Genomic DNA, 60,948 nt, shown 5'->3' with positions numbered 1-60,948 from the left:
GTTGACACCCATATCGATCTGCTGGATGCAGAATTTTACGAAAAAAAACTACATCTCTAATTTAAAACTGTCATATTTGTGTTTGCATAGCACAGACCGGGCTAATTATAACAAAATATCGTGGAAATGAACTTTAAAATAATTTGCAAATTCATAATTTTTATTTCCACCAATTGATCTTGTTTTCTAATAAAAACAGTTATGAGGACGTATCTATCCGTGTTTTTAAAAAAACCTCGCCAGATCGGCGGTTAACAAAGCTTCGTTAAAACAAAGACTTGTTATTCCATTTTCTTCTTTTTTGTTTGTTATAAATAAGAAAATAATAAATTATAGAATTTATTCTATTTGTAGCAATTGTACAAGTTCTTGGTACAGTTATTGCGTCACAGAATATATCGTACCTCGGAAATGGCGGCGTTGAATCAGGATTTGCTTGTTAGCAAAAGTAAAATTTTTGATGTGGCGACAGGCCTCGACCACGCTAAATATTATTGCAAACTGAGTCGAAGTGTCAAACAATCAAAATAAGAGTAAAATTACTTTGGTCGAGGCCTGTGGCCATTGCGAAATTTAACCAGGAAGTGTGAAATTCTTTAAGAATTTGGACACTTTGAGCGTTCCGGTTTGATTCCGGGTATTACGTCACATTAATGACGTCACAAAAATATGATTTTATACTATAATAACAAATAACGATATACGTAGATATGTTTTAGCTATAAAGGATCCACCTTATTTCTCTTTTATTTTTTGTCGCCTCACAGGGCCAATATCGGCACTTCGTGGCCATACTCCTTTGGCAAAGAAGTTTTAGAGGAGAAGATTTTTTGTAAAAGTTAACGGACGACGACGACATTCTGCACGTATTAGCTTTTTAAAGCACTTTTTTCTTCAGTGTTCTTTTCAAAAGTAAATTGTGCATGACATGTTCCCTAGGTGCCGCCTGGATTAAAATTACAATGTAAATTAACCCAACTTCATCGGGTACGAGGTGTTTGAATCAAATTATAAAAACTAGTATGTAAACAATGTGCGTCTAACTCCCATTTTGCCATGCACCACCGTCCCTTGGTGGTTTTGCAGTTAAATTACATATCCAAATGAATTGTAAATATAAATAAAATGCTCAGTGGGGGGCAGAATGATACGACCGCAGATGTCGAAGAGGGAATAGTTGAGACAAGTGTGGACACTTAATTCAGCTTGATACAGCTCTGAATTTGAATTTTGATTCAATATTTGACACAGAATACATGTGGTCAAAGACCTGAAATATTTGAAATTGGACTTTTATAAAAAAAATATATAAGGCAATGATGTATGATGGAAGTGAATTTTGGAGCTCATTTAATCCCTTTTTAGCAAAATTTAGATCTGGAAACCAGTTAACATTAGATAAAGTTTATTCGAATTTAACTTGTGAAATGCTACACATTAAATTTTGTAAATTTATTCTGGGTGTGCACAAAAATAAACACACACACACAAATTTTGCAGCCTTATCTGAACTTGGTCGTTTTTTAAGTTTTTGGATGCAAACCAGCATTCAGAAACTTTATTCTATCAGCATAAATCGTAATGGTATGGCTCTCTCCAACACATTTTAAAAACTCTTCCTGGGTTTGCAAACCTAAATGATGGGGAAAATATTTCAAAAAATACCATCAGGAAAATATTGAAAGAGACGTGTATAAAAATTTAGAAGGATCAACTGACCAAGAATTCAGCAGGGAAGCTCCCCACTTGTGTAAAACGTAAGAATAATCATGGTTTCGAAAAGTATCTAAATGTCATGAACAATTTTGAGCTTAGGAGATCATTAACAAAATTTAGGGTGTCATCTCACCATTTGCAGATTGAAATAGGACGATACCAGGGTACTCCTCCACACCTTAGACTATGTCAGCAGTGTTACTCTTTTAAAGTTGAAGATGAAGTTCATTTTCTCTTTTATTGCACAAAATATAACGAAGACAGACACCATTTATATCACATTATTTCTGAATCATGTCCCAATTTCATTAACTTGAATTCCAAAGAGAAATTGCCAAGGCTGCTGTATTGTGAAAACTCGACTGTATTAAAAGAGTTGTGTATTTTCCTGTTTAAACACTGCAAATATCAGATTTATATGACATGTTTTGAATAATAAGCAATTGTTGTTTTTAAAAAAATATTTGTTAATTGACTGGATTCAGTTTCTCTATTTATTTTGTTCAACTGCTTCTGACACGGGGAGGATTGATATTATTGCCTATCGCAATCAACAATATATCCTAGAGCACCGTCCCTTGGTGTCTCCTGCAGATGAACACATTTCCCATCTTTATAAATAAGAATTTAAGTATGTTCAAACTTTATAATTATTTTTTATATTTAATTTTTAATTTTTATTTTATTTATATTTTTTATTTGTAGACTGCTGAACACAAAAATAATAATAGTAATAAGGAAGGAAGGAATAAAAATACTCAAGAGTACTAGTAATGTATTTTTTGGGGATTATAAATGCTATTTTCAATTGTCTATTATAATATCTGTCACGTTATATACTGTGCAACGTCTCATGTTTGTTACTTATATTATCATGATATTGTAAATGCCCCCTGTGGGAACCTGATTGGAATAATAAAATATTTGATTTGATTTGATTTGATATAATTGCCAATGAGACAACTATCCACCAAGGTTCAATAAAAGTTGATATAAGCAATTAAATGTAACCGTAAGTCCTTCAACAGTAAGAAAAACCCATACCATATAGTAGGCTATAAAAAGCCCAAACCTGAAAAATGTGAAACAATTTGGATGAGAAAACTAACGGCCTAACTTTTAACAAAAAAATTAACGAAAAACAAACATGACAGACAAGAACCAACGACAACCACTGTACTACCCAGGCTCCTGACTTGAGACAGGCACATACAGAATGTGGTCCAATATCCAAAATCTAAATATTAGTACAAGGTTAGATTCAGGACCAAGAATTTAATCTACTAGTATTTATCAATGGACAATAACAGCTACGTTTGTCAAGGGGTTAGCTTCATAAAAAAATTATTATATATATATAGCATTCTGAAAATCAATTTATATAGAATAAAAACAAACCTACCACCAAGTTCTCAAAATTCTTTAGAAAGGAAATGAAAAAAAAGACAATTAACAAAATATCATTCATCATTATATTGAATACAATATCTAAAATTCAAAAAACTTAGTACCTTTAATTATTTTTTAAAAATATCTAATATTGAATAGAAAATATCAAACTATACTTATACATAATTTCTTATATATAATTAAAATTTAATGCGGAATCTATTTTTAACTGTGAATCTACTTAAACTTTCTATTAACTGTGTAATGCAACTCTGAATTTTGATTGTGATCAAATATTTGACATATCATAGGTTTCTGACACAGAATGAATGTGGTCTAAGAACTTAAAAAAATAAAATTGGATATTTGCCTATCATGATCCAAAACTTAACATACAAATACATGTGTAGATTAAGCGATTAAAAGACCCCTTGAATTCATTTTTTGTTAAAATCAAACTAAAATTGATTATGAACACGTTGGAACTGATGTGAACCAATTGAAAACCGGGCCGAAAATCCAATATCAAATTTCACGTTTATATTCACCATTGCAAAGAACATTAATAGTCTCTTTTTTTTGTTAAAATCAAGCAAAGTTTAAGTTTTGACCCTTTGGACATTCATGTGGACCAAATTGAAAACGGACCCCAAAAATAAGAATCTATAAATACACGGTTAGATTATGCATATAAAAAAACCTCAAGAATTTAAGACTTTGAATTAAACCCCTTTGAAATTGGTCAAGAAATGAGCAAGTATGCAAAGTATAATAAAAGTATTGTTTTGAGCCCTTTTCCTAAAACGATTCATTTTAGCCTTATACTTAAGTTATTGTCCGGAAACCAGAAAATCTTTTTTGTTGTCCGTAATTCTTGAAAGTTTTGGGTCATAACCCCTAAAATCAGTCACAACATTCCTCATGAAGTATGGAACCATGTGGTACAAATTCATAGAGATTCATACACTTAAAATTAAGTTATTGTCCCGAAACAAGAAAAACGCTTGTTATTTGTCCTTAATTCCTACAAAGATGGGACAATAACCCTCAAAATTAATTCCAGCCTTCCTTATGTGGTACAAAACCTTGTGGTACAATTTCATAAAGATCCATACACTTACATGTATACTCAAGTTATTATTTCCACTTGGAAACCAAATGAAGACGACAACAAACGTCATACCATTATACGACCGCATAATCACTCTTTTATGCAAGGCTGTGCCTGCGGTGGTAACAATGGATGGCTTTTTAATGTCCAGTGGCAAAATTAAATGCATATTCAGGACGATATCATGTTATTTATATATGAATTATTAATCTGCTTTGTATTAGACCGACACACTGAGCCTGACGTGCTAGTTCGCGATGCTATAGGTCACAAGAAGACATGTCATCCTACACGGATTCATTATTTTGACTGACTTCGAGGCAACCAGTCTCTGATTTTACTTATTAATGCCACGTGCTTAAAGAGAAGCAGCAAAACCCAATTTTAAAATCTTTGGTTTGACCAGACCTAAGTTCCAATACTGCAAATCTCCACATTACAGTTTGCAACACTATACAATGTCATTGGGTTCCAAAAAAAATGTTTAGAAAATTATGTCAATGTGTTTTCCCATAGGATTCCCATCTTAAAAGAGTTGATGCATTGAAGGCCAAATAAATTTGCATATATCACATTCTTGAAGTGAAATCAGACGGCCATTGTAAAGTTCCAAAAAGTTTATAAATTAATTTAATACAAAGGCAAACTCTAATAAAAAATTTCATTGGTGAAATTAAGGCTGCAATACAAATAATTATCATGATAACAACAACAGAGTTACAAACAAACAATTCTCAAATGGTCACGACTTTCGTTCGGAGTGAAATGAGCAAATCCCTTTTCAATCAATCAATCAATCAATCAATCAATCAATCAATCAATCAATCAATCAATCAATGACTGTATCCAATTTGTAGTTATTGCATGAATACTGTCTTAATTTTAATATTTGTTTTGTTTTTTACCTTCTTATTTTCTCGATCATTTATACCGAAGTAACTACATGTATTTACCATTGTTTTACGTGGTGAAAGACATTTGTGTTCTTATGAACTGATTTTTACACCACCTACCGAGTTTGGGAGTATAATGAATATATTGGCCTGTTTGAAGTGAGCTTTTATTCTCACGGCTGTCTATTGGTATATCGAGAGAAATGATCGTGAAAGAATACCTTACGGTGGTCAAGCATTGCGATCGGATCCTGAAAGATCTAGTATAGGATCGTGAATGTAATTACTTGAAATTCTAATTCAAAATCTGTGAAAAATCTGTTGTATTTTAAAAATGCGGAACAAGTCCTTAAAAAATAATGTATGTCAAAATGATTCAACTTTCTCAATAAAACTGTGCAATAAGATAAATAAAATATGCTGTACTTTATGTGAAAACACAAAAGGCGCTACACAAAATGAAGTCTATGGGATTTATTAAAAAAAGAACACGTGTTGTACATATAATGATTATATAATGATATATTTGAAACTTAATCTTTGGTGTGACTGATAATACAGTAAAATAAAAGTTTTTTTTCATTGAAACCGTTCCTAGCTTTAAGTTGGTCTTGAGCTTCTTAAAACACGCCGTAAAGTTCATAGACTTAGTACATATCTGTACAAAATAAAAAATCATCTTGTCCCAGATTATCTATGTAATTTTCATCCATTATTCAATCATAACATCGTCCTGAACATGCATGAAATATTTGCCACTGAACGTTAAGCAACCAACAATCAATCAAATGTAACACCGAAAACTATAACTTTAGACGACATGCCAACTTGATACTTATCAGGTCAAGAACAGTAGCATACTATAATTATTTTCTTCTAGCTACGATTAGAGACTGGAAGAGCTTGTCAACTGAACTAATTTCAGCAACATCTTTGGCGAGTTTCAAAAGGTTGTGTACGATGGAATTACTTTCCGTATAGACAGAAAACCTAAGTCAGGGGGTATTTCATAGAGATGCATCGTAAATAATTGCAAAGGTATTTCACCGGATCCCCATTTTCCTCTAAGTCTTTGGGCATGTAACACTTAATAAATGTAAGAACCATTTGAATCATTAAAATGAAATTACAATTTTCAAAGAAAAAGTTGTTTAGTCATTCGAATTATTAAAAAACATTTAGTTTGTTTACATATTTAGAGTGCATTTCCTTCTAACACAAACGATACAAACGGCTAAGCGCGCACATGTTTTGATCGTTTGTTTCTAACATACGTTTGCAAAGTTTACATAAACTTTGACAAACTATGCACTCGCTAAAAGTGCGTCTACAGTTTGTCGTTCATCGTTTGTTTGTACGAATGCTACATTTGTTTCTAACTACAACCTTGAATATAAGTAAAATTATAAGAAAACATTGGAACAATCTGCAAAAAGACAAACAATGCAGTGAAATCGTCGCCCTAGTGCCTATCATATCGTATAAATGTAACAAAAATATAAAAGAATAACTTTCTAAATCAAGGCAATAGTTGGGAGACTTTTGAAAAGGAACCAATGCTTTAACAGTCTAAGCAAAAAATCCCGAAACACTGTTAGTAATAATCTTAATTATAGGCAACAAACTTTCATACATATGAAATAGAAAAAACGATGTAGTCTTGAGATTTATTATTTTATTGGTTGAAGGAACCGCATTTAATTATAGCCGCGTAATAAGTCTTTTTACCAACAACATGTGCATGCATTATTGGAATTTCAAAACAGGGTCAGTAAACACTGATTTTATTTCGTTGTAACACTTCGGGACCAAATGAGATTGTGCTGCGCATGTGTGAACTTTCAGTGTGCTGATAGTTCTTGGGCAGTTCGGACGTGGTTTGAATTGTCCTAACTTCAATTTAAATTGAATCAACGAAGTTGATTTACATTTTATTATTAATAAAATTTGATATTTAAATAAATAAAAGTTAGTATTTACCGGACGTAATTCGGTAAAAATTTATGACTTTTACCTGTTTTCGGCATATTGCCGTAAACCGGTTATTCAAGAAAACATGGCAGAGAAAATGATTGAAAAGGGGTCCGCCGCAAGAAAAGAAAGTCTTCGCATGAAGACATAACTGATGAAGATGAACTTCTTCTTTCAGAACAGGTTCCTTCCGTTTCCAGCGCGGCTGGAAAAAGGAAATATGACTCTGAAAAGTCAAAGGCTACCGCGAGTGGCGGAGCCAACACTTCAAGTGTAAAAGGTAAAAAATCAGCGAAGCAGGTTATTGAAACTCAAACCCCTGGCCTCTCTACTTCTGGCTCAAATGAAGAAAATCACGATGCAATCATGACAATGTTGAAATCCATTCAAGATGGTCAGAAAAAACAGTCTGACGATATCAGGTCTTTAAAAGACCGTGTACAAGAGATTGAGGAATGTGATGAGGGGAATTATAATTATGATGATAATTATGATGAAGGTGAAGAAAATCCCCATGATGATGGGGAAAATGTAGAAATTGAAAGTGAAACACCTGCAAAGAAGCAGAAAAAAGATGATAGTAGGTTCTCTTCTATGTCTAAGAGATGAAGGGTTCAAGAATTTTGTGATGACAAAATCGATGAGGTCTTGGCAAATAACGTCAATGAGTTGTTCAGGAATGGTATGAATAAGGAGCAGTACTATGATTTAACAAAAGATGAGAACAATACCAGACCTGAAAATTGTGAAGGTTTGTCGGTTGTAAGAATGAACCAGTTCATATGGAATATAATTTCACCAGGAGCACAAACTGCCGAAAAAAATATTACAATTTCTTGAAAAAACTATTGTAAAAGCAGCAACAATTCTAACAAAAACTGTCAACAAAATGGCTCTTGATGAAAACAACAATGATAACTCCGGTGGCGGAGAATACCTTGACAAATGTAATGACGTATTGGCTTTGTTGGGCCATGCAAACCGTCAAGTAAACATGACAAGAAGGGATTTTTTAAAGCCCGAAATGATAGCAGAATATGTGCAACTGTGCTCTCACTCTGTTCCTTACACAAACAACTTTTTTGGAGACGACGTCTCCAATGTTTCTAAGGACATTGAAGATTGTTCCAAGGTGGGAAACAAGTTGAAGTTTGGAAATGGCAGAGGCGGAGGCTTCTACAGAGGTGGTAGAGGAGGCCATAGAGGAAGCAGAGGTGGCTACCGTGGAGGAAGAGGTGGCTTCCGAGGAGGAAGAGGTCGAGGTTCCGGCCCTGTTCCAAAAAACTCCCAGAGAGGAGGAAATCCACAAAAGTATTAGATACATCAAATGAAGTAAGTCATTGTTTTAAAGCTGCTGTATTGAAAAAGTTATCCAATGAATGGGAAAAAATTACCTCTGACAAATTTATTTTAGACATAGTAAGCCATTGTCATATAGAGTTCATAGATAACCTAAGCAAGACAATTTCAATGTAAAATCCGTCTTTAACTCAAAAGAAAGTGATAATGTTTCAAATGAAATTCAAAAGTTACTGGCAATTGATGTTATCAAAAAGTTCAGTCAATGAAAAACCAGTTTCTATCGCCTATATTTTTTAAGGCCAAAAAAGAATGAAGAATATAGAATGATTTCGAATCTTAAAAAGTTAAATGAATACATTGAGTATCATCATTTTAAAATGGACACTTTTGAAAGTGCCATTAAACTTGTAACTAACAAATCATATATGGCTTCTATTGATTTGAGACTATACTATAGTGTTTCAATTGCAGAGGAACATCAAAAGTTTTTACGGTTTTATTGGAACGGAAAACTTTTTCAATACACATGCTTACCAAATGGGATTTCCTGCTCACCTAGAATATTTACTAAATTATTAAAACCTGTATACTCTAGTCTACTGGCAATTGATGTTATCAAAAAGTTCAGTCAATGAAAAACCAGTTTCTATCGCCTATATTTTTTAAGGCCAAAAAAGAATGAAGAATATAGAATGATTTCGAATCTTAAAAAGTTAAATGAATACATTGAGTATCATCATTTTAAAATGGACACTTTTGAAAGTGCCATTAAACTTGTAACTAACAAATCATATATGGCTTCTATTGATTTGAGACTATACTATAGTGTTTCAATTGCAGAGGAACATCAAAAGTTTTTACGGTTTTATTGGAACGGAAAACTTTTTCAATACACATGCTTACCAAATGGGATTTCCTGCTCACCTAGAATATTTACTAAATTATTAAAACCTGTATACTCTAGTCTTAGAGTTTTAGGTCATGTGAATGTTGGTTACATAGACGATAGTCTTTTATTAGGAGAGACTGTAGAAGAATGCAATCAAAATGTAAATGACACAATTGAATTAATGTCAAAATTAGGATTTGTCATACATAAAGACAAATCTGTTTTTCAACCATCAAAACAAATTATATTCTTGGGTAACATTATTGATTCAGAAAATATGATTATAACTCTTACTGAAGACAAAAAACAAAACCTAGTAAAAGAATGTAAATGGTTACTGCAGAGAAACTTAGCTAAAATTAGAGATGCAGCAAAAGTTATTAGACTTATAGTACCCTCTTTGTCTGCAGTTGAATTCGGTAAATTGTTTTATCGTAATCTTGAAAGGGAAAAAATTATAGCATTAAAAAACTCAAAAGGAGATTTTGAACAAAGCATGCTTATTTCAAATCCGATGAAAGGAGATTTAGAATGGTGGGTTGCTAATGTGTCAACTGAAGTAAGACAAATAAGTCACAACAGTCCACAAATTGTGATTTAGACAGATGCCTCATTATTAGGATGGGGTGGCATATTAAGTGATAACGAAATTGGAGGTAGATGGACAGATGAAGAATCTAAAAATCATTATTATTTAGAAATATTAGCTATATATTTTACATTAAAATTCTTTCTCATCTGATCAGAAATAAGCATGTTAAGTTTCTTACAGACAATACTACGGCATTGGCCTACATATCAAATATAGGCGGCACAAAGTCCATAGATTGCAATACAATTTCAAAACAGATTTGGTTGTTTTGTAAAGATAATGATATCTGGTTGACATGCACTCATATAGCAGGCAAAGAAAATCTAGCGGACAAAAAATCTAGAGAATTTGATGACAAATTAGAATGGAAATTGGATAGGTCTGTTTTTGACCAATTATGTACTTTGTGGCAAAGGCAAGACATTGATTTGTTTGCATCTAGATTACATTTCCAATTAGGAAATTACTGTTCTTGATGACCAGATCCATTATCTGTATTCATTAATGCATTTAGTATAAATTGGTCCAATGTTCAGTTTGTCTATTTGTTTCCTCCTTTCAGTTTATTGAGCCGGTGCATTTTCAAAATCAGAGAAGACGGTGCAAGAGGAATAGTAATAGCTCAATGTTGGCAGACACAAACTTGGTTCCCGAGACTTATGCAGTTGTAAACAGACAATCCAATCGTTCTTTCAAAGAGCAAGAAAATTTTGAGTCTTCCTCACGATCCGCAGTCTGTTCATCCTTTACACAAGAAAATGAAACGAATTGCATGTCAAGTGTCAGGAGTAGCTTCAGAGAACGAGATTTTCTAATGAAACAACCCACATACTCATGTCGTCTTGGAAATCAAGTACAAAGAAACTGTAACAAAAAACAAATTAATTACTTTCGAATTTCTGTAGGAACAGTGCTTGAATTTTTGCTTTATTTAAGAAAGGTAATCTTGGTTATAGTAGTTTAAATCTGGCTCGAGGAGCACTTTCGTCTTTAGGACTTACTATTGACAGCATTCCAGTTGGACGTCATTCAATGGTGATACGATACATGAAAGGAATTTTTAATCTTCGTCCACCCAGACCTAGATATAAATCTACATGGGACGTTAGTGAAGTAGTTCAATTTTTGCGTAGCCTATCACCAGTGAAATTTTTAAAATTGAAAGATTTAACATTAAAATTTACTATGTTAATAGCTTTGACAAATGCAGCTCGAGCTCAATCAATTCATTTAATGAATATTAATCATGTACATAAAGTGAAGGGAGAATTTATTTTTGTTTTGAATGAATTTATTTAACAAAGCCGACCTGGTTATAAGGAGCCAACTGTAAATATAAAGGCTTACCCTCCAGATAGGAGACTTTGTGTATATACTGTGTATAAAGAATATGTATTTCGTACCAAATTGTTTAGAGGGAAACATTAACCGTTACTTTTAAGTTATGTGAAACCACATCAGCCTGTTTCAAGAGATACAATTTGTAGATGGATAAAAATAGTAATGGCAAAAGCTAATATTGACACAACAATTTTCAAAGCTCACAGTGTTAGATCAGCATCAGTTTCTAAAGCAAAGATGAATGCAGTACCTATTTCTCGTATTTTACAAAAAGCAGGATGGTCAGATGCAAAAACATTTGCGAAATTTTATAATAAAAAGATTGAAAAAGATGAAAATTCTTTCAGCTTTATTGTGTTGAAGAATTAATCAGAAGGTAAGACATTATATAATTCTTATCCTTAGTATTCAGTTTTATCATTATGGCTTTAAAGTCGCATTTGGTCCCGGAAGTGTTACAACGAAATAAAATATAACAATTGAACGAGTATTACCTTGGTAAAAGGCGAAGTTTAATTGTAATTCTATGAGTTGTGTAAACACTGAAGGGATTAAATGCCACACCCTCCCTCCCTAGTTAACGGAGACCATTATGTAGCTATTGTGGTTTACATATAAAATTGAGAATGGAAATGGGGAATGTGTCAAAGAGACAACAACCCGACCACAGAACAGACAACAGCAGAAGGCCACCAATAGGTCTTCAATGCAGCGAGAAATTCCCGCACCCGGAGGCGTCCTTCAGCTGGCCCCTAAACAAATATATATACTAGTTCAGTGATAATGAACGCCATACTAAACTCCAAATTGTACACAAGAAACTAAAATTAAAAATAATACAAGACTAACAAAGGCTAGAGGCTCCTGACCTGATATGTATATATTTCGTTGTATGTCATACTGATAAAACTTTACTTTGAAGACTGAAGTTCACACATGCGCAACACAATCTCATTTAATCCCTTCAGTGTTTACACAACTCATAAAATTACAATTAAATTTCGCCTTTAACCAAGGTAAGACTCGTTTAATTGTTAAATTAAACGATTTATTTGTTTCTACTTTTGTAGCGTTTAGCAAACGATAACAAACGCCACACAACGTTTACAAAACCAGGCACAAGAAAATGAAAGAAGAGTGACGCTACAGTACCAACAGGTGAAATGCACTGCTGTTTTCCCCCGCCTAACCCTCCTGATAAAGATAAAACCAGAAAAGTGCTTTAGACGCAATAAATTAATAAAACGTTTACATTTTGTCACCAGGAAGCAAAGAAGTTAAGTAATCATATGCTGACAAATTATTGAATTGAAGCTCACGTTTTATTTGATAGTCATTAAAGTAAAGAGAAAAAGTATGATTATTAAAAACAATCTATTGGAGACAAAAAACGTCGGTATATGCAACTAACTACTAGTATGGGGGTCTGGATTAGGGTCATTCATTTCTGTATTCTTTAAAGTTTTAGGCCATTTTTTTCTAATCATTATACTTTTTGCCAGTTATTCTCTATTCTTTATATTCTAACACTGCATTATTTTCTTTTCTTTATTTTTTGGCCCATTTTGCCTATTCTTTATATTTCCACCCATTATTCTCTATTCCGTAACCCCCCCCTTCCACACCCTCTAGTATATGTCACCATATAGCCTTCACAAATGAGTCAAAGTCATTACGAATAGGCCCCAAATGGCAAAATGATTTAATGCTAATCACCATTTTGAATTGTAAACTTTCGGAAATTTTTTTCAATCAAACGATCTTAATAATAAAAAATCAAAGTACTGAAGTACTGAACATCGGATGACCGCAAGTTCTTGTGGATGGTCAAAAGCACATGTCGCAGAAAAAGATCTCATCTCTATACCTGAAACTGAGGATAATGTACAGATATATTTTTTTTCTGAGACAAGTTCGTGCGTGGATGATGAATAACTGACAGGAAATTCAACCACACCGTAATAACTATTATATTGTAGTGATACAAATCAGTATACCTGGGACTATTATACTAATATAATAATAGTCCCAGAGTATGTATACACTGGTTTGTTGTTATATATTATATTAATATAACAGTTACATGTATATGTAATTTTCATCCATTTGTATATCATTCTATTGTACTATTCTAATAATAGTGCAGTGCAAGTGCATCGTGGACCCATGGTAAAAAATCCATTTTTCTAAAAGATTGGATATGAGAAGCCAATCATATTTTCCCGCAAAAACAATTACAGAGTTACCGGTCCTTGCCGCGAGTGTCACAAAACGTTCTTGAGATATTCTTCCACAAGCTTTAACACAATTTTTCGGTACGTGTGCATAGATATTATCAATTATTTTTTTACTTTTATATATATATATCTAACGACAAAACATTTTCATATTATTAATTTGTGTTTACAAAAAATATTTATAGGAACATCCATTGAAAAAAATGAATTTAAAACAACAGATAAGGAATGCTATTTTGCACTAGATAATGTCCGCGGATCTATATTTTTTTTAAAGATCTGTTGAAAACCTCACGGTCATCTCGATGTAAAAACAGATTATTGTCCTGAATGTTCGTGTAATAGTATTAATACTGACAGATGGACCTTGGTCATCAGTTCTAATCATCTTAGATTACTAACCTTTCAGAACTGAAAAAGTAAAGATCATGCATCCTTTTTGTTCAGATTGATAAAGTATTTTCCATTCGTCGGCATTATATCCGATTTAAATACTATTGATCTGATAACCGCTGTGTATACTTAACGACAGGGCTAGTTTTCTTATCAGATAAGTAGTAACCTCCCTTGTTAATGTTATGTTGTAATCAATCGTATTTTTACCATCTTTATATAATATTTCATTGTATCATTTAAGTTTGTGATTCATTTAATATTTAAATATAATAATTTTTATATTGTATTTTAGATAAATACTAGTACAAGGAAATTTTAAAGTCTTTGATTCATTAATTACCTTTGTTCAAATCATAAGACAGGCGGTCTATTCTGTCTACATTAAGTAGTATATACACCGGGGTTTTCAATGGCTATCAAAAAGGGTAGGAAAACATTGTATAACGTAAAATGAGAATCAAATAGAGCAAAACGCAGAAATTGAATGCAAATGTCGAGTCTTTTCTTGTTTAGAGAAATCAAAAACGAATAACAAAAACACTTTTGATATTCATTTTGGTTTTTGAAATATCAAAAATATATTAGTCTTTTTTATATAGTTTAGGCTAATCAAACTTAAACTGTTCTGTTCTGTTCTGTTGCTCATAAAATTCTAAAATGGCGTTGGTGAAGCTATTGTCTCAGCACAACTTATTGTATCCATTTTTGTAGTCATGTACATTTGTTATTAAAAAAGTAACATATAAAACATATCATATAACTCATGCCATCGGAAGTCTTCGACTAAAACATTAAAACCTGTATATTCCATGTCCGCTAGAACGAGGAAACGTTTAAATAGCATGACAGTTATTGGGTAGGCCCCTGAAAAAATACTGCATTGGATTAGTAACTTGCATGTTTGTTGATCCAGTAATTATCTGAAGTGACCATTTTTTTCTTATCATCGGATTGTTTGTCCGGTCACATAGTTTTTAAATTGATCATTATTTAAGGATGTTCGCTCCTCCTGGTTTGAATTTTTTGCCAGATATTCGGAAACCCTCTGTTTTTATCCATGTAGTGCCACTGAAAATTTTGCCTGCTAACCCCTACTTTTCCTTTCATAATTTTATTACATATAGTTTAAAAAGCCATATTTGAAAATCTTATAAAATCCTGTTATTTTTTCATTGTTTTTGAAAGAAAAAAAGGTACCAATGTTAAATGTATGAAAAATCTAGAGGGAATCATTTCCCGCCAAATTTTCAATGGCAATAGCTCGAAAACAAGCACACGGACCCTTAATTTTTTTCTGCTGTTTTAGTTTCTTCATTTATATTCTATCAATTTATAACAGCCTTTTAAAAAGCTTGTTATTTTGAAACAGAGAAGCGAACATCCTTACACTTAAACACCTGGGACGATAATATTTTCTTTCAACACTCCATTTGTTTTCAGAAATGAAATTTATTTTTTATTGTTCGTTTGCACTCAGCTTGACATGTTGTTACCCTTTAGATATATTCCATTGACGCTTTCATTCAAAGTGTTCGCTTAAAACTGGAAATATTTCTAAACGACCATAGCCGATAATGAATGAAGATGAAAAACTTACTACAATGGCTGATATAGGAGCTAAGTTGGGATAATCCGGGCGAGCTTATGTTTTCTGTGTATCAAGATTCGTTTATAAATAAAGCTTTTGACTTTTTAGAAAATAAAGTACCATATTCACCAATATTCAACATCATTGTGCAGAGTCAACGGTAGACAGTACCCCTAAGATTATTTGAATGATAATTAATGATAATTGTGATTGTGTTGAACGTATCTATCCTCTCGAACTTGAGGCTACAACATATACAGTTAAGTCTGCCTCATATCTTGACTTACATCTTAAAATTGACAGATATGGTCGATTGAAAACAAAACTTTACGACAGAAGAGATGATTTCAGATTCCCAATTGTGAACTTTCCATTTATATGTAGCAACATGCCAGCAGCGCCTTCATACGGAGTTCATATCTCCCAATTGATACGATATTCCAGGGCTTGTATATTGCTAACATGTTTTTTTCATAGAAGGTTGTTGCTCACAAGGAATCTATTGAACCAAGAGTTCCAAGCGGTGAAGTTGAAATCATCCCTTTATTAATTTTACGGACGCCATCACGAGTTTGTTGACCGTTATGGAATATCCGTTTCACAGATGATAGCGGATATGTTCTAATTGTCGTAACTACAATCCCGTCCCCCTTTCCCGAATGTGACCTACCGAATTAGACTTATAACCGGATTTTTACTAACATGAGCAACACGACGGGTGCCACGTGTGGAGCAGAATCTGCTTCCCTTCCGGAGCACCTGAGATCACCCCCAAGTTTGTGATGTGGTTCGTCCTTCTCAGTCTGTTGTTTTCTATGTAGTGTTTTGTGAACTGTTGTTTGTCTGTTTGTTTATTTCTAATCTAGCCATGGTATTGTCAGTTTATTTCGACTTATGAGTATGATAGTCCCTTTCGTATCTCTCGCCTCTCTTTTAAAACATTTCTATCATCAAAACTTTATTTTCCGAGTTAAATTTCTGACACAGATAGTATCCCAGCGGGTAAAACGGTTACTTTCCAATTCGTATTATTTCTCTTCTGTTCAACTAAAAAAAATGTACCTGTGTTAACCGAATTGAATAATATCAATAATAAAAATTAAAAAGAAAAAATATACACCTCTTTAAAGGTTTTTTTTTCTTCTTATTTTAACCATTTAAAATATCATCTCCTTGAAAAGCAAAACGTTGTATGTTGATTTTATTGAGGAGAAACGTTTGTTAAATTCAAATACTTTCAAAAGAGATACACTTTTGTAAAATGTTATGCTAGTTTCTTCAATAAAATTTTGTTTAGAATAAATGAATACTGGTCTTAAATAGAAGTTCGGATTATTATAATTTTGATATAGTACTATGGGATATACTTTCAGGGTGTGTATATAACATTAGCAGTCGGCTATTTTAAATATTGGACTTGTTTTATAAATTCAATTTTAGACAATCGAATACATTTACTATTTCTTCTATGTGCAAAGTGGCAAATTCAACGTCAATGTATATGACGAAGTTAATCTTGACACGTTTGAATCAATTTGTTTCAAACAAAAGGTCAATATTCTTTAATACTTTCATCTTAAGGTTCAACAATCCAGCTTTTTACAAATTTGGACATTTGTAACAGATTAACAATATAATGTGTGGGTATAGTTACAGTGGGAAGATGTCAAATTAGGGAATTGACCTTTAAAATAGCTATAAGATCCGAAGTAATTGAGAATACACCAGTAGAATATATTTCACATGTAAGGACACAAATTGAAAATTCAAAACTGGACATGGAGGAAATGCTCATTACAGCACTGTCAACAGGGAATCTAAAACTTGCTAAAATTTTAACAACAGGCGGGGTGAATTGTAACTGTACGAATTCAAATGGACTGACACCACTTATGATTGCTTGCCAGGTTAATGCTGACGAGAAAAGGAAATTGGACATAATAAGGTGTCTGTTTGACAATAATGTTGAAATAAATGCAACAGACTCTGCGGGAAGGACTGCACTTATGTATGCTATTCACTCAGGATCAACATTGATAGTTCAACTGCTTAAGCGAAATGGTCTAACAGAATCGGTTAAAAGAGGTAAAAAACTTAGTCGAACAACTGAAATGAGAATATGGGACAGTTTTGATAGTTAAATGATACATAAACACTACGGCAAACTACGCATGACCTTTTACGCAAATTACAAGATGTTTCTCTTTTAAGAGGGGATAGATGCTTGTTAATTTTTATTTTTATTTCCTTTGTTTTAGATGGAAACTATGGTGCAGTTATCAATGCATATTATCAGTGTAATTAAAAAATTAAGATACATGAATTGCTTTTTTTAGATCTTAGTATTTTTGTTATGAACGGCATTTTAGTTTTGCTCAAATAGAAATATTGATAAATAAAAGAACAACGACATTTTGTTATTGTCTTCACATGTGTTACATTATTGATAACACTTATTATAATGTGTTTCATTTTAAAATAACTGTTACTGTGAACTCATAGTAAAATTTAAAGGGCGTATAACTTAAATTAAAAGAACATACATAACAAGTAAAATAAACAAAAACTTATAATAAAGAGTATGGATTTATTTGATTGATTATGGTCTTTGAATTCGATAATTTTTTATTTAAATGCCAAAACATATTTCTTCAGAACACATTTTAATATAAACATAAACATAAGGAGATGTGATATAATTGACAATGAGACAAATATCCACCAAAGTTCAAATGAAATGGATGTAAGCCATTAAAGGCAACTGTACGTAGTCAACAATGAGAAAACCCATACCGTATAGTTGGCTATAAAAGGCCCCGACATGAAAAATATGAAACAATTCAATTGAGAAAACTAACGGACTGATTTATAATAAAACAATTTACGAAAAATGACAGACATGAACCAACGACAACCACTGGATTAGTCACCAAACTTTGAAATATTCAGTGGGAGGACATCTATATAATGGATCGCCGCGATATAGCCTTTCTGTGCTAATGCGGCGTAAAGCAAACAACAATCAATCAATCTATATAATGGAACGTGAAGTTTAAGGATGATGCTAGTGTTTTCATTCTTCCGTAGGCACTCCTGTATGAAGTCTCTTTCATATGAATAAAGACACAAGTCGACAAGAAGAAGAGCTAATTTGGTTTCCATGGGAATGTTATTTATTTGTGAAAAATACGTCCTCCAAACATTACAAATCGTGTATTGATTATGAAATCAAGCATCTTGATAATTTCGTTTTTTGAGAGTTTGTCATTAAATTCCCTTTTTTTTACAAAGTATGATTTATCCCTCCCTAAAACAAGACATTGGTATATACGTTTGTCATTCTTTTTTAGGAAACAAAGCAGGACCAAATTTTCAATTTGTCGTTTAGTTAAGATTTTGGAATACTTGTATAGAGGGTAGACAAGTCAAGTGTTTGAAGTTTAAATGTTGCAAGAGGAAAACGATGAAGTTCTGAAATCCAGTCTCTGAAGATAGTGATAAAGTATTTGAAATTTAATAATACGACTTCGTTATTTATAAAATCCAGGTTGACTATTACCCAAAGAATAAACATCTAAGCATATTTGCATGCAATATTTCCCCAAACCTACTTCACACGTTCGTTCGACGTCTTTATTTCTAATCTACAACAAAACCCTTAACTTAAAGAGAAGGAGATGTGATATGATTGCCAAGAAGACAACTATCCATTCAGGTTCAAATAAAGTGGATTTAATTTATGATAAAACAATTTACGAAACTCCAATTTGACAGACCTGAGCTCCTGACTTGTGACAGGCACATATAGAACTAGTTTGCTGTCGGAAACCCCCTCCCCCCCCCCCACCCCCCCCCCCCCCCTAACCTGGGACAGTAGTCATAAAGTACAACACCAGAACAAAAATTAACAATCAGTTAAGACGGTCTTAACTACTCCGATCGATACACAGCAGAAAATATCTGACGAAAACACAGACCGGACGTGGCAGGGTCAATAGTATTTTAACGCAATTAAGATGTTCAGCTTCATTCCTTTATTTTGGTCTCTTTAAAATAAACATTGTATCAGATCAATCTGGTTGCTGTGGATATCCGTGGAGATACTAATCATTTCTTCTTTAAATGTCCTTTATATACAAATTCATGTCACATTCTTAAGAATAGTCTTAGTTGGTTACCAGACGACATTGTGTTGGATCTAGAGATTATAACATCTGGTAGTATAAATCTGACAAATGAGCAAAATGAAGAAATTTTTAGAAATGTTTTTGAATATATTAAAATTACCAAAATGTTCTTTGTTTAATCATGTGTATAATATGAATGTATTGATCCACACACACACATGCATGTTTTTTCTTCCTTTTTTCCTATCTTTCCTTTTTCTATATTGTCTGTTAATATGTTGTCAAATGTTAAATTATATATTGTGCAACGATACATTTGATATTTGCATGCTACATGTATGAAATTATATTGACTTATATTGTATCTTAGGAGAAGACGATCTAAGTTGGACTTACGTGTGTCTAATCCTTTTTGCAAACAAATATGCTAAAACTAAACAAAGTAATTTGTATAAGCCTGGTATATTTGATGAGTTTGTTTATCTGATTTATTTAATCCGTTATAGGCAGATATCAAAATGTCAAAATGAATTCTCGTAGAAATCTTGTCCTAAGTTGTCGTACGTTTCAAATGGTACATTACTTTCCCTTTTAGCGCTGTTGGTTTCATTGTTCTGATTGGTATAAACAGAATAATCTGAAGTTGATTGATTTATCCTTAAGTCATCGTAGGATTCCTCCCTGAAAAAAAATGAAATGAAAACTTTTAAGAATACCTGACCAACTAAATTGCATCTGATGGTATCACCTTGAACCGTTGTATCGATTAAATCCGCTTTTGTCAAATGATATATTTGTATGTTGACTTTCTACTGTGGAACCTCTTGTAGAAAGTGTTTTTATAGTTCATTGAATAGCCCTGAATTTGACTGTTTGTATTTCCAAAGTTTAATTGTCTATGTATATTTGTATATGTCTATATGTAACTGCTTAATAGTTGTATCGTGCCTTATTTGAGTGTAGATGGTTGTCGGTTCTCGTCATTTCCAGTTCAAACCACAAACGTGAAAATTGCTATGTACAGCTTCTCAGCTAAGCATACTGTATGGTGTTAGGAATGATGCATACTTTTTTAGTGACGGGTATTTAAGCCTATCCTTATAACCCTGCGAACCACCAAGTTAACAATTTAAATCAAAGTGCTAGGTTTCCCTTCATGTCCAAATATATGTTCGCCACCAAATATCGGTGCTTTATTTGCTAATCATCATCTTCAGCCTTAATTGTTTATGTTTAAAGCAGTTATATACTATCTACCATCCAATAGAACATATAAAAATAAGGAGAAGTGTATTTACTGTCAAGTAAACAATTATCCATCAAAGACCAAATAACGTAGATGTAAGCAATTATATGTTACTGTACAGCCTTCCAAAATGATCAAAATCTATGCCGTACAGGTTGATAAAGAAGACCTTGACATGACAACAACTCAAACCGAACGAAAAAAATAAGCGACCTCATTTATGCCTAACCAATCAACGAAAAACAGATATGACAGATGGTAACAAAACGTTAACCGTTACAGTGAATACACATGTCATTGATAACATGTGTGTGCATGTTTGTTTGGTGGTGTACAACGCCACTTTCAAATATCTTGATTGTATAATGTCTGCCAGTTTGTATTGCAGGAGTCCCCGAGACAATTACCGACCTTCAAAATGGACACTGGCAATATTTGCCTATTCAGATCTTTTTGGAATAAATCTCGTCACTAAATGGGTTATAAATGACAACCTCAGTTTTGACATATATGTGATGATTGTAATTAACCTTTTCGGCCACGGCACACCGGCGCCAATTGATAAAATACGTTACAGCGTGTCATTATAGTAATTTTCGAAACAGAGTTATGTTACTTACTAGTATTCAAAAAAAGTTTTGCGTTTTCAATTATGTGTTGTTTGATCTCTACACTGTATTAGTTCTCTATGTGTGAAGTTAATACTATTCCTTCTGATTTGTTTTTTTTTTATGGTGTGTTTATAAAAATGTATGTACGTATGTTTGATATCGGTTATCTAATCTTATTTCTTAACTAACCTAAATCATTTATACTCATTTCTAACTCCCAAATGCCCGTCTATGTAAATTTTAACATTCCTTGTTTTAACTCTTATCACTGGAATTGACATTTAAATTGTATGAAAGTGATGAATACAATAGTATTAACGAGACAAATTTTACTGCATTATGTCTCTTCAGTAATGCTCGTTATGCTAAATAAAGGCAACAGTATTTTACCGCTGTTCAATAGCCATACATCGATTAAGCGAAAACAAATCCGGGTTACAAACTAAAACCGAGGGAAACACATCAACTATAAAAAGAAAACAACGGAACAACAACACTGAACTGCAACAAAACCAAACGCCAACATACATCATGTACATAGAAACAAACTATTTGATAACAACTGCCATAATCCTGACTTGGCATAGGACATTTTACGAAAAAATGGTGCGTTGAACCTGCTAACACTGTCGAAGCTCAATCTACTTCGACTTCATGCAATTACGATTGTTTTATTACGATTCTGAAAATTTTTAAACGATCACAATATCTTAACTTCGGTGTTTAATCTTTCAATATAAAGTCTTTTTTATATATATTTATTTCAAAATGTAGGTGAAAACATACTTTTAAATAATTTGAAAAGCATATTATAATAAGACTTATATACCAGTGAAGAATTGTTGCCAATCTGTTACTATAGTTTATTTGAATAATCATAGGGCAGTAGCTATTATAATGTAACGTTTCATGAAAAAAAAAAACTGAACATGGACAGTAACAAATATACTAAAATAATTCAACTTATATAAAAAGACAAGACAGAATTATTTCCCTTGGCATACACGAATTCTTTTTTTTTTTTTCTAGGTTCTTTGCGCTAAAAATTCCAAATAAATTTACGGATCATTTAAAACACGAAAAAAGATAGATGACAAAATAGTTATACTATAAAATAAATACAGTCAAGTAAATAAAAAAAAAAATAAGTAAAGGTGGTTGGGGCTGGTCTAGTATGTTTTAAATGCCATTTAAATAATCCATTGTAGATTTAAAAAATGTTATATAGTTTATTCACAAAAGTGTACGTTGCATGCTCACTGTAATTACGTTATTGGTCACTTTTACTATCTGGGATTTAGACAAATGAACTCCCATCCAAGATACTACCAGGCACACTAGACACGCGTTTCATCTGAATACAATTCATCAGTTGCGATCAAATTAAAACAGTTAAGGATATATGATCTGTTTGCAAATTTCACACAACTCCACACCAAAAGTCAAAAGGTTTAAACAACTACAGGTCACTGTACATTATTAAACAATGAACAAAACTTATACCGTATAATATACTATATTCATTAAAGGCTCCTAGAAATATATCAAAGGAGAAAATTAATATGAACACTTACATATTATTGTTGTGGGTGTCACCTGCAAACATATAATATTAATTCAATATTGTGCATCATAGTCAAACCTTAACAAACATTTTTCAATTCCTGACGACCCAACTCTACAGCTTAAATAGCCTTGATAATAGGTTTCATTACAAGTAATAATTGGATATCGACTTGATATCAACTGCAGGATTTCAATATAATAACAAACGATCGTTTGTTGATACTAAGTAACAAGGGTTGATACCAATCAACATCAAATTCTAACTATTGAGATATTTCAGACTCAAAATGTCCATATACAGTACTCTATTCTGTCAAACCAGAATAACATGTAAAAATACTCACAGTAAGAAGAATAGTTAAAAATTCAAATATAAGTTATTATGCTCCCTGCGACAAACTTGTAGTAAAGCTTATTATTTGCTTCAGAATGGATTCAAATTTGTCAAAACGAAGATTTTCAAATGAAAAATGTGAGTGTTTTAAATTATTGAAAAAAATCATATATCTGCGCTAGTGTAGAAGTAGTACGTTGTGACCTCTGAAAATCATATTTGACCTTATTGAGAGCCAATACAAATGTCGTAATTTGTCATCACAATGCAGGTTATGTAAACCATAATTAACGCGTTTTTGTTTTAATCACTTATTGATATCGTACTTCGTTCAGTGTGATACGAGAACTATTTTTTCAATCGGGACATAAATAACAGGTCTTCACCATTAAACAAACATACATAAGCATGTTAAAATGCTATATGTATCATATTATTAGCTTGTTCAGATGAACGATTAATATATAACAAATTTTGAGAGGAACAAATAAACTGGCTCATTCTGAATTAAATTTAAGTTGGCAGTTGGACAAATATGAATTAGTTCACATTTAATCTGACATGCAAATGGAGAAAAAAATTGTGTATACCATATCTAAAATTATAGATAAGGCAGACGCAATTACTTCTTATAAAAGTAGGATCAAGAATAATTTCATAATTTGTCAGTCCGCCTGTCTGATTAATATATTTGTAAGGTTGTCTGAGTTCGGCTGAACTATTCTCTTCTTAATTTGGAATACAAAGACACTTTTAAAATTCTCCATTTTTAACATGTCAAAAAGGAGAGCTAAATGTTCAGATATATATAAATCTTATGTGTTGTATTACAGTTCTGTTCTGTTTTCCTTCCACCAAATACATTCAGAGATGCAATCTATAAACAGATATATGTATCCAAGGAAAACTCAAAAGAACAAAAGGAAAATATACCAAAAGGGTAACCAAAATAAAAAGTCATATAATGTCAATCAAAAAATGACACCACGCCCAAAAACACAACAAAATACAAACAAGAACCCACAAAACAGCACGGCTACAACTTGGGATTCACTAACAAGAACCCTTCAAACATTATCTGAATTCATCGGAAAGGTAAGCAGTTGGTAAACCATTACGACAGAAACGTCTTAACTAATCTATACCTAATGGATATATGAAGATTACGATACTAGTATTTACCAATAGAGATCGATTCACCATGTATTTGAAAAAAATGTATACTGAAAATACGTTCTCGCTGCATTGAAGACCTGTTGGTGGCCTTCTGCTGTTGTCTGTTCTGTGGTCGGGTTGTTGTCTCTTTGACACATTCCCCATTTCCATTCTCAATTTTATGTAATATATTGTTTTAATTATTTTGTCAGATGTTTGATCAAGTGAACTGAAAACATATTGATGAAAAATAACAACTGTCAACTATAAAGTGTATTCTATAGAGGGACCTGACATGTTTAGGACGTTGAGCACAGTTTTATTTTTGTTTTTCATGAAAGTCTTAAATTTATACGTTTGAAGTAAATACTTACCCCTTTTATATGTTCTCCAACGTGAAAAAGCGGACTGACTCAGTAAAACCAAAACAATTGTAATAATGATGCAGCTTACACCTACTCCGCCAACTACTCCAAGTGAATAATTACCTGGATCAGAATTTGTTATTGAACTTGAACCTGTAAAATGTGTATTCAATAGCTGTTTTACCTCAGGAAAAGATTACCTTAGCTGTATTTTGGAAAACTTTTAGGAAATTTTGGTCCTCAATGCTCTTCAACTTCGTACTTTCTTTTGCCCTTTTAATTTTTTTTTTATTCGAGCGTTACTGATGAGTCTTTTGTACACGAAACGCGCGTCTGGCGCAAATACAAAATTTGAATCCTGGTATCTATGATGAGTTTATTTACATTGAACAGATTTCATTATAACAATTTATTTTCTCCTTTTATTCTATAACAAATGTGTTTACTTTTAAGTCATCCAAACGAAACAATAACGAAATGTGTTTTAACGAATGGGGCAATTCAAGGCTAATATGCGCATGTTTGTAAATTTCAAGCTCATCAAATTATATAATTTTGTTCAATGTAAGTTTTAAACTACCTAACATAAAGTTGACACAAATGAAGTCCTCCTAATTTGAACTCTGGTGGATAATTTTCTCATTGGCAATCATACATCTCCTAATTTGTATAAAAATATATTTTGTGTTGTTCTACATGTATATGCTTTAAGTAGGCCATTTATTGTTTATGCTCTTAGACTAACAAATTAATTCATTTCAATTATTTCAGCAATATGTCTTCATGAATTAGCGGTAGCAGAATAGTAAAACTGTTCTTCAGGTAATACAAATTAAGAAAAGTATTAAAATCAACCTAATTATCTGATATAGTGCTCTATGCAAGGTAATAATAATGTAAGTAGTAAGTATGTTTTTATTATTCATTTTTTTGTTTTGAAGAAAATCATATATAAATTTTGCACAATCATAGGCCTGTTGAAGGTTGCTGAAATGACTTGTTTCATCTTGAATTTTGGCATCATGCCACATTTACACAGTCCAGATTAAGGTTTCACAAATGGTTTAAATGTTGTACACTGAAATCTTCATTTTAATTTCAAAAGTATTGACACTAAAATGAAGCATGATGAAAGCATAAGGCTTTGCTGTCCTTGTATAGATAATCAATGTAGACACTAATTTAACTGGAGTTTTTGAAAATAAAACCTTAAGCGGTGCTTTGAGTTCATATCTTGTTTACATGTGATTCATTTATATACTTATACATGCCATGCTATCTTATTCTTGATAAAACCACTCATTTTGACCTTTAAATGTCATGTTTGCTTTGCTATAACTATCTCAGTGAACCTTGTATTATTGATTTCATTACCATAGTTAGTAAATGTATGCAAAAATGTACTTAAAAATCAGAGTTCAGAAACATAAATCAAAGATTTAACATATCTTGGACGTCTTTATAAAATTATATTGTATGTGTTAGCCTCCGAATGTACAGCAGATAATATTCCGAGTAAAATTAAACTTGTGATTATAATGCATTACTACCAATTCAGGGTGTATGATGTTTGCTTTTGTAAGATTAGGCAATAACATTTGCATGATGTCATTTTGACATTGAACTGTGTATAAAATATAATATTCAGAGGTAACTATATAATGTCTCTAAGTATTTACCTGGACATAAGGTTGTATTACAAGGTTTTATTTCCATTGATGTTCCCTTACAATATAAGCTACTGTCAGATGGAAGAGGCCCATCGCATTTACGTGATCTACTCTGAAGTCCACCATTGCATCTATAATCACTACAAACCGACCATGTTGTCCAGGGAGACCATTCACCCTGTACTGATAGGAAAACAAAGTACGACGTTTATCAAAAAGTTAAAAGCCCGGATGCATTACTATCATCTACTAAAAGTAACCAATATTGTAAGCCATGAGTCATTCAACGAATGTCATTTGGAATCGCATACTGTTACAGGAGATCAGGCTTACGTCCTATTTTTAATATTGTTATGTGTTCCGTGTATCATGTTAATATATAAACTAAATTCTTCTCATTATGATGTTTGGCAATTACTATCATTTTTCCTGGTAACCAGTTTCCATAAAGAAGTTAGAAAATGGGAAAAAATTGTAATTTAATGACATCAAAGGAGTTGAGTTACAATTTTGACCATGTACACTTACTTATATATTTTGATATGTTGACCAATTATCAGTTCGACAATTATTCTTTATGTTTTATAGTTATCAAGATTTTAACCCGAAACGCTCAAAATGTGTAAGCATCGTCATTCAAGAACGACAATTCATTTGAAGAGTTCAAGAACGGTTTAACAAATGTTGATATCTTTTATAGAGTTTTGCTGCATACAGGGGATCTTTTAAACCAAGTTATAAACTATAATCCGTCATCTTTTCGTCAAATGCGACAAACCGATTTAGTACTATTATCGTGTGTGTACTAACATGTACACGATCAATACTACGACGGGTTTTAATCATTTTTTCATTTTTGTCACCTCATTGTCAGTTCGTTTTCGACAAATGAGTGTCTCATTTGTTTACTCACTTATAGATATATTAGTTGCTGTTCATGATTGTTTCATAAGTTGTTATTGGCTTTCAAATAGCTTTCAGTAACTTGCTGATTTCTCAGAAATCTACTCTATGTCTTAAATCTTTTTGTAAGTTGATTTTATGTGCTTTGTATCGGTCTGATTGGTCAATCTGTTTTCATATGATTTTCCTTGTTTTACTTTACGTTGTGCATTAACACCATTGTCTTAGGTAAGGGGGTGGTTGGTCGCCCACTAACAGATCTATGTGGTTATCGTTTGTTGATTTTTATCATATTAATTTGTTTTTCGTTGATAGCTTTGTAAATACATCAGGGCAATAGTTTTCTCGTTTGAATTATTTTACATTTGTCATGTCGGGGCTGTATGTAGCTAAGTGTGCAATATGAGTTTTGTTCATGGTTGGAGGTCATACGGTGACTTATAGCTGCATGCTTACTTTCAAAGCATTTTGATACATGTAGGTGTTTTATTGGCCATATCTGTCTCGAGTTTATATTCTTGACATTTTTCCCCAGTCAAGTCTTCTTTATATGTAACGATTATAGATAATGCTTGTTATAATCCGCTGTGTTCTATTTTTAGCAAGTTAGTAAACCAGCTTGTTCATAAAACACAATTTTTAAAGTATGATTGTCAACAGTTTGAATGATATTGGAAAAAAGTAGAATAACAAAAATACCGAACGCCAAGGCAAATTCAAATCGGAAAGTCCCTTATCAAATGGCAAAATCAAAAGCTCAAACACATCAAACGAATGGAAATCAACTGTCATATTCCCGACTTGGTATAGGCATTTCCATATGTAGAAAATGTGGATTAAGCCTGGTTTTATAATTAGCTAATCCTCTCACTTGTATGACAGTCGCATAAAATTCCATTATATTGACAACAATGTGTGAACAAAACAAACAGACATAATAGGTAAAAATGTCAAAAAAGGGGTACACTAATCAACATTGTGTTATAATCTTAACATATGCATGAGTACATATGCAAAAAAGTGAAAGACAAAGAGTACCAACAATACATTAGTGGGATGCATAAGTACCGAGCCACGCCAAAAGGATATCACCAAAAATGGACTAAACAGTTAAGGTTAATAATTTACAAAGAGAAATAAAAAAAAAAACACTATAACACGTAATAAAGATGATAAAAAACGTCAGTACCTAGAATCTATACTTCAAGACCAGCGTGTATCATTTGTGAAGTTTATACGGAATATTTATCAACAAGGTCTTGGTATCTTCCGATGATTTTTTTAAAAAAAAGGACGAGACGTTCTTTGACATAACCCTGATTCCTCAACTTTCTGCTCTGATACTGATGACGTTTTATAAAGTCTGGGTAGCAGCTGAAAGCTCTTGGATACTGATTGAGTTGGGAAATGTATATCCCATATGCAAGTGAAGTTGGTGTCGTGCTACTAAGATGGGGGAAATTTCAAAATTAAAATCGTCTCTCTTGTTATAGATTCTGGTACTGAGATGACCGCTTGTGTCAAATTCAAGGTATAAGTCTAAAAATGACGCGGAGGAAGCCGTGTTTATTGTTTCTTTAATTTCTAGTTCTGCAGGATATATCAGAAAAGAAGATTTTGAAAATATATTTAACGGTGAACGTACATGTATCACTAATGCTGGGAGATTGTATTTGCTAAAACTGGCCGTTTTGACCATGTGAGCTTCAAATTAAATTATAAATTCACATTAATATGAAAGTGTCAAACTTTCACTAACAATAAACAGAAAATTGCAACATCAGATGTGAAATCAGCGTTTCAAATTGGTTTGCATGATATCCGTTTTGTGTACCATGACATATGAAAAATCTTTAAAAATTAGGTAATGACATATTCAATTGAAGAAGTAGACTCAACTATATATTGTATAGTTTTCACGGCATGAAATAAGGAGGATATTATGTTCATTGTTTTTGAGATGATCCAATATAAATCCAGTCTTATTCGAATACAGAATAAGATCGTCGGAGAGAAAAACACGACTGTTTGCCATAAGATGATGCTTGTATTTTGTAAGTCATATTCGTGTAGCCAAGCAAACATGTTTTCAATATAAGTTCAAATATATTGACTTAATATCAGTATCATATAACTTTTGTTTGATTGTTTAAAAGTCAGATTTGTAGTTTTCTAATTCAATTGATATCAAATGTCGCCATTCTAAGTGTCACAATCTAAATTCACACGCGTTAAGTTATAATTTGGCAAATTATAAAAAACAAGAATGTGTCCATAGTACACGAATGCCCCACTCGCACTTTCATTTTCTATGTTCAGTGAACCTTGCAATTGGGGTCAAAACTCTAATTTGGCATTAAAATTAGAAAGATCATATCATAGGGAACATGTGTACTAAGTTTCAAATTGATCGGACTTCAACTTCATCAAAAACTACCTTGACCAAAAACTTTCACCTGAAGCGGGACAGACGGACGGACGAACGGACCGGAAAACATAAAGCCCCTCTACTATCATAAAAACAGTCAATTTAATTGCATACCTTCAGTCATATTAAAACAATAAAGTCCTACATCTTCATTATGGTTACAGTTTCCGACTCCAAAACCTGGGTGTGCACAATAAATCAATTTGCGTTCATTTCCGAAACAGTTAACATCGTCGAGCCAAATTCTTCCAGAACCATCATCGACATCACTACCTAATGAAATTCCAGTACTATAAATAAAGAAAGTTGTATTCCTTATTTCTATTATATATTGATGCATTTTGTCAACTATCAGCAAGATATAACAGGTTTATTCGCTTATGTTTAGCACAACATGATACTATTCCTTCAACATTATGCATCAAGGAAGCGGTTTAATTAAGGTTGCGCATCTGACATTGAGAAGTAAACCAGACAAAAAAAAGCTAATACAAATTTAGATTAAATCAAGCAATTTGGAAAACTTTTACAAGAGGTCATCCTTCTTACACACATTGGTCTTTTTTCCGTGAAACTCTCCTTCATATCATCAACAGATATTCATATTCAGTGAGAATGTTCGCTGAAATAAGTATTCGAAGAACAGGGATCTAAGACTAGAAACTTGAAAAACATTGTGTTTGTCGGAACCAGTTTCTCTTTAATTGATGTATTTTGCTATAAAGCATTTTGTCTTGATAAATCTTGTACAAGTAAGTGATCGAAAAGTCGTTTATATGTGTTTATTATATGACACAAATATAAATAAGAAGATGTGGTATGAGTAAGACAGTCCAGAAATGATGCAATGCAAGTTCATTTAAATAAAAGAGGGCTGAAATAACATTCAAGAAAGAAGTACATATGTTAAATTTGTCAAAAAGTACAATATCCTTTATTTTGTACATAAAATGAAAGCTTAAGGACTTTGAAACACTATCGAACTCTTGTTGAAAGTTTCTTATGAGTAATAGCATAATATATTAAATTAAAATAGGAGGGCATATTTTTCCCGTTGTTCAGAGCAGAAGTACCTGCTTTTGTACTTCCAGACTTCCAGTAACCAGAACGCTCTAATATGCAATTTAAGGTACGTTGAGTATTTCAGCAAAAGTCAGGATAAGATGTAGTTTTGACAGGAAATGACTGTAACTTTATTTGAACTTAAGACAAAATAGTTATGAATGCTTGTAATTGCAAACTGTAACATAAAAAGCATTTCGGCTATACATCAATAGTTTAATTCTTTAAAAAGAGCAGAAAGACGTCCTCTGTCTATACAGAAAATTTGTGTATCTACTAAGTGTTAATCAAACTGTATTCAGTTCTAGAATTATATATAATGAAATTAATTCGATGAACAAAAAAGAAAAGCATATTTCAAATGTATTCTATTTTCCATCTAGATACTCTGTCTTCATGCGTCAAACTTTTAAGGTGTCTTAAAGATATATCTTTTTTTTTTTACTTCAAAGATGTTTAAGACATCCTACCAAAACAACCCAAATGAATACCATTTATCAAATCAGAAACCTCTAACCTAAGTTAGTCGTGTGTGTTTTTTTTTTTTTTTTTATAATTTTGGTTCCTATGTATGTTTCGGAGATCAGTGTGGCGTCCATTTAGCTCAACTAGTATACATTATTTTTCAAGAGCCAGCTGTAGCTCAACTCTGGTTGCGGGATTTTTTTGCTGAAGACCCATTGGTGGTTTTGAAATCTTATCTGCTCTTATGTCTGGTTGTTGACTTTTTAACGCATTCCATGTTTCCAATTTCTATTTCGACCATTGTTTAGTCATTTCAAAATGAAAATAGCATGCACACACCTGTAACTGAGTTGTTTACATGCAACTACAGCGTCAATGTCACCAAAGCTATCATCACATACTGTTCCCCATTCAAAATTGTAGAAAATCTCAAGCCTTCTTTTCACAAGACGAATGTCACCTTCAAAAACAATGCTTTACATACTTACACATATTATGTTATTAAATATTAACCGGTTTAGGACTGATCAAAATCTATCTGTTTTATTTGTGTTGCTTATACAATACTTCATAATCTTTCTAAAGGATAATGACTAGAGTAATGTCTTTTCAATTAGGCTTTTCTTTCAAATTTGATGATTATGCAAGTAATGTTTTTAATGTGAGAGTTTAGGAACAATCAATTTTTATCCTTGCTAATGGTGGAAAATAAAACAGGTGGTGTTGAACACAGCAAATTCGATTTGATTAAGTTTGATATGCTTGTCTTGAGGATGATAAAAAAAATATAACAATGTCTACTGTCATAGTCACATGTTTTCCTTATTTTATATTTAAAACATACCAGAAGATTGTCCATGGATTGAGTATTGGAATAGTAAAACAGTTGTGACAGCGAGATGTAACATGGGTCTGACTGAAAGAACAATTTATCATGCACAATATATATATCAATGTTGTTCTAAAAAGTTGCACTATTGATTTTTGATTAATAATACTATATGTTCATCCTGCATGATTCTATTTATAAATATTGGAAAAAATCTTACTTCATAATATATGCTTTGAATTTATAGGACGGATCCACGAGTATTTACGTGCGACATGTTGTTGCGATATTAGATTATAAGACATCGCTATAATCCTCTTGCCATATTTTCCGAGTGTTTAATTTTTCCATGTTATTACATTTGACGGAATCTGAATTGGGCTGGCGGATAATGCATATTAACCATAACACATTTACCATCCTGTGGACCCTATATTTTGTCCGTTTGTTTTCCATTGCATTCTCTTATCGTCAATCTACTGTTACCTCTTATTTATTGACACTTACCTATAGCCATGGCGTTGTCAGTTTATTTTCGACTTACGAGTTTAAATGTTCCTTTGGCAGTTTGGTATCTGTCGCTTCTCTTTTATCCAATATTTCATTTTGTTTTTGTTTTACAAAAATAAGACGCACAAGATGAAGTTTTAACAAGCATAACTCATATATTTTATTACTATTTTTGTTTTTATTCATATATCACAATTAATTGAAATTAACCATTTCATTCACAATTTAGTATATTTTTTTAAAAATACATACGTTTTGAATATAATCAATAGCACCAGCTGTCTTTTCTTCTTTTTCACTGAGGATGTTCGTGTTATACCCTTTTAAACGAATAATTATCCTATATTGATTGATACATGTCATTTATCATAATACTATATGCACTGATTACGCAACAGTTACATTATATTGGATTTATTATATTCACAATGTTTGGTGTTTCATGCATTTGTAAAAAGATGGGACTGAGGGTTCATTAAATGCACATAATTGTATTTTGTTTATTCAATTATAGAATAGTGTGTCTATGATAACATGCATTCTAGTTTACAAAATAGTATTATAATATTCTGTCAATTCAATTATAATCGGACTTCATGTAGAGTATTTAAATGACATTTCTTTTGTTCTAGCGAAACACATGACGATTTATAAACAACAATGTATTAATACATATATGATCTTTTTCATTATACATAGAATGCATATACGAATCAGTCAATGATTTATACAAATAGTAATACTAGATCATTTTTAAGTAGACGATACTTAAACACTACACTAATTAACACCAATGAAAGGTTGAGTTGGATAATTAAGCAGACAATATTTCAATTTGAATATTAGGTCGTAAAAAATTCTTTTGACAATGAACTCTGCAATGAGGAGAAAAAAGGCGACATGAAGCCGGATATCAGCCTGATATTCTTGTTCTTATTCGCTGAAGATAAATACTTGACACAGAAAGCATGAACAAAACAGCAAATGTCACTTTTAAGATAGTTTTGTATCTGTTATGGCTCAGACATAAGTGTAGTCGGACAAGTAGTTAACATGTTCGTTTTCCGTCCTTTTGGCATAATATGAATTCAAAGTTGTCCTGACCTTTTTTTTTATATTAATCTGATTTAACACTAGTTTGTAATGATAACTTACAGATCAAATTTGTTTTGTGGCGGCATGGCAGATTTTTTTATAGAATTAAAAAAAAAATATGAAAATTTCATTCTTCAGAAATGTGATTATAGCTACAACTCTTGAACTAGTTTTTATACATAAATGCATATTAATGATTTAAAGATAAGTGCCGGTTGATAGACGTTTCGTAGTAAAGCTGCAGACAAGGGCCGTTGTGTCGTACCGACAGATCCTTCTTTTCAATTTGGTTTCAAAAAATAATAACTTAATTTAAACTTAACTTTTGTGTTACTGTTTTCAAGATATTCCTTATTGAGTATACGACTAAAAGTATGTCAAAGACGACAAAAAAACAGAAATGTGCTTAAAGAACCGTAATATATCATATAGCTTACTTTACTCGTTGTTAAATGCCATACAGTTACTTGTAGTCTCATACCCTTTGATTCTAAGACTGGTTAGTCAAGTTTTAATTTTTAATTTTATTTAATATCCAACACATTCATTCTCCTTTTAAAAGCAGTTCAAACACCTTAATAGCGGATACGTGATGACTAGATCTAGTGTGTCTTTGGTTTAATTTTGCACTATTAACTGATGCCCTAAGATATTGCTGATGTTGAAAGCATCGAATGAGTGTTTGTGTGTCCTGTTATGTACTTCTTATATGTAACTTATAGATTCCGATCTTCATTTTTCTTTGTAAATTACCCGACAAGCTTGAGACTTAGCCAATCAGTTTTAAAACATTCTATCCTATTATTGTTTGACGATTAACCACAAGTATTTTCATATGTTTAAGTGTAAGTTCTATAAAATACTAATGCCTCGTTTTGCTTTTGTCTACTGCATTCCTGTTTCAGTTTATGGTATTTTTTTCGTCGTCGTTGGATCTAGTTAAAGCATGTGTACAATTTGAATTCATTAGAGCTTGAGCTAAACAAATTGTTTCGACTCTTATAACATGTATAAATCGTCAATGGACAAAAAAAAATTACTCTGGTCAACACATTATGACGGGTCTCTAATCGTTGTGTATTTAATTTGATCGCTACGTCCACGCAAAGAAATACTACTTATATTCATTTGATTAATCATAATCAACACATTATTTCAATGTAATAATGTAAACATTCATTAATTTTGTATGAGGGCTAATGCTTATTGTAAAAAAAAAAAAAAACAACAGATTTGGTCGTTATTATAAATAACTTGTTTACAACAAACTTTTTTTCGAAATACTAGGGATTTTTCTACCCAGGAATACATAACCTAAGCAGTATTTGGCAAAACCTTTCGGAATTCTGGGTCCTCAAAAGCTTTGCAACTTCGTACTTTTTTTGACATTTTAACTTTTTTTATTCGAGCGTCACTGATGAGTCTTTTGTAGACGAAACGCACGTCTGGTGTACAACATTTTCATACTGGTATCTATAATGATAAAAATAAGAAAATGTGGTATAATTACCAATGAAACAACTCTCCACAAAAGACCAAATGACATAGAAGTTAACAACTATAGGTCTCCGTACGGCCTTCAACAATGAGAAAACCCATACCAAATAGTCAGCTATAAAACCCCCGAAATGACAAATGTAAAACAATTCAAACGTGAAAACTAACGGCCTGATTTATGTAAAAAAAAAACAATGAACGAAACACAGATATTATATACAGCAACAAACGACAACCACTGAATTGCAGACTCCTGACTTGGAACAGGTATATACAGAATGTTGTGGGGTTAAACATGATAGCGGGCGCCTAACCCTCCCTCTAACCTGGGATAGCGGTGTAACAGTACAACATATAAACAAACTATCAAAATCAGTTGATAAGAGCTTATAACGAGTTAATTTAAAACACAAATTTAGGAACGTTTAAAATATGTATTTATTCATTGAACTTATCATGCTTATGAAAGTAAAGCTAAATTCACATTACTCTCTATTTTGCTTTCAGCTTCAATAAAATATTTAGAACTGTTCACAATAAAGAAGGTACAAAAAATATATATACAAATAGAGTTTTCTTGTAAGTTAGAAATGGTCGTTGATTATTAATGCACGCTACAGTGACACAGGCATATTTAATTTTGAAAAAATAATCGAAAAATGTTCTTTAAGATGAACTTGGTTGTATTTTTTAGTCATATTATTGTGAAGAGATGATTATGATGATAAAACAAATTGTCTTATATTCTAATATTTCAAATCTGTTATTGTACGAGTAGAACATTTAAATGGTATTTCTTTTGTTGTCAAGATCAAAACATCCCTCTATATGACTTTTAAATACATATATCACACAATAAGAATTGATGATCAAATCCATGTATTACACACAAAAGACATGACAAATGGCGATAACATGGCAGATTGATTAAAGACAAAAACAAAAGACGCATTGAGGACAACACATGGTCTTCAACAATAGTCGAGGGTTAATACTATACATAGATCACTTCATCATAACGGTTTTTACGAGTCTGAATACTCAAACAGAAGGATTAGAAAAAGCTGTATAAAGGAAGACAATATAGGTTAGTTAAAAAACACTTTATAGTACGAATATCAAGTACGACAAAAACAGAAAAAGTACTTTATTAGCCATATCAAATGTTTGTTATCAAAAACAAGTTAAATGTAGTAAACAAAACCTTAGAGTTTTGGATAGCTTACAATACAGTATTAGTTTTGATCTTGATCTGAACAATACTGAATGTATAGCAATCGATCAGTCTGTAAATTGGCTGATTCACTAGTATTTGTCAGTCTTTTGAGAGTTGTTCATTTCGAAATGACACTTTCAGTTCGAAATTGGCTCAATAGTACGTCATGCGGTTTCTGGTGGAAGGTTGTCTTATTGGCAATCTATGTAATAGATCAAAAACGATAAATCGTTCTTGTGTCTATGCTGCGACACCGAAATAATTTAAAAGTTGCTTTTGTAAGGAAATTTGAACTATATCAATACATTGTTAAATATGAATTAAATGCTACCAAACGTTTACGTGCAATTGAGAAAACTGTATTTATAGGTCAGTATAAAGATGATATCAGTACATATTGGAAAAAAAAATGTCACTTTTATAATTGATTGCAATGAGTCAGTGTTAACATGAAAAACGATTGAGGAGCAAGGTTCTGACAGACTTTGAGGTTTAGTTTAAGCTTAAATAAATATATATGGAAACAAATCCTCATCAGGACTTATGTATTCATTCTGATTCAAAACTGTATATTACAAACCTGTTCGTTTACTTTTTGTAACTCGAACTTATTAACCCGGTGTAGGTCTTTAAGTTGAGGTTCAATTTACTAAAAGTTAATCGGGCATGACTAATTAGACACGCCCTCTTAGAATCAGGGGGTCCAAAATAGGATCGGGAAAAAACAGCCAGCAAAATATTAAAATTGACAATTTCAGAGAATCAAAGTGCTTTTGGCTGATTTAATATCTCCGGTCAATAACCAGTCATTTGAGTGGAAATACACACCTGTACGAAATCTGGAAATGTTTGCAGCAATAGGAATTTATTTACAAAAAAAGTCCATATCTCATTTACTTATAGTGGGCGTAATTGATGTTAATTCATGTCGTTTTGTTTTTGGCATTCGTCTACCGTGGAGAAAAAGAGGGGGTAATGATAATGGCCTAACTTACGATTTTGATGATGGTTCAACTTCAGTCTAGTACGTCAAACGTTTTACGCTGTTTTATTAAAGTGTCACTCTAAAACTGTTATCATTTGCTTCAGGTCGATCCATTTTGCATCTTGTCGTGAATATGCATGATATATTTGCCACTGGAGATTACAGGAGCAACCAATTAATCAGATAGTGATGTATAATCATTAATTTTCAGTTGATAATTGTCTCAATCAGTCAGTTTCCCATGTTTATATATTTGAATTTTATTTTTTATATTTTATTTTTAAGATTAGATTTTAGCATTTCTTTCCTCATCTTTCTCTGTGCATTTTTTTTTTTGTTTAACATTAAATAACGTAGTCCACATCAGGGGTTACATTGTGTTCTATCCAGCCAAACTAGGAGGGGAGTAGAACAGAAAATAAATTTTCATTGAGTGGCAATTACTCATATATAGAAGTGTACAACGACTGCAGTCTTTGTCTAGGTGACAACATTTGCTGTGTCAAGTTTTGTTTTATATCTGGAATAGTTGTCATAAAAGCAAAAATGGATAAAAAAATGATGGCAACAATTTATATAAGAATTCAACTTAGTTTGGCCGTTTCATTTATTTTTTTAGATATTGTCTTAGTGATCGTTTTTGTTATTTAATTTTTTTTCATCTACAATTGTCCTTGCAAAAGGCGCAAAAAGAATGAGTTAAACTCAGCCATGCGACTTATTTGAAGATTAAGCTGACCTTTGTTTTTGTTTACAGATTTTAATCATTTAACTTGTGCGTAGATCGTATTTTCCCTTCAAAGAGTTATTCAAATAATTCTTTAAAGTAAAGTTAGCGTGAAACTCTCATTACACCTCATTACACCAGGCATCGGATATAAGACATTTCTATTTCGACCGGATGAAGATGCGTATTTATACATCCGAACAGTCAAACGGACGCACCCCTTTAGCAAGGGTATACTGTTAAAGGAAGAAGTCCAGAGACGTCAATATTGCTATACTCAAGTCAATCCTTTGGTTTTGAATAAAAGGATATAAAGGTATACATTAATGCGACAGCAACCCAACGACACAGACAAATCAAAACATTAAGAGTCAACATACAGTCTTTTGTAATAGAAAGATGCCTATATACGGAACAATAAACTCAAAACCGCCCCATGACTTAAAAATACGGAGTTAATTAAATAATATCTACCGTCAAAGATATCCCAATAGGCACATTTGATTTTATATTATTTACCGTCATAGATATCCCAAAAGGCGCAAACAAATGAGTTAAATTCAGCCATGCGACTTATTTGAAGATTTTTACAGATTTCAATCATTGAACTTGTGCGCAGATCGTTTTTCCTCCCTCAAAGAGTTATTCAAATGGTTCTTTAAAGTAAAGATAGCGTGAAACTCTCACTACACCAGGCATCGGATATAAGACATTTCTATTTCGACCGGATGAAGCTGCGTATTTATACATCCGAACAGCCAAACGGACGCACAACTTTAGCAAGGGTATACTGTCGGACGGTAGAAGTCCAGAGACGTCAATATTTCTATACCCAAGTCAATCCTTTGGTTTTGAATAAAAGGAGATAAAAGTATACATTAATGCGACAGCAACCCAACGACACAGACAAATCAAAACATTAAGATTCAACATACAGTCTTTTGTCATGGAAAGATGCCTATATACAGAACAATCAACTCAAAACCGCCCCATGACTAAAAAATACGGAGTTAATTTAATAATATTTACCGTCAAAGATATCCCAACAAGCACATTTGATTTTATATCATTTACCGGCAAATTAAATGAATATTCAGAACAAAAACATGTAAGTATGATATGAACATTAACCCTGTTTTGTACTAGACCGACAGGCTGAGTCGGATTTTTAACGTGTAACTTCACAGGCTAACAGTTCGCAGGAAGAAAAGACACCAAACCCGGACACATTTCTGACTACGAGCTTACCAGTCTGTGCTCTTACTCTTAAATGACGCGCGTTTGGCGTTGAAACAGCAAATACCAATTTTAACTTCATTGTTTGACCCGGTCGGGATTCCAACCAACAACCTCCCGCTCTCGAGGCAAACACACTCCCACGAGACCAACCAGGAGACCAAAATCTCAAGTACAATAAACCAAATGAATACAGTTTCACAGAATTCTTACAGTTACTAAAGCGAGCTAAAAGTATCTAACCTAAATTAGATGAGTTAAATGATATTGGAAACTACACGTAAATATCGATGGCCCACTTCAGAGTAGATTTCATGGACCAACGCTCTCAGCAAATTAAAAACTCTCACACAATTTTGAGGGGTCTGGATGTAGTCAGCTGTTGCAAGGCTAAATTTCTGTCCTTATTCAATATACCCTCACTTACCAATGGTATTCCAAGTTTCATTCACGTCCAACCTCACTGTCCACCTCCAATTGCAAGACCAACCTAATGTATTTAAAATGTATGTGTTCTCGTCGTGAACATGCATTGGATATTTGCCACTGGACGTAAATCAAACAACAATCAATCAACTTCATAAATTATTCCATGTTCATAGTACACGAAGACAAGATCTTGTTAAATGCTATAATGTTAAATTTCCATTTAAACCACTCAATACTAATGCAAATTGTTTAAAGTTTCTTATTATTTTGTTATGTTTGTTTTGCAATTTACTACATAACTGAACGCTTTTAATTTTATTTTCCTAAATATTTCTTTACTATCATGGTTCTTATCTCTTTTTTTTTTATTACAATTTATAATATATGATTATGTCAGGCGATTATAAAACTAAGAAAGGTAAACGATTTTTTTCAAGGTGTTTATGCTTCATTTAGACGTGAAAAAGGAATGACGAATGTCTAAAATAAAAGTATTTGTTTTCATAAAATACATTGTTTTTTTAATTTAAGAATGATGATCAACCTTGCGAAAATATCTCATCTATACACGTTTTGATATATATATATAGAGCCACTCAAACCTACATAACTTGATGCTAAAGATGTTACATTTAGGCTATTTAATACGATTTTATTCATTAAAGTTTACAGGCATAGTTTATTTATTTAAAAAAAAAACCAAACAAAACAAAATTCATTAATTAATTGGACTGAACAGACAACACTAATTATGTTGCATTTGCATGTAACGTAATGTAGGAAAATTACAGAATCAAAACCAAAATGAACATTTACCTGAATATTGTGAAGGACCTTTTGCATCTAGGTCTGTTCGATTAGAAGTTGTGAAACAAGCTGTTTAAATAACTAATTGTTGGAAGAGTCTACTTACTGTGTTCATATGGTTTGGTCTTTACTAATCTATTTGATGATTACTGACAGATAAAAAACCTTAAATATATATAACAAGAAGTTTTTGTGCAGAACATTCATTAGTCAGTTGTAAATGAGGTCTGTATAGGGTTTTGATTTACTCATTTATACAATAAAAAATCGTTATTTTGAAAAGTTGAAATTCAAAAATATAAATTTACCCCTTAATTTTATAAAAGTATTCTATGGTGTTATTTTAATGGTAAAACAAATTAAAATAAATAAATGATAAAATGCCATTTAATCGGTTCGTTTCCAATGCAATTAGGTAACTGTTATTTGTATATATCAGTCTGAGCACTGTTTAACTATCATTTAAGTTGAATATATTTAGACTCGTCCAATTCAGGGAGAATTAGGCTTCTGCAAGTGGTTTTTGTGTGTTTTTCTTATGTTTTTGGCGGTTTGTAAGTCAGTAAAAGTTCAATAATTGAGTTAATATTAACATTAAAACGCCTCCTCACAAAAAGGGCTGTTCAAATCCCCTAGCCCTTCGGGCTCGGGGATCTCAACATCCTTTTTTGTTCGAAGGTCTTTCAATATCAATATTAACTATCATTGAACTTTTACTATCACTTATTTATCGGATAGTGGTGATTTAAATTTTGATTTTACGTTATTTATATAGTCTAATCGACCAAGTAACTTTTACAATGAAGGAAACGACTAACGAATGATGTTTTCCAGACGGCTGTTTGTATGATATCTGAATGAATAAGTGTTATTTTGTTACGATACAAGGACAACTATAACATCAACATTACATGTATTATGTTTTTTATTTTTTTATTTTTACAGCAAACATTATCATTATTATTATAAAAACAGATTTATTCAGGTAATACGAACAGTTGGTTTTTGTTTATGTTTGCATTTTACGCGTGTTATGCATGTTATTAAAAAAGGCAAATGCTTAGGACTAAATTACACTAGAATGATTCCGCTATATATATAACTGAGAATCACTAGATGGAACATTGCTTTTTAATTTCTCTTTTCTATTTGGGCAGTTGAAATTGGAAAATGTCAGGTTGGAGCTGACAAATGTCAAGATAAAACTGAAAAATGTCAAGTTGGAACTGTAAAATATCAAGTTTGAATTGAATTTTTAAACAACAATACAATGTCGCTACCAGTCTTTCGTAGTCAGTAGTTCTACCCCAGTTCCGTCATAGTTCGTTTGATATGTTTACAGATGTTAGTTTGGTTTTGTCAGTATTATTAACATTTTTTTGAAAGAGGGGAGGGGAAGGATTTAAAATTTTATAAGTATATACCATGTATACCGCATGTAGTTTTGATAAGTAATATTTTAAACGTATCTCTAATTCATTATTTTCCATTACGATTATTGAGAAATACATTCTTACATAAATACGAAGTTGTAATTGAAGCAATCGGAAATTCAGGAGTAAAGCAGTTAAAAAAAAAATTTTAAAAAATGGAAGAATGTACAATTATAAATGACGCATACTTGTGATAACACAAGTTCATTCTTTACATTTCATGTTAAGTAGTCCATAGTAATTTGTTGATTGACCATAGTTTAATCAGTTTAAAATATATATTAGAGGTACAATATACATGTTTGGCATATACACTTGATCATTTAATTAAATCGCTAGATATAAATAAAATCAGCGGGAGACAAAACAACGTAACAACATTGTTTACCTTTGGATTATCATTTACTGTTAACAGTCTGGATCGAAGGTTAAGTGGTAAGGTTTTGTTTCTTAATCAATTCTGAAACTAATAACTACTTACAAGTTTTGTAAATTATTAGAGTCAATTCTTATCTTACATACAAACAAGTGATGCTATTATAGTAATGCAGAACAGCTGTAAATTTTGTTGGTGCGATTATGGTGAAATGATAGAGTATGATTATGGTAAAACTATTTATTCGACGTAATTCTGAAACCTTTCATTCAAATTGTTTTGTTAGCATTACAATACAACATTTTGACGAGTTAAACAATTTTTTGGAGAGTAAGAATACACGTACTTCATATATGTTCAATAAAACTGCATAATTAACGACAGATTACTAGGGTCTGAGCACTTGGTATCGTGATGATATCATCTATGAAAACAAAAAGTAAACTGTTAGCGGAACCTACATGGTAATACATTTAGTTATATAACGATTAACATGTTTGCGCTTATGTAACCTGAAAGTATTATTGACAGTGTAAAGCATATCAGATTATTAGGTTTATAATCAGGAAAAATAAAGAAAAAAACATTTTGCCAAATTTATATTAATTTTTCTAATCTTTCCTGATCAAGAAAACCAGAGACTCTTAAATGGATTTCCTTTTCGGCATCGATGTGCAAGATACGAAATATACAAGTATAGATATGAAGACGTTGTAGCGTCGTTGATGACGTATTTTATGCTGTGATCTATAATTTCAAAATATGACTTATCTTATCGATTTTGTCCAAATTAGGGAAATGCCTGACTCATTTTCGATCATATCTTCCTCATTTGCATGTTGTATTTATTGCTTGGCATAAAACGACCGTTACTCGATCAAATATGCAACCAGCTAAGAAACAGGATTCGATTTGTTAAACTAGATTTCGGAATTATCACCATGAATGTACAACAGTTGATATATTAACCTATTATGCTCATATATTAAATAAAAACCACTTTCAAATTTAATTGAGAACGAGTTGAAAATACCCACACTATTTCATGTATTTGTACATTTCATTTATTGATCATCATACATGTTTAATATAAAACCCTTAATAATTCTTGTCCTTAAGAGGTATTCACACACTAGCAGTTATTCCTTAGAAATATAAACTAGCATGCGAGACATCATAAATATCATTCCGATTTAAAACTTCACAAATATTATTTTATACAAACGTCTCTGCGTTTTACAGCCTTTTCTATATAATAAGTTTACATTTGTTTATTCATATAGACCCCATTTTATGTTTGCTTTTTTCATATATAAATGTTTGAACAAACGTATTTACAACAACATGTGTTTTCGTTAATATATGTATTAACCCAATTTGACTGATAGCCGTAATTACATGTATTTAAAAAGCGTGTACCTGTATACATATATTCCATAATTTGTCTCTTGTATTGGAGGATCTTTAAATTGTATAAATTATTAAGGATTTTTAATCATGACAGATCAGATCGATAGGGGTTTTTTGTTATTGTGTTGTGAATAAAACAGTCACAAATATTCAGATTTTATATCCCAGCTTTACTACAGTAACTTTGATTAGTTGGCTAGTTCTTATTTGTGAAAAACCCGAATTGTATCGGTTTATCGATAGTATAAATTACCTGATTGACATTTGAAATGAAGTCATACTCAGTATTAGAAAAGGCGTTTAAAATATCAACTGTGACTTCATACATCAGTAATTGATTGTAATTTTCAGCCGGTATTATGATTTACTCGGTTTTTAAGTATCACACTGTATTATTTTCCAATTTCATAATTTTAAGGTTTGTTGCTGACCTTTCAATCGGAACAAGTTAGAAAAAAGGCGATAATGTTGTATCGTTTGCAGATAAATATATCTGTTTGCAGTCATCATAGTCGAAATATGATATGTGTTTGGCAGACAAAATTATTTTGTTAACTTGTGTGTTATTTTTTCCGGTATAAGGGTAAACCAAGTTATATGAGCGTCTGCGGGTTTGTGTTATGCAATTGATATTAAGTTTATAAATATGAAACAAAAAATAGCTGTAGATAAAAAACATTATTTTAAGGAAAGCGTGATGAGGACTGTAGTAGTCTGAAAAAGCCATAAATAGCAAACATTTCTGATAAACGTTACGTTATTACTCTAAATTTGATATAAATATAATTTGATATTGTTGAATATTCGGGAAAGCTCTGTGACGAATTATATTACTTTTTAAAATGCTTTACTCGCCATTCTTGATGATTTGGGGCATTTTTGTAGAAAATCCTTTACATATTGTGCATTTGAATGATTATTATATTCAACGCTGATTTCGGGAATCTTATTTATTAAATATAGTTTCTATTGATTTTTAATTCTTTATGAACTGACTTGGTTCTTAAGCTATCTGTCATGGGTATAAACAAAAGTTTGTTATAAAAAAGATGAAAATTTACTGCAGGATCAATCGATGGAACTCATATCTCTTGTGAAAAGTAAGAAAGAATCAAATGCCATCAATCTCATAGAAAATGGAATAGACACATCTTGTGTTGATGAGGTAATATTTATCAATAGGTCGTAACAGTTCTAAAAATGTGTAAGCAACTCTCAAATTATATCACGAAAAACGCTTATGTAGTTCATAAAAGACCTTTGAATAGCAAGGGTAGCAGTAAGTATTAAATATTGCCGATCAAAATTTGTAATTATATGAGTATCTTATACTCTATTTTACGGCTACATCATATGTTTTCAAACATAAACTCGACAAACAGGCCATGTTCGTTACATATATCGTATGTTCTAAATGGACGAATTGTTAACTCAGAAGAGTCAAACTATTAATACTTTGATAGGATAATAGAATAATAGAATGGAATTAACTAAACATTCGTAATCTAAAATTAACGTTTTGTTTGAAAAAGAACAATCGTCGAAACGACTATGAATATTTGGGAACGTTTATAAAATTTTATGAGTTTGATTCCTCTTAACCTCATTTTTTTAATTAACACTCATCAATATGATGGAACATTAGTTTCTGCATAATTACTAAATTTCCTCGACGGAAAATTCGAGACAGGTACGTTATAAATAACATTATTAGCCTAACGCTTAAATGAATGTTTCCTTCATCCTACACTTTTATACCAAAATAAGTTAAAAATAATGATGAAAAAGCTGTATATATTTGAATGCTGGAGGAGAAGAATGAAAAAAGGATCCGTTAGAAAAAATCCATATCAACTTTAGGTTAACAGCCTCATGGAGTTCCAACCTTACTTTTTCAATTGCCCTACACGCATCTATATATATAGCTTAAGATAGGTATGTTGCACATCCATAAAGTGTCTTAAAAATAATCGCCATTTTAGCATGTGATGTTATAACTTTAGTTCAATAGAAAATATTTCAAACTGTTTAAAACATTGTTTTTTTTTAAGGAAAGTCTCGAGAAAATTCCTAGACAGAAATAATAATAAAAAAAAAACATGACTCAGTTTTACAAAACGATATTGTTTTAAGTTTATGAGATAATTATTATTAAACTTTTCTTTTCTTTCTACAGCATAATAATACCGCTCTCCATTATGCCAGTGCAGCGGGACTTGTGAATGTAATAGTTAGCATACTTGAAGAAAGTGTGATAACTTTAGACAATGGTGGAAAGGTTGGTACCATAACAACATATATTAGTAGATACAGGAAGAAGTTTTGGTGTTTTGGTCCTTTAAAAATGTAAAAACAAAACAGGATGAAACAAACATGATTTTTATACCTCACGTGTAATAAGCAATTATCGAATAACATGATGTAATAAAGTTAATCTTCAATTAAATGCAAGGAATGGCGATCAAATCTAAAATTTACAATTTGATATGAATTATCCTTTCATTCATCAGCATGATCAGGTGAATAACCATTAGCCTTTCGGTTTATACTCAAGTTATCTTCTGACAAAATGTCGTCGTATGCACACAAAATGTCATCAACTTCCATAGAAGTCATTCGAGTGACGAGAAAACAGGGTTTTGAAATTGTTTCAGTGCCACGAATAGCCTTAATAAATATTTAAGATGCACATTAACTTGTCATCGGAATGAAAATTTGTTCTCAATTCAAAAATATGTGTTTATCAACGTTGAGAATTGAGAAATCAATAAATAGTACTAATACATTATATGTATGTGATATAGGTTAGATATTTATGTAAAGTTTAAGTTATGTTGTAAATCCTGATGTCTTTTACACATTCATTCTTTATGTTCAACTTTATGCTTATTTGCTTTTATTACGTTGTGTTAATGTCTATATATTCCTCAAATCCATTAATTCATATCATTTAAGGATGTTCGCTACTCTTTTTCAAAATGACAAGCTTTTTAAAACACTGTTATAAATTGATAGTATATAAATATTGAAACTAAAAAAGCAGAAAAAATTAAGGGTCCGTGTGCATGTTTACGAGATATAAGTCATTGAAAATTTGGCGGGAAATACTTCTCTCTAGATTTTTCATACATTTAACATTGGCACCTTTTTTCTTTCAAAAACCATGAAAAAATAACAAGGACTTTATAAGATTTTCACAGATAACATTTTAAACTAAATGCAATCAAATTAGTGAAAGAAAAGTAGGAGTTAGTGGGCAACCTTTTTTAATGACACTACATGAATACAACCAGAGGATTCTGAATATCTGGCAAAAAATGAAAAACAAGAGAAGCAAACATCCTTAACTTTACTATAGTAACCACTTATGACATTATAAAGATATAACTGTACGTTTTTTTTTATTCCGTCAAGGTTAATAACCCATTTTGTCCTTGGCAGGTTACGCGTAGTCTAAATAACTGTTTGGGAATATGCGTGTAGGCAAATAAATTATTCTGGACTCCATGTATCCGTGTAGTAAAACTAACTTGTTTAAATAGGCGCATATTTCCAAGTCAAAATAATAAATAGCTAGTTATGTCATATCGTTTGTTGACGTCTGGAAAATATGGCGGCCACCTCAACATTTAGCAGATTTTGCGACAAAAAGACTCACAAATCACTAAGCAGTCTAAAAAAGTTGCGTTACTGTGCTTCAATGCGTTTGCTATAAGTACAGATGGAGATATTGATTCTTCTAGTTACAGTCGAGAGGAATTTTCCAAAATTATGTCGATTCAAGGTAGAAGGATAGTAATAAATATAAACTAAGCAGTTTGAAGGCAATACGTTTTGCTCTGACATTTTACACAAGAATTTGAAATTGAATTTATTCAATATTAAGGATCGAGCATTTAAAAAGGCAAACGATAAGTTTGCGCAATGACAGTTCATATTAAATTTGAGAGTGTTGGAAATAATAAACACTCACCAGCATTTGAAGGAGACGACCTTAAACGAATTGTAACAGTTCTTTGTAAAATGTAAATCCTCCAGTTGAACTACCTAACACAATTTGGTATGATGTGACACATACCATTTTAATATAAAATATCTTTTTAACACTTTGTCTTTTTCTAAAGCATATGCCCATCATCTCCTTTTACATGTTTTATTGATCAATCTATGTATACCTCTTAAATGATGTATAGACGTTATTTTCAACAGGATGGAAAAACAGCAGTTCATTTTGCAGTTATTAATAAAAATATAGAAGCTTTGGTTGCACTAGTAACATATGGTGCCAATATCAATATTATTGATAAGGTGGGTTATTATTTTTATTAATAATTCTGAGCATTGCCACATTTGTGGTATGAAATGATTCCGTTAATTATTAGCTATGTAGGCTAACTTGAATTTTATACAATGCAAAATGCTAAAAAAGCAAACTATTTATGTATGATTAAGTTAACATTAATTTATAAATATTCATTAAAATGTTTAGTACATTTTTTTGGTTTTCGATATTCATTTGTGAGTTTGTCTTCGACTATTGTGCCATTTTAGGAGTATTTTTGTGTAAGCCTAGACTTTTACTAAAATCATGGTTCTAAATAAATGTCTTTGGTGTTAAAAATGCATTTATTTCTAGTAATTTTGAAGTACACAATTGGTATGGTATTTTACTATTGTGCTTTTGAAAACATACATTTTAAATTTCCAAATAAGTATCATCGTTTACAAAACACCAACTACAATGCGATTCAAATCTGCAAATCAAAAAATCGGAAGGCTCCTCTTTCTACAAACCTGTGATAATAATTATTATCTTGATGATACTTCGGACAACAAAACGGATATTTCTTCCGTTTTTTCTCCATATATTATTTCGGAGGAAATATATGAATGACCTTGAATGCATACTAATACTGCGGATATGAAAATGTGAATGATTTTAGCAACGTTAGCCCACAAAATTATCTATAGCACATCCGCAAGGTTTTCACAGTTCAACGGTATGTGTTTATCAAAAACTTGAAATAGGACAAAATCATTTGTATTATCGAGACAATCGACTGATGATATTTGTTTTCCTGACATCTAAAGATATCAAAAGGTAGACATTAATTTTCCTAAATGCGTTAAAAAAACATATATTTTCAGTTATCGTAAGACCAATTAAGTGTTCGTATTCATAAATATAATTTATGACAGAATATTTTTGTATTGTATATCTATTGTGTGCGAAAACGTAGATAATTTTTACCAACAAATGTGTTAGTATAACAAAAAAGTTTATGCTAGTGTTATTCATTTTTCTACATTGCTTTTTAACGAACTATGCAGAAGTTTTAGCACACGTGATTTTGTAATTTAATAATCGCCTTAAGATAAAATCTAAAGTTCACAAATTGTTAAGTAGAAATTGAACTACATTAATGTTCAATGCACACAGTATATTATTACATTTCAGAATGAATGAAATGCACTTAGTATTATTGTTCATGTTTCATTTTTCTTTAGAATGGTCGGAGCGCTTTAGATTTTGCACTTATAAATAAAGAGTCAAGTTTAATCAGGTTATTATGTTATTTCGGAACCGAGGTTTTGGTACAAGATTGGACTTTTTTTACGGTTGATTTGGACTCATTTGATAAAAAAGAACGACCAACTATAAAGCTAGTCCTGGATCAAAATGACAGATTAGCAGCAATGGAATTCGGGTGAGTTTGTTACTTTTACACAGAAAGGTATTTATTCATGTTGTTGGCTTCATCTTTTTATATTGTTTCTTCATGATCATCTTTTTTTAAAGAAGTTCATTGGTATTAAATGGCTTGATGGGACAATTGCTTTTTAGTTGTTTCTAGTTATTACTCGCGAATAAATGAAAGGTCCTTATATTTTAATTGATAATTTGCGACTAAAAAATGTCATGTATAATCAGGACTATAACTTTAATAGAAAAAAGATCGGTAGGACAAGCAAACAAATTTCAATTTCACTTGAAATGAATTGTTCATTCGGCTGTTGTAGTAATATATTTATACAATACATGTATGCTAACGCAATTATATTTTTATATCCTTGTTTTTCGAATGATGAAGGCTTGGTGACATTTAAACCAAAAAAGTGTTCCGTATCAACAAAATTGGCACACTCAAAACGTCAACAAAGTTACCAGGTTGACAACATGTATAATTAGTACGATGATTTTCTCACCAGTGACGTTCGAACAAAATATGATCTATGTAATGTACAGGTTAGAATAGACATTGTGGTCATCATTATGAAAAAAAAACAATATTGTAGAACTAGTTTTGTCGTTTGCATTGTTGACAGAACCAAATATGACCTAACCTTCCGTGGAAAAAAAAGAACCAGCATATTTACAAAACATGTTTTCCTGAATCGAACTGGTTAGTTTTTTTGTATGTATTTTGAAATCATATTACTTTATGTAACTATTATGTTTCAGGTCAATTATGTACAAGCTTAAGCATATCAAAGCTCAAGGCAATATTCAATATTATTCAAGGCTAGGTATTACACTGAATACAGTTACCATTACTGATAGTTTTTTCCTGTATATTGCTAAAGAATCCACAGAATATACAAATGTTCATTTCATGTTAAAGCCAAATGAACATATATTTAGCGATCTTTTTGAGGTAATAGCATGGGGTTCGAAACCAGATAAAATTGCGTTAAATATAAAGGTTGAAGGCAAACCCAGATGTAATGAACAGGTCATGATATTGCCGATAGAAGGTGATGTTCAAGTTGATATCATTAGTCAGATTGATGAGACGATCACCGATGAGATAATTGAGGTATATATTTTTTTGACAATATAGAACATTATCTGTTAAGCATAGTTGGTCAAGTCGTCGTTTAGATACATACGCGTCAATTACATGGGTAATGTCACGTGAATTATTTATTATATTATTATTGGATTTTGTGAAGTCAGTAGTGTGGTATATTTGTTAACACAATTGTGGCTGCTGGATCCCAATTATTGCCACGTTAACAATTTTGTCAGTTTTGTTTGCTCACATAATGTTGTCACTAAAACAAAAAAATAAACAACTGTCATAGAAATGAGAGGTTTGGCTACCATTAACTATAAAACCTGATTTGACTTCCTTTTTCGTCGTAAAATTTGTGTGTACCAAGTAAGAACCTGTCAGTTGTATTCGACCCGTTCTGTTGGTAGATATATTTGGGCGTTTAGTTTTCTCGTGTTATATGGACTTCCCTCTTTTTTCATTTATCTTGAAGATCGCTATTTTGTTAATACATTTTATACTCACATTGATACTATTAACTATTAATCAGAATGGTTTCATATTGATCCAAAATCCATGATTTATACTATGAATCATATATATGTTTCAACCTTGCATTAACAGCACAAAAAAAACTCAAAAACGTTAACATGGTTAATAAAGCTGTAAGCTAAAATATTTTCATAATTAGTATGTCTTCAAAAATTTGTATGATTTTGAGTCATATTATTTCAATTTTAATTATAATCATTTGAATAGCTCTTTCTTTTAAATTCATACGTCAAACTACAATAAATTAATAGTTCCGGTATATTAGTTCATACTTATATGGAGAGACTGATGTTAAAGTGATTGACTAAATTAAAAATTATCTTTGATGGAAGACGTTAGCACATTCAATTAATATTATCATATATTGGAGTTATCAATACATACAACTATGATGTACTATGATGATATGTTTCATTAGCATACTCTATTTGCATCTATTCCATTGGTGTTTATTGTACAGGTAATTTTTGAAACTTTGCTTTTAAGACTCTTTTCTTGTCAGATTACGTGAACTATTTTCAACTTTTAATTTAAGACTACAAATGTGTCGGTAGTAGTCAATTTGAAAACAGCTTCCAAGTTTACCATTATAGTAAAAGAGGTACCAGAGGTATTTAGTGTTTCTCGTGGATCTGCAAGCATCCAACCAGAAATGGAACCAGATGCCAAAATAGAAATACCAGAAGGTGCATTTGCCTCTGCTGATAAATTAAAAGTGAATGTAAGTATGCAAGGAGAAAATGAAAAAAAGTAAACAGTAAAATATTAATTAACCTGAAATCATACATATATCATCTTATGCAGGAAATTAATATGTACTTTATTTTTCCAACTAATTGCACGGGCCGGGTTATTCTAATTGGTTTTTGTAGGTATCAAATGATCAAGTATATAATTTTTCAGTGTTTTTCAATAAAAGTCAGTTTCATTGTACTTTAAAATATCACTTCATATTTCATAGGAAAGCTCCACAAAATATCACATAACATTTGTATAAGGTAAATATTTAGTTCGTAATACAAGCGGAAATGTTTCCATATCAATTTACGTGGTTGCAGTTGTCATGTAAAAAGGAAAAGCATGTCAGGATGTTTTATTGTGCATCTTAATAAAATTAATACACAAATCGACAAGATTTCAATCCAATTATATGCGTCTATTTGTTTTACAAAATTATAAGGCTGTTACAATGTATTTTTCATTATTTTTTTTTAACGGGATCGATTCGTTTCCAAGATTATCACCTGTTTAGTAGACAGCACTTTTGTCTTGAAAAAAAATATAAACAATAAGTAGATTTTAGTACACGTTCTGTTTATAAAACCTTTATTTTTTATCGGAAACCCTTAAGTTTTTTGCCTCCATGCATAGATTCCTTCGAAAAAAATTTCGGAACTTTCGGGTTTTAATATTCTCCAACTTCATATTTGAGTTTGACTTTAAATGTTTTAATTCGCGCGCCAATGACAGGTATTGTGTAGAGGAAATGCGGATCTGGCTTACACACTTGATATCTGTTCATCATTTTATATAACCTCGTTTTAACGGATATGTTTCAGGCTATAATTCTAGAAATGTGTCTATCGTTGTAATCTTAAAATTTAGAAAATGCAATCATATGTTTCATAAATGTTGTTAGACGTTGTTTAAAAAAATGCATATTAAGTAATGTTCATTTTAATTCAACGATTGACTAGTTCAGCAAAATTCATAATTTGATTCTAGATTTCCGAAACAAAAGATTGGAACCTTGAAAACATAGATGATGTTATACCAGTATTGTTCACAAATGCCATGGACATAACAATGGTCAATAAAAGTCAACCAAATAAACCTGTCAAGATGAAAATGCCAATACATTCTTCCATTCCTAGAGACGACGATATTATGATCCTGTCTTCTCACAAAGAATCTCCGGATGAAAACGACTGGAAAATTTGCGAAATTATGAAAAGGGAACGACATTTCGTTATGTTTGACGCAAGCCATTTTTCAATGTTAGATTTAAATTTTGTTGCATGTGTACATATTAATAGGGATTTTTAAAAAAAGAATCACATCAATCTGCAAATGTTAAGATGATATGGCAAGGCAGTTTAATAATAACAAAAAAAAATCCTTATTTGCTTATTGCTTAAGGGGGGGGGGGGGGGAGGGGGGGGGGGGTAACTAAAATCCATGCACCTTTTTAATAATTTGTCAAAATGTAGTTTTTATCATACTTTTTTCCAAAATATAATAAAAAGTATGGGTCACCGGACTTTTTTTTTCACGCTGCAGGTTGTGCAAAATTGTCAGATTCTGTAAAGTGTATGCATGGAAAATCCAATTTAGTGTGATAAAAAAAAAACTACACCAAAGAATTTTTTTAGATAAAATGTGAGAAGATAGCTCTTATAACATGCTTTCAGATAAGGAAAAGAAAAAATGGGGTCACCGGACTTGTTGTCTTGTTACATATTAAAATAGGTAAATACACAACACTTTCTATTATAAAAATTACTTTATCTGAGTTATCTCCCCTACTATTTGAGTTATCTACCCTTATGTGAGAAAGTTGAAAAAAATGAATCAAACAAAAATATTGTGTTTTTTAGAAAATAAGCCGTAAATATGATTAAACATATAATTTTCTGTATTAACATGAACATTCTTACACATGAATTACATACTACTCTCAAAATGTGCACATTCATTAAAGATCTAGACCAATTGTTATCTGCTACTTCAAAATCCAAGATCTAGGAAGACACTCCAGCCACCTTAATATCGAAACACTGTTCAGGTCTTTCTAATTTCATTTCAATTTTGATATGATAGTGCAAGTTCAGACTTTTCAGGACCAAGGATATGTATTAACTCCATTTATAACACAGCAAAACACAGGCCAAATTTGCCAATAAAACATATTATAATTACATAGAAAAAGGAGAACATGAATTATTAAAATTATAAGACAGTGCAACACACTGAACAGAATAAATAGAAGCAATGCGTTAGGATAATAGCCGGTCTTGGTATAAGCACACGCGGTGGTGATACTAAACCAGTGTTCAAAACGTCTCCTTATACATTTCGTCATCGTATTTCGTAAAAATAAAACACCAAAAAAACGTACAGATATTGGGAATATCAAGGTTTTTTTAACAGATATATAGTGTTAACTATATTCTAAGATAAGTGCATAACATCGCTTATTATATGTTGTGCGGTTATCGTTGAAAGTTAAGAGATTTCTGTACAAAGACCACATTGTATGAATCTAGTCTGGTATATCTATCAAAAAAGGACCATTATCAGTGACTGCTTATTTCTAAAGTGTGACATGCTTATGCATTTCACACTTTGGACCAAGCAGCGTTTGGCGAAAGGTATGCAGAAAGGGGTTTCAATGCATAGTTTAGACGTGTTCCTTGTGTTGTTGTCAATGATTCTCTTCTCCTATTTTGCTGCTCACAACATACAACCGATATTACTTGCGCAATTGACATATCAGCATATATCATATTAGGTTGATCAGGGGTTCATTTTCATAATAACGTTGGTATGTCTTTCGCTTTTGTATAGTATTTTCTATACCTAGTAGTTGAGTATATATCTTTTTTTTTTCTTTTTTTTTTAATTTTCTATATTGATAGTGTTGCCATTCTTTTTTATTTTATTGGTAATCGCATTTAACTATTGCACCCTGTGGTTCTTAATTCATTCTTTAATTCACGATACATGATTACCAATATAGTAACTGTAAAATTGCCTTGCTTTTCAGATATGTTGCTACATCGAGGAGAAGCCACAGAAAAGCAAGACTGCTTGCGACTAAAGCGGTAAAGAAAGAAAGACAAGTGGAATTTTTTGTGATGCTCAAGAATGACTTGAACGGGAAATTATCAATGGTTGTAGAATGTGCATTAAAAAGTCAAGGAAAAAACAGAAGGAAATATTGGAAACGAAAACGATTTATTACACAATCTGTTGAATATAAAGATTGTATTATGAGAGAACATCAGTCATTTAGGGTAAATATGTGTCTAGGCGTAATATTTGATTCCCCAAAATATTTTGTATAAACATATGATAAGCAGACATACAAACCGTAATCCCGTAGTAATATTAGTTAGTGTCTTAATAATACATTAGTATGAAATCATGCAAATACACTGCATGCACTAATCCAAAGTCATCACTGAACATATTTAACGAAAGAACATTCTATTCAAAAGCATTTACATTATTCTTCATGAAGCTATTAGGTTTATATCATACACATACGAGTTTCGTTAATTGTTTAACCGAGGAGACTTTTACCAAATGTTTGCTTTCTTTGAAGCTTTAATATCATATATCTGTACTACATTCTTTTAGATGTAAATGATGTTTTTTTTTCATGTTCCTGTATAAACTTAGTATTGTTTTCAAACGTTCTTGTCTTTTCAACTCTAGATTAAATTCACTGGTAATATTGAAACTGACAGTCTTACAGATCGGGATCACATTGTTACATTTAATCCAAACAAAACGAGAAACAGCGGAAATCATCGCACTTTTCATTTAACTAATGACACAAACACATCTACAATTCAAGGCGAGGTTAACATTGAGTTACAGGTTGTAGTTAGACAAAACGATGAGCATCAAACAGCCACTGTTCCGACAGTAAATGTGAAGTCTGGCTTTTTTGGAAATCTTTGTCACAATTCCATAGATCACTTTGAAGCCGAAACACAGGTTTCATATGACAAACAGTTCAAATCAGAACTAGTCCTTCCTGTAGACAAACAAATTTCAGGTAATTTTTTTTAGAAATTTTCTTAAGAACGTAACCAAGAAATAAACTTTCATTTATCGTGTTGTTTAGTAGTGACAGAAAGAAAGTCAAACATCGGACACAACAATAATAAAACAAAATTTCTGATCTGAGTTAGCCGCTGTTGAAATATCTTGATTCAAACTTTTGACTCCATCATTTTCTGTCCAACAAAACGGTATCAATGAAATGTATCAGTATGTAGGCCAATATATTTGAAAATACAAAAACGTTGAAGAGTTGATAGATTTGAAAAGGACCAACAGTAAATTAAAACTATGCCTAAGGGAGAAACACTCCTTAATTTTAAATTGATCTCAATAGAACAAGACAAATACCGTGTTTGGAACTATGTCGTTGCAATTTATTTAGGTGCCATGTTCCCTGAAGCATCACTGATCGTTCCCTTTCGTCAAATATAATATCAAGAAGCCAAGGCATTTTCATTGATTTGGATTATTCTGATTATCATGTTCTTTGTGGAAATGGACACATAGAAGCAAAACATATACGTTGCTCTCTGTGCTAAATGGACATGGTATTTATGTTTATTATGCTTGAGCATACAAAGATTAGACAATGAGCAATGAATAGGACAAGTTTGAATTCAATAAACATGTAGTGTAGCACGTGATTAGTTAGGTTGGTTATATCAATACAGAACAAGTATAAATAAAAAAACACTTCACTTTATTTAAATATTATTCAAAACCAAGAATGGAGAATCCACAGGCATTTGGACATTGAATAAGGACAAATAAAAGTAGCTTAATGACATGACTACGGGGTTTTTTTTATACAATGATTTGCGTGAAACAACAGAAAGATTCCAGAATATATCATGGTTTGTCAAATTGTAGACATCTTGTTTATGAAAGCATGTCACATTTTTATACAAAATCAACTAATTTCCTAATTTCAGATCATTCGTTTAATGTAATGGTTGACCCTGATGATCCTCAGTGTAAGTAATAATCTGTATTAATTGTAACTGATTAGCAGTAAAGAGTAGCGTGTTTTTAGTGTTATGTTTGTTTTTAAATGGGTTAATCACATATACAATGTATGTGTATCATTTGCCTAATCTTTGTCTGATAAAACAAACAAAAAACAAAAAACAAAAAACATGTAATTCTGTTTTGGTGTTCCTTATGTGTTAACTCATTGCTTCAATCATCTTCAATGATACAACATTATTAAACTATGCTTGTTTTAAAGATAACATGTTGTGCTTGTAATTAATGCATCTGATATAATTTGATTCCATATCTATATTTCAAATCAAACGTTTATCTAGGAATATGTCAACACTTGTAATAAGGCTTATTTCATTGACAAAGATGTCTCATTGGCACTCATACCACATCTTCATATTTTTATGAATGATAGAAAAAGAATTATTGCATCTGGATAACTTGGTCTTTCTGTTATTCAGGTACCATTCCAGTACTCAGAAAGAAATCTCTTCGGCGAATTGTAAGTACCTTGAGTGAAGAGAACTGCTACAATCTTGGACAACATTTAAATATTTCTACAAACAGGATGGACAGATTAAGAAATGAAGGAACAATTAGGGAAAGACTTCTTCCGACATGGAGACCAAATCGGCCCAACGAAAGATTAGTTCACAATCTTGTAGAAGCTTTAAGAGCAATCGATAAAGACGAAGAGGCAGATAATGTCGAGGAAGCGTTTTCGAGCACCATGGAATACTTAGATTAAACAATCACTTTTAAATAATTATTCAGATATGTGTACTATGATGACATACGCTAATTATGTTAAATATAAGAGGAAAACTAAGTTAGTTGGTTTGCTTCTATTTGCTATTATTATATATCTTTTTTCTTTTAGTCCTTTTCTCTAGCATTCATTTACTATCTGATCATGTCATTGATGCGTTATTCTCTTTTTAATTATATAATGTATTACGTCTTTTCTAACAGAATTTAATCCACGGTTAAAACTAATTGCGGGTAGATCATTTAGATGTTAATAAATGTACACCGCAAACAAATCTATCCTTTTAGCATTACAATTTTTGTGTTGGAAGAAGTTTGTGGTATATCAATTAACAATTGTCTTTGAGCTACGCAAAGGTCGCTGCAAGTTGTTAGAGATCTGTACTGGATACTTTTGTGTCATTTTGGTTTGTGTTAAATAACGACCAGATGCGTAAATTCTTGTCCATTTGAATTTTAGCTTGCCTTTGTGTTGTTTTTCTACACTACTGTTCCACGTTAGGGTAAGGGTTCCGTGGTCACAAAAATGCTCAACCCCGATGTTTTCGTTATTTGCTTGTCACAATCGAGGAAATGGTAATTAAGAGGTTGTCAGTTGTTGCCTTCTCCAATAATTGTTTTGATCATTGTCGTTAGTTTTTTTTTGTTTCCCCTATTTCAGCTGGGAACCTTTTTATAGGCAAGAACATTGCTGAGTTAAAAGAGAAATGCACCAAGGTAAATACCATCACAATTCTTGACTTTTTAATCAACAATATTATTGTTGAATCTTGGTTGAATGAAATTTAAACATAGTTGGTATTCAAATGGGTACAAACTGTATACCGATACTTACCGTGTTTGTACTCACATGATGCAAAGGTCATACAAAGTCGTATATATTTCAGGGTATTTGCGCATCACAAGCTTCACAATCTTTATGTTTGAGAATTTTTGATGAAGGTAAATCCGGAGAAGCGGTTATGACACACAATATTAATGAAGTACGTATTTCATTTTCTGTAACTTGGTCTATACAGCTACTGGTTGACAATTATACCCGAGGGTACTTTCAGGTCAGTAGTCAGTGCGTTGATACTGATATGCATTCTAACATGTACGTATTTTAAGTCCCTGTTCAAAAATGAAAACATTATTTAAGAAAAAAAACAACTAAGGTTCCAATTCCAGAAAGCGAAGTTGATCGCATTTTGGCTTTATGTTTAAGTTCTGTTTTGGTAATTTAGCTCCTAACGTTTCCACGTAGTTACAAATACTTCACTTTAAACGTTTAGTTTTTAGCGTTCCAGCCGAAGGTAAATCGAGAAAAGCTCTCCGTGCGCACATAATTTATTTCATTTTAAAAAACAAAACAAAGATTCCCAAGTTCTTCATTTTCACTTTCACATAAATTAGTTATTTCCTGTCAATCACTACAAAACATTTCAATGAGTTATTTTGTCCAATATATCCAATACACTGGTGTACTTTCGAAATTAGAAGGTCTGCTTCCTATCTTTCTATCTTTTCCTCGATATTGACTCAAATTGACGACCCTTGAACCTTAAAAACACGTTATGGTTTTAACTTTTTAATCGTCAAATAACCATTTCTCAGCAGTACCCTGTCCCCTGTAAACACAATATTGCGATTATTTATCTCAAGCCTTTGTCCACACTTTACAGACTTCTTTTTCTAGAGGTTTCCTCTAAAAACCAAACAATAGCCGATACGCTATGTCCGTGTCGCAACTCATTGGTGACAAGTTCCCGTAGTCTAAGTATAGTATAGTCTGTAATATTGCCGATTGTGTCTTTTTGAAATATTTAACTGTGAGAGGATTTATTTATCGGATGGTGCATGTATTGCGCACCCCATAATCGATGCACCCGTTTTCGCTCCTTTTGGTGTTCATGCGATTCCCTCAGTTTGTGTTTGTTACTTTAATTCGTTTTCTTAATACAGTTATGAGACTAAAACAAATGTTTCCTCAATGTATATCATGATATACGATATTGGTTTTTCTTATTGTTGGATGCCGTACGGTGACCTTCAATTTTAACAGATATATATATTTGTCATGACGTTCAGGGATAGTTTCGTTTTTGGGAATAATTCCACTAACCGTTATTTTCATATCGGTATATCTATTCTCAAGGAACTGTGTACTTAGAAAAATAAAATTACATACTAATATTTTAAACAACACTGCACTAAGCCACGTCTTTTCTTTGTTAGCTCCATCTGGTAAACTCTAGTTGCGCATTAATTCTACACAGCTTATCATCCAGTATTTGTATTAGTATATAAAACTGAACACACGATTCAAACAGCTAGAACGACTTCATTCCACATATTCTTCTTCATTTTGTATATATAAAAAAAGATGTCAATGTTTCAATAGTGAATCAGTGATATGAAACAAGAAATGTTCGAGAACATCATGCTTTATTTCCGTAAAAGAATAACACAGTATATACAGACACGTCTTGTATTCAATCAAAACTTGTAAAACTTAAAGAATGGCACTAACAACAACGACATACAATGTACATAAATTAAACAAAACATCAGAACAAAGTAATTCATCCGGGGGCATATATAAATTGAGAAGAAATCTTTCTGAATAAATAACCTTGACACCATCTACGGATATAACGGATTGATATTTTAAGTTCTTATCAAGACAAGCGATTTGTCTAATATACAAGTATTTAAGTGACTATGTTTTATTCATAACATGATACATCTCCGTGTATCCAAAATGTCTTTAAATAAAAGTACGAATTGGTTTCGTCGCTCCAGAGATCCAGTAGTTTTTGCTAAACTAATTAAAATTTGCTTAAGAGGCAAACCGGAAGATGTTTGAAATTTGAATTCATTATACGATAACCTTAATATGAAAGATGACGCCTTTTGGAGTTCATGCAATTCACTCGAATTTTGTTTTAACCTTTACTAATTGATTTATGATTTGTGAACATCAGTTGCCCAAATTAAATATATTGAAAACCATCATGTTATCTTTAGATAATCTGATTTTAACACAAAGACAACATGAAGTTTTCGATCCTCAAGAGGCAAATATTTTTTTACGATTACACAAAATTTTGTAGATTGAAGAGTATTAATTCACAATTAAAGAATGTCACTATTGCCGTCTCTTTTTAGACGATGTTTAAGAGTAA

General features: G+C 31.7%; 3 protein-coding genes across 8 annotated transcripts; 2 read left to right on the top strand and 1 right to left on the bottom strand.

Moving 5' to 3' along the window:
• Positions 1 to 7,446: 7,446 nt before the first annotated feature.
• Positions 7,447 to 8,398, top strand: LOC127723868 (uncharacterized). Its single transcript, XM_052230586.1, has 2 exons — positions 7,447 to 7,660; positions 8,202 to 8,398. The coding sequence occupies exons 1-2, from the start codon at positions 7,447 to 7,449 to the stop codon at positions 8,396 to 8,398; spliced, it is 411 nt and encodes a 136-aa protein (XP_052086546.1).
• An 11,267-nt stretch (positions 8,399 to 19,665) lies between these two features.
• LOC127723201 (scavenger receptor cysteine-rich type 1 protein M130-like) lies at positions 19,666 to 40,791 on the bottom strand. 4 transcript variants are annotated; one of them, XM_052229726.1, is made up of 10 exons: positions 40,698 to 40,791; positions 39,696 to 39,942; positions 32,949 to 33,016; positions 32,202 to 32,273; positions 31,697 to 31,817; positions 29,945 to 30,120; positions 26,509 to 26,682; positions 24,839 to 24,982; positions 22,984 to 23,005; positions 19,666 to 20,233 (listed from the first exon to the last, which is right to left on the bottom strand). In XM_052229726.1, exons 4-10 carry the CDS (start codon positions 32,263 to 32,265, stop codon positions 20,074 to 20,076), a joined length of 861 nt encoding a protein of 286 aa, XP_052085686.1. In that variant the 5' UTR covers positions 32,266 to 32,273; positions 32,949 to 33,016; positions 39,696 to 39,942; positions 40,698 to 40,791; the 3' UTR covers positions 19,666 to 20,073. The 4 variants fall into 4 exon arrangements, with proteins under 4 accessions (XP_052085686.1, XP_052085687.1, XP_052085689.1 ...); XM_052229727.1 differs by lacking the exon at positions 39,696 to 39,942; XM_052229729.1 differs by lacking the exons at positions 26,509 to 26,682; positions 39,696 to 39,942; positions 40,698 to 40,791 and having other exon boundaries at positions 32,949 to 33,272.
• Positions 40,792 to 42,422: 1,631 nt separating this feature from the next.
• LOC127723197 (uncharacterized) lies at positions 42,423 to 57,977 on the top strand. 3 transcript variants are annotated; one of them, XM_052229722.1, is made up of 12 exons: positions 42,423 to 42,556; positions 44,974 to 45,072; positions 46,084 to 46,185; positions 48,117 to 48,215; positions 49,416 to 49,615; positions 50,371 to 50,725; positions 51,771 to 51,956; positions 52,961 to 53,232; positions 55,002 to 55,251; positions 55,841 to 56,021; positions 56,962 to 57,003; positions 57,475 to 57,977. In XM_052229722.1, the coding sequence occupies exons 2-12, from the start codon at positions 44,983 to 44,985 to the stop codon at positions 57,759 to 57,761; spliced, it is 2,064 nt and encodes a 687-aa protein (XP_052085682.1). In that variant the 5' UTR covers positions 42,423 to 42,556; positions 44,974 to 44,982; the 3' UTR covers positions 57,762 to 57,977. The 3 variants fall into 3 exon arrangements, with proteins under 3 accessions (XP_052085682.1, XP_052085680.1, XP_052085681.1); XM_052229720.1 differs by having other exon boundaries at positions 55,676 to 56,021; XM_052229721.1 differs by lacking the exon at positions 48,117 to 48,215 and having other exon boundaries at positions 55,676 to 56,021.
• The last annotated feature ends 2,971 nt before the right edge of the window (positions 57,978 to 60,948 follow it).

The sequence above is a fragment of the Mytilus californianus genome, unplaced genomic scaffold (assembly GCF_021869535.1).
Source record: "Mytilus californianus isolate M0D057914Y unplaced genomic scaffold, xbMytCali1.0.p SCAF_13, whole genome shotgun sequence".
Lineage (NCBI taxonomy): Eukaryota > Metazoa > Mollusca > Bivalvia > Mytilida > Mytilidae > Mytilus > Mytilus californianus.
This window is presented reverse-complemented; position numbering and strand designations above follow the sequence as displayed.

What these genes read in the sequence shown, in the direction of transcription:
- LOC127723197 (XM_052229720.1), top strand. Translation starts at nt 44,983, where the DNA reads ATGGAACTCATATCTCTTGTGAAAAGTAAGAAAGAATCAAATGCCATC. An exon ending in ATATCAATATTATTGATAAG is followed by an intron (nt 48,216 to 49,415) that starts GTGGGTTATTAT and finishes ATTTTTCTTTAG; the next exon opens with AATGGTCGGAGCGCTTTAGA. An exon ending in TGTAGACAAACAAATTTCAG is followed by an intron (nt 56,022 to 56,961) that starts GTAATTTTTTTT and finishes TCCTAATTTCAG; the next exon opens with ATCATTCGTTTAATGTAATG.
- LOC127723201 (XM_052229726.1), bottom strand. Translation starts at nt 32,265, where the DNA reads ATGTTACATCTCGCTGTCACAACTGTTTTACTATTCCAATACTCAATC. An exon ending in TTGTTTTAATATGACTGAAG is followed by an intron (nt 26,683 to 29,944) that starts GTATGCAATTAA and finishes TTTTCCTATCAG; the next exon opens with TACAGGGTGAATGGTCTCCC. An exon ending in TAATACAACCTTATGTCCAG is followed by an intron (nt 24,983 to 26,508) that starts GTAAATACTTAG and finishes CACATTTTACAG; the next exon opens with GTTCAAGTTCAATAACAAAT.
- LOC127723868 (XM_052230586.1), top strand. Translation starts at nt 7,447, where the DNA reads ATGACAATGTTGAAATCCATTCAAGATGGTCAGAAAAAACAGTCTGAC. An exon ending in GAAGCAGAAAAAAGATGATA is followed by an intron (nt 7,661 to 8,201) that starts GTAGGTTCTCTT and finishes AGGACATTGAAG; the next exon opens with ATTGTTCCAAGGTGGGAAAC.